The 72089-nt window shown below is 38.3% G+C and overlaps 3 protein-coding genes across 3 annotated transcripts; 1 reads left to right on the top strand and 2 right to left on the bottom strand.

Annotated features, from left to right (window-relative positions):
* The first annotated feature begins 12770 nt into the window (after nt 1–12770).
* On the top strand, nt 12771–41048 carry cabp7a (calcium binding protein 7a). Its single transcript, XM_006803853.2, has 5 exons — nt 12771–13650; nt 32700–32843; nt 32984–33096; nt 34890–35040; nt 37700–41048. Exons 1-5 carry the CDS (start codon nt 13542–13544, stop codon nt 37828–37830), a joined length of 648 nt encoding a protein of 215 aa, XP_006803916.1. The 5' UTR covers nt 12771–13541; the 3' UTR covers nt 37831–41048.
* An 18842-nt stretch (nt 41049–59890) lies between these two features.
* zgc:112294 (transmembrane protein 17A) lies at nt 59891–62648 on the bottom strand. The gene is made up of 4 exons (XM_006803852.3): nt 62370–62648; nt 61611–61717; nt 61110–61223; nt 59891–60864 (listed from the first exon to the last, which is right to left on the bottom strand). The coding sequence occupies exons 1-4, from the start codon at nt 62494–62496 to the stop codon at nt 60544–60546; spliced, it is 669 nt and encodes a 222-aa protein (XP_006803915.2). The 5' UTR covers nt 62497–62648; the 3' UTR covers nt 59891–60543.
* A 255-nt stretch (nt 62649–62903) lies between these two features.
* Nucleotides 62904–64707, bottom strand: selenoe (selenoprotein e). Its single transcript, XM_035913433.2, has 4 exons — nt 64573–64707; nt 64265–64341; nt 63923–64001; nt 62904–63220 (listed from the first exon to the last, which is right to left on the bottom strand). Exons 1-4 carry the CDS (start codon nt 64678–64680, stop codon nt 63077–63079), a joined length of 408 nt encoding a protein of 135 aa, XP_035769326.2. The 5' UTR covers nt 64681–64707; the 3' UTR covers nt 62904–63076.
* Between the last annotated feature and the right edge of the window lie 7382 nt (nt 64708–72089).

The raw sequence follows: 72089 nt of genomic DNA, 5'->3' as shown, positions 1-72089 counted from the left end.
CAGATAAAATTGAATCAAATGAAAAAGTCTCTTTTTAAAACTTGTTTTATTAGTTTTAATCTTGTAACTTTATGCACATTGCATCAACCAAAAATATAATTATATGCAACTTTGAGTGGAAATCTGTTGAACATTTAAACCTATTTTCTGCATTTTCCAGCATACAAAATATAATAGTTTTTTTTTGTGTTTACACTCACTCTTTCAAATAGATGCAAGTAAAACACAACAATAAATAAATAAAATCAAATATTCAGTGTTGTTCATTGTTGCTCTTAAATCTATTTTCACCTGTTTAGTTTGAGTGAGGCTGCTGGAGGGTTGCCCGGTGCTTCAGCGGTCATGTCAGTGGGAGGATCACATTCCCGGGGTGGCGTGCTAGGTGCTTGCTCAGATTTGAAGTTTAATTTTTCACTGTAGAAAGACATTTTCTTCCCACGCAGAGTGTACAGAGGACGCTAATGTTTATGTCAGAGTAATGTCAGTACTTCCAAGCTTTAAAAGCTGCACGGTCGTACTCTTTCCCGCACTCCATCCATTGTTGATCTACACACGTCTGACGTCATTGTCATGAGACACTCTCACAAACGAAATCACTGTTCAGTAATGCAGTATGCTTACGGGAAAGTAACAGTAATCTAATTACTTAAAAAAAATAGTAATCCCTTACTTTACTCGTTACTTGAAAAAAGTAATGGGATTACAGTTACTGCCCATCTGTGGTCATGAAAAGAAAACTACAACAAAGATGATCAAGGACTGTTGAGCGAATAGACTCCTGTATCGGACAAGAACTTGACAACATTGATCTCACAGATGTTTACAAAGTGTTGTTAAAAGATGTGAGCAGATTACACAGTGGTAAACATGCCCTGTACCAACTTAAAGTGATACATTTTCTCTGTGTAAACAAGTTTTGATAAGTTTTCTGTGTTTTACTGTGAAGAAAATAAACAGTAGGCTTATGAGATTTAAAGTGGTTACATTGTGTCTTTACTTACATCTTACACAGCATTCCAGCTGTATTTGAAATTTGCATTTGTAAATGAGAAACCCAGTAAATCCATACTTGTTAGCATAATGCATAGAAACCATAAAAACTTTAAGCTCTTACATAATATGGAATGGAACTGAAAATCACAACTTATCTTACTCTAAGGAGCCAATATTTGTTGATTTGCTGCATAGAAATGAACATAAATCTTATTTAGAGTCTATGGAGAAACTCAACCTCATTTGATGTCTGCACCTTGAGGAAAAATATTGCTGCACACAACAGTCTTCTTGTTCACTCATAGTCAGTAATAAATCATCTCTTTTTTGGGGGATTTCCTGACCTGTTTTTCCTATAATTTCCCTTAGGAGAAATAGTGAGCAATGAATAAATCAATTTAAAACAAATTATACTGTACAGTTCGAGAATAACAAGTGAAAGAAGGGAAAAACAGGAGATAAAGTATTAAGCCATGAATTTGATAACTGAGCAAAAAAACATTAGATATTGTGGAGTCTCATTTATAAGCCAATAAAGTTTTATTTTGAATATCACTGATTAGTTCAGACAAATAAAGATTAGTGAGGTAAGATGAAAATCAAAAAGCAATTTAAGATCTTAAACTGTTATCAGACTGAGATGAGTGAAAGACTGTTTCCTGGGAGCTTAATTGAAGAATTATTAGAAAATGACAAAAGTGAGCTCAAAGAAAAGATCCATTTCATTTTGAAGTAGCCCAAGATTCCACCAGGTTTTCATGCAATACTACATTTTTGGTTTTAACCACCACCACAAATATCCCATGTGTAAGCAAACTTAGGGTAATTTCCAGTTTATGTAGTTTCTAGAGCTAACTTTATTACATAGTCAAAAAGAACCCTGGACTGTATTACTTCTAAGTGAGGGATTTTCAAGCAAGAAGAGTTAGCTGGGGGAGTGTTTGAAAATGTAGTACAGTCAGTATAGTTCAAGCTTATTAAGCATCCTGGACTTAAGGGTTAAATGCACTTATGTATGGAGTAGCAAGTGCAGAAGCACCCTCAAACATATTATGTGGTACTTCACAACAATTTACCATATGTGTATGGTCATTTATTGAACTTCACATTCTGAAGTCATATACACAGTGAGTTTTTTCTGCGGGATATGCACAAAACAACATTGCTGACATTGTGTGAGACCCAGCCAACAGCTAACGAAGACAGACAGCCATTCATGCTCACATTATACCTGTGGTAAATTTAGACTAACCAATTAACCCAACGTTCTTGCAGAGGAAGCCAACGCATGCAGGCACAGGGAGAACCTGGAAGTTCTTTACCTGCAGTAAAGGCATTAAAACTCTTCACAGAGAGGCCTCGGCTGAATATATAATTTTCTTGCTCAGAGACAGCTCTGCTACTACATCTCTATGTCATCTAACAATTTAATTTCTGTTTATTCTTTTGGCTAAATTCATCTTATCCAATTTGTGGGGTGTCTTTATATAATAGGCAGTTACCTCAGACTTTGGTTACAGGCTGTGTTGGGACTGCTCATTGAAGTGGTTAACAAATTAGGAGGAGGAAAATGGACAAGATAACTATAGGAAGAAGGGTATTTGACTGACTCATACTGGAAAGTGACAGACAGCTTTGAATAAAAACATTTTTTTTCTCTGTCTTAAAGTGATGCCTACAAATGGATGTAAAATACTACTATACTTGAAACAAAAAGCTGAATTGGGGACACTGGGTAAATCAGTGTCTATTAAGTACACTGTAAAATTCTATCTGAGATGATTTTTTCACTATAGTACATTTTCAAGCCCTAATGTATGTGGAAGCTATCCATCCATCCGTCCGCTCATCCTTTCCAGGGTCGCAGGGGGCGCGCTGGAGCCTATCCCAGAATTGAATATATCTAGAATTTAAGATATATTCAGTGCAAACAGTTCAGATTTGGGTGTTTTAGTAGTATAAATGTCTTTTTTTAAGGGCAACATTTGAGACCAGAGCAATTTAAGTGTATCTTTTTCTCTGGACGAAGCCAAAAACTCCCCACAAAATAACAGAGCCAATGGATCCCATTATTGTAGAGGCTCAGGGTTTAGGTTCTCTCTTAAATTTGTCACCATTTAGCAATAACTATAGTAAAATGCTGTTCTTGTCAGCTGACATAACATTAGATGTGTGCTAATAATTCCAGATGGAGGCATATGGTATAACAGAGAAAGAGGAAGCTTTAGAGGAAACACTTCCAGTCATAAAGCGCACAGAAAAAAATAATGCACCACCATTCTCTATGAAAGATTCACAACTTGTCAGCAGTGGGAAGACGCTACACTAAAGAGACACTGTAACCTTTTCCTATCTGCTCTTGCAGGCCTGTCTGAGAGGCCCATTTTCTCAGCGGGGTTCAGTCATGGAGGAGATGGTAGTGGCAGAGAGGGTTTTCCCAAATACACTCTTCATCTCAAATGTTACTCACATTATAATAAAGCCAAGCTCGAACCTTTCACGTACTCAAACACTTACACACTTTGAATCATCTTAGGAGACTACCGGGGCCTCCACATCCCTTGAGATGACTGTGAATAATTGATTTTAACCAGGGAGACGTTTGCGTCCTCCCCCCACCCCCCCCATTTCCATATAGAGGAGAGTTTCGAGGAGGTGATTCAATAGTTGACTGATATTTGCAACACTTCACCAAAGTTTGAGAAAGTACACTTTGTAGGCCTAGGATTTTCCCCCCGAGGAATTTGCGAAATAATATCAAGTTTTCGTGCGAAATCTGAGTGAAATTTTATCGCGTTCACTTAGATGTCAACATTTAAAGTAACACGGTACTAAAGCAAGGCTTGCAATATACTAAGTAGATGATATGCACCAGAAATGTTTAAGAAATCAGAATATTGTCATGTTTAAGGACTTTTCATGCCCTCAGGATAACTGGTGCAAAAAGAAATAAATAAGCAAAAACATAACCCCAAAAAAAGACAACAAAGAACATTTTCACTGGTGTCACGGTTATCTAATCAGATTTCACCTCACTCTTACTGAACTTGGAGTTTGCTTAACTTTTTTCAAAAGGCTACATTCCCCTGTGGTTTCTCTTTCCACCGCCTTCAGTGTCGTCTTTCATTTCTGGGTCATGAGAGGGAAAACAGACTGGGGCGTTTTTGATGTGTCGAAACGTTTCCTGTAGAAAAGGTGTGTAAACACTCAGCAGCTCACTCAGGAGGTAAACATGACGAGGCTTTATTACCCTAGTTTCCACAACTTTGATGTTTGGGAGATGGCATTAACATTCTGGAGGGAGGGTGAGCTTCGTGCCGTGTTTATCTGATTTCCCTTAACCTAGGAGCTTAAAGCAGTCCATCACAAATTTTCGTGCTCTTAGTCCTGAGTCCTGATTATGATTATTCTCTTGCTGTTTAGTTGCCTCTGGCTGCTGGTAACAGTCAATCTGACATCAGACATCATTTTTGAGAAACTGGAGGGCAAATATGTGCTGCCCTTTCAAAAGATGATATCTCTCCGATATCATAACACCTGCATTACTCTCAGTTCTGGGGCTTTATAAGAACTAATGGGCATCCAAACCATTTAAAATATGATTGATGTACTCTTAATGGAACATTAAATTTCATAAAACACCTGGGGGATAACCCTTCCATGACTGGCGGCACAGGTTTCCAGATTTTTACGAATAGTGGCCTGGGTAATAAAATGCATGCAGAGTATTAGTTATGCATTTAAAACTGGTCACTCAGGGCTCTTGCGCTTAGCTTGGAGCCAGCTGGTGTCAATACTGTAAGCCCTGAGGTATCATAGTTCAGAAACTAGTGATTAAAAAGACTAATCAAATACTGGAATGTGTCTACAGTCAAAAATGATTCAACAGAAACTGAATGGTGAAATTACTTTTCCACAAAATTACACACAGTAGTGTTTGATTCTTCAAACCCTGAAGCAAGTAAGTTCATTTAAAACATATCTGTGCATGAACACTATTTTGTAGTTAAGGTTCTAGAACAATAATGACAAGTTTAGAAAAAATATTGTTACGGTTTGACTAATATTACACTAAACTAAACCTAAAAACTGAGTGTTTTATACACATTATGAACTAAACTTCAGCTGAAGGCTAATGAGAGAACACAAAATCGAGATGTTAACTTAACAAACTTATAGAAGCATCCAATACGAAATCAGTATTGAGGATGTCTTTTGTATTACTTTGTAACATGTGACATGTGAAATCTCTATTTCACAACATGATTGCCTGAAGTTGGCAGTTTTTGAGCAATAATGAAGGAAAAAGGTATGTTTAGTTATCGTATTTTACAGTAATTTTTAACAGAAAAACCATGTAATCTGATTACAATAATAATAACTTTAGGGTTGCTCATTTTTACAGGTTTGCAAATGTTCTCTGAACTCATCTGGTGACTTTTATTTGCCTTTATTTATAAAGTTATGTTTATAAAACCAATTCATCCATAAATATTTTCTCCTTGCATACACAGGCTTTATGAATAACAAGATAATACAGGACAGGTAAACATAAATGTCAAAGCATAGTACAAGATGTGAAATATTTTGAACAATGCCATTCTGCATGTTCAAAGGACTTTATTTCCTGTCTTTTATGACAGCACCTCAAATGCACGACTTTTAGTTGGATCATCAAGAGCCTGTTACTTCAGGGAAGAACCAGCCTGCATCTGTTTGCCACCAGGGGTTGCTATTTCTTTCTTCCACAAATAAAGAGGTTTTCTTTTCTTCTAAATCCAATCTTTTGTCCCCTCCTACACCTCCTCCCGGCAGAAGCTCCCCAAATAGCAAAGCAGCACTTCAAACAGACGCCAACATCCAAAAAACTGTTGACAGGGTCCAGCTTGGGGCTGTCCAGTTAGGGAAGGAAAGAGAAGAGAGAGTGACGCAATGATAGATACAAGCCAAAACACCTTGGGAATACATGTTTGGGCCTGCAGTGCAGCTTATGTTGATCCTGTAGCTTCATTCAGAGGCGGATTCAGTGCAGGCGCCTACTGAGAGAGCCGTAATTCCCTCGCAGATTGGAACTCCTCTTCCCACAGAAACTTTGGAGATTATGTGTCTCCCCACGACCAACGTGGTTGGCCTGGTGTTGCCATTCTTAAAAGAAGGCTGATGCCACATCTCAGTGTGGTGCAGTGCGGATGAATAGTGTGGAGGAGAAATCCATGATAGTGCCTAGTCACTAATGTCAGACTTTTGTCAGCATTTAAGGCAACCAAAAGAACTTTTTCGTCATTCATACATCTTGAAAATGCCTCACCTAATTACATAAACTGGCTGTAATGCAGAGCTTTATTGACATAAGCCTGTTAAGAGGGTTTCAGAAATGACCAGATTCGTTTGTCCTGTTTCTCCCAAACAGACAGGAAAAGCTTTTCTCTCCATCTATTCCCTTCAGTCTCTAGCCGTCTCTGGCTCCATGCATATAATCCTAGACCAGCTCAATGGCTTGCAATATGGGCCATTATTCACTCCAATACATTTTCTCTGTGCCGGTCAATAGCCAAGGACGTAGTCGGAATTGAAAAGTTTATTTCTTTCACGAGAGCAGACGGATCTGACCACAGGGGCAGCATCACAACAAGCCCTCAACTCATGTACTCCACAGTTTTTATAGAAAAATGGTGCCCACATTTTACACATGCTTCTTGGTTTGTTTATTTGTCCCTTTTCCCTGTCACTCAGGTGATTTAAGACATTTATTTCTTTGATATTTATTAGGAAATAAGGTAAATCCTCAGACGTAATAACTTGTGGCAGGTAGCCTGACATGGAATTGCAGTCTTTCACTTCATTTACTTTTAATCTGCAACAATTCAATCAGGCAGCTTGTGTGTGCACCCAGGTTCTTCCTTGTGCTTTATCCTTGTTATATGCCTTTCTTTTTGCTCATTTGAGGATGAGATGTGTGGAAAAGGAGCGAGAGGATTTCAATTTGGCCCCATTGCAGTCAGGTGAGCTGAGAATAACGAGAATAACGAAATCAGAGAGGTGTACAGTCAAGGTAAGACATACTTGATTTTACTCAGGGTAACATTACACCATTTGTGTAGCAGATAATAAAATGTAAGCCATACCACATTTGTGTGTGGTAGCAAAGCTTTAAATAGATCTTATACCTCTGATTTTGCATGATTAAGGCAAATGACTATAATCTGTATTAGCCTCCTGTATGACTACTGTCTGCTGTAAAGTCTGCTGGATGATTATGTAGTTATAGAAAAACAGAGGGCAGAGCAGCCTGCAAAAACTGAAATCCCATATTAATACTGTATATTTCAACAGCATGACCAACAGCTACCATGGGGCATGGACAAATGTAATTTGCATCTAAAATCAGATTTTTTTGTCTTGTGGTTTAACTATTTTTGTCTTTAATTACTCATTTCTTCTTCTTTAAAAAAAAACAAAAACATTATGTCTCTGACCAGATGGATAAATGTAGCAAAGGCGCCAGATTTTTGCTGACTTTAGGCAGTTGCAATCTTAGTAGCCTATTTCTTACTGTGTTACCAACATGCATACAGAATCAGTTACTACTAATCTGGAAATTAAATCCTGTTTAATGCTACTGACTATATTTTCAGGCCATTTTGATAAAGATCTTTAATCTACTCTATATGGTTAATTTGTGAAAACAATGACTAATTGTATTCCTCTTTTGGTTCATTTTCCTCTTTATCAAAAATGAGAAATTCTCTTGTCAGGCACTCTTGGTCCTACAGCGTTCCTTAAGCAACGGGATGCAGAATTTTCTTGTTCCAAATGATTAACTCAAGTGCTAGTTATAAACTTTACATTGAATAATGAATGACACTGAAAACCTTTCTATAGAAACCAAATGTGCTTAAATGCACATTAAGGTTTAGGCTTGTGTTTTGCAACTCTCAGTCTTGCTTATCAGCAGATGAAGGCAGCAGGGGCAGACTGCTGTAGGGTAAAGCATGGTGAATGAGAGAATTCAGGGGTTTAATAAAGAACATATTGGACAATCATTTGGCTTCAGAAGACTTGGATAATTATGCCAAAGTGTTTAGGTTCATTTGTTTGCCATTTTATACACTTTTGGAACTCAAAGAACATGTTCAGCTGATTCAAACTGGGACTTTGGCTGTTAAGAGTATAATGTGCCAAAAACACCACCACAAAAATCATTACGTGGGGTGACTGATATTTGCTTTCAAGACTAGCTCTCAGCGCAGCACCAGCTCTCCTCTGCTTTTGTTTCTCAAGGTAATTAGAAAGTATTGTGGTCCAAGAAATTTTCAAAGCATGGAACAAGCATGGATCTCTTCGGATTTGATCTTGTTATCATAGACTGAGACATTAATGTTGAGATTGTGATTCAGAGGAAACCATATCCTCTGTTACAGGCCTAGTACCTGAACAAGTTCTAGTCGACAAAAATGATATACAGTCATGAAAAAAAAGATTTTTTTCACAGGACACTATGCCGTACTGAGAACGACATCACAGACTCTACAGGACTCAGCATGTTAAATGTGGAAGTTCATGGCAGTACCATTAGAAAAAGATTGAACATGTATGGAAGCGTTCCCACCAGGAACCTGGAATGTCGTTTGGTCATAACTCACAATACTATGTTTGGCAAAAGCCAAACACCCTATTTTAGTTGCCAACCGTGGTAACAGAGGGGTGATGATTTAGGGGCTTGTTTAAAGTTGAGTATGAGCTCTTCTACTAAAGTATTGCAGAAGCCAAATGTGGGGCCATCTGTCTGAAAGATAGAGCTTTGCCCAAATTGGGTCATGCAACAGGAAAATGATCAAGCACGCTAGGAAATCTAGAATAGAATGTCTGAAAACAAAAAGAATCATGATGTTGCAAAGGCCCAGTCATAGTCTAGTCCCCAACATCACTGAAATGCTCTACCAAGACTTTAAGGGATCTGTGCATAAGCTAATACCTGCAATAATGTCTTAAAGAAGAATGTGAAAGAATTTATCTAATGAGATGTGAGAGACTGATAAAGCCACACAGAAAATGATTACTTCAAGTTATTTCTGCTAAAGGTGGTTCTACAAGCTACTGAATTCACAGGAAAAAACAGGACTATTAAGAGTTTTTTTCCCCTTTATTATGTAGAACACTGACCAACAGAGTTTAGAGTCATTGTCATGCTACAGAATTAAATTTTATGATAATCAAACACCTCTGTCCCCAAGGAAGAGGCTAAGGTGAAGGTAGTTACAAGACTGGGTGAAAAAAAAAGCTGAACAGAAGATTAAAAGAAATAAGCAGGTTTTATTAAAAATGAGTTAACTTAAAGAGACAGCTGTGCCACCACAGATAATAAAGCAAAGGATGCCAACAGACTAAAATATGCTGAAAAGAAAATAGATGTTTGAGCAAACCAAAGAAAAAGACTGCTGGAAAAAGGCACTAGCTGCTCACTAGTAGCTGAAACCACACTACTAAAAGTTACTACTCTTAAGGTTGGCCCACACTGAGACTGAATGGCTCTTCACCAGCTTTTATACTGCAGGGAGGCTAATTACTGAGTGGAGCCAGCTGTGCACTGGCTCCTCAAGAGAAATGGGCGGCAGTTGAGTCTGTGGTAGAAACAGGGCACACCCACACAGCCCACTGAAGACCTGCTCAGCTAGAGCCATAACAATCTCACTTATGGTAATGCATGGGCAGTGTTGGGAAGGTTACTTTTAAAATGTATTCCATTACAGATTACAGAATACATGCCCCAAAATGTATTCTGTAACGTATTCCGTTACGTTACTCAATGAGAGTAACGTATTCTGAATACTTTGGATTACATTTAATCAAAAAAATATTTAATTAATATTAATATATTATCATGCTTTTTACAACTACATGAATGTACTATTGCTGTGATTTATTACTGTTACTGAAGGTCCGCGGCTCCGAACCGTAGTAAAGGGACCTCTGACTAATACGTCGGGTTCTGTGTCAGGCTCGTAGCCGAAAACTAGCTTTACTTTGTTGTCTGGGTCAACTTTGCTAGCAGAGACAGAGAGAGGCGTTGAAAGGCTGCTCCAACAGAACTTATTGTTTTTGGAGGAAAACACGAACACGGTGTACAGTCGAGTCTTAATAGCTTACTTACAACTGGGCTCGTCAGGCACTCTTCTTGGCTGCAGTATTATTATATTTACATGCTTCCAGCTCCCGTTTTTGCTCGATGACAGCTCGTACTTTTCCTTTTTCTCCCTCCCTCGCTCACAGACACATAACGGGTATGGCAGTCCATTCTCCCTGCAGCACGGACTACACTGCCTATGATGCTACATTCTTTAGAGCTATAGCATGTAGCATTCTGCCTATTAGCTTAGCACAACAACAACAGGCGCTCTCTCACCCAGGAAACACGCAGAGAGAGCGCGGCACCCTGCAACCATGGCAACCGTAACGCTGCCGCCTGGAACAACAGAACGTAGCTGTCAAACAAAACCCAAACAGTCCTGACCCGCCACAATATGAAACAGGGAAGTACCGCCGTGTAATCCATTTATTTCAACAAAGTAACTGTATTCTAAATAACACCTTTTTAAACGGTAACTGTAACGGAATACAGTTACTCATATTTTGTATTTTGAATACGTAACGGCGGTACATGTATTCCGTTACTCCCCAACACTGTGCATGGGTGATAAGAAGTAAAGTTCAAAAAACTTTTCCACAGCACCCATTTTAGTTTTGTTAGATTTATGTTTTCTTACATGTATTTATATATTTGCATCCACAGCAGTACTTAAAACCAAAGTGAGAGGGTGCTGGATTTGTAGGATCAGCTGACATCTTGTGCCAGAAAGTGTATAAAGTGTATGAATGACCTTAGCTTATAGGGGGTAATCATTAAACATTTTCAGTGACAAAAGAGCCCCGTGATGCATTGGAGTTAGAAAATTGTGGCTATTGGATCTGAAAGTGGTCTGACCTTCAAAGTTTCCCCCTGTCAAGAGAGCTTTAGGTGGACTGTTTTTGCAGAAATAAAAGGTGCCACATGTCACCCGAGGATACAAAGTTGGCGGTGCCCTTTTGTGTGCAGCCAGTGGTTCGTGGACACTGCTGACTCTGTCAGACCGACCAATGGTCTGTTAAACATTTGAAAATGCCAGCCAGCGCTTTGGATATTTTTATATGCGCACTTGGAGTGACTGAGTTTGGAGGAGTCCCAACTTTTATGAAACATCTTAGACTTTGGAGATTACAATTGATCAGGTCTCTTTTGACCCAAAATAGGTGCTTCTTCAACTGCTACAATATGCATTCACCCCCATTTTAATGTTTTTTTAATTGTCTGTTAAAGGGTGCAGACAGTATTTATAACTTTAACACAAAAAGATAAGATGAGTGAGGTTGAGTCCAAGTATGAACGTAGCAGATACACAAAGAAGTAAACTTAATAAAGTGGAGTTCAGTAACACAATTGTCACTCTTTGTCAGTTGCCACGTGGAAATATTGGTAACTTGGAAGTATTACAATGTCTAAGACCACATCTCTAGGTTAACTACTACACGTGTTTATTTGCTCTTTGCTTGCTGATGGTGTTGACAGCACCTTAAAGGCAGCACTGCCCTGCCAAATGCCAAACACATCTATCTAGAGTGTTGCCTCATTTTATTGGACAGTGGAAGTGCTACATAAGCCTAAACAACTTTGTAAAAAAGTATTTTTTATTTGCTAAAGTATACAAAGCAATCAGTTTGTAGTCAGCTATTAATATTTCAACCATTTTTTTTTTTTTGCATTTTGTCATTTTTTTGTTCTTAGCCACCCCTACAGTGATAATAGGGATTATTATTATAGGGTCTGGTTAAAAAAATGATAACGGAAACTAATGTTAAAACAGTTACTGTGAACTTTGAATGCAAATTTTTCTTTGATAACAATAATAATGATAAAAGTAATAATAAATGCTATATAAATAAACACTATACCGTACACTAACATATTTTGATAAAGTAAGAACATTTTCAAATGCACCGAGAAAAAGGTGCAAGAAAGAAAGAAAAACGCATTTGAAACCTACCTGAGGTATTCTACCGAAAAAGAAAAGTCAGTAATTAATCAAATAGCAATTAGCATTGTGCTACATCTTAACCGCCACAGAACTGCTAAGCTACAGCTGTTTATTTCAGAGGGTCACTCTGCACTGTTACGCAGCTGAGTATCCAACTGGAGAAGATGACACAAAAAAGCTGCAGTGACTTTTAACTCCCTTTTTCTTTTAAAAACTATAAATCACTTCCTACTCTTGTTTTCCCAGGAGTCAATTTACACACTGACCGCAGTCTGAGCAGCTAAATTGGCAGTATTGTTTATGCAGCTTTGCGTCATTACAAAGGTTCTAGTGCATAATGAGTGCTATGCCTTCAGCGTTATGGATTATAATTTAGGCATTTGGGGTTGCAAGCCATTCATCCCCCCGGCTTTCCAGCGGTTGAAGGAAATCAACCATACACCCACCATTCACACGGTAATCAATCACACTTATGGTTTTAGTGTAATGTCGGCGAGCAACCGGAATGCTCAGGGTGAGAGTAATTAAAAGGAAAAAAGAGAAGAAAAGAAAGATCAGAGAAACCGACAGGGCAGGGAGGGTGTATTGCGTTTATTTGCTGTGTTGTGGGATTGCCTGCGTCCACACGCTGAGCGTGTAAGTGTGTGTGTAAGTGCGCATGTATGTATGTGAGAGACAGAGTGACGGGGGCGATACAGAGAAGGGAGAGACTACATATCTGATCCACACAGAGAGCTTCCTTTCACAAAAACACTGAAGACTGAACAACTGGATTGCACTGCGCCCAGTGCTCACGACCAATTAAGAGCCAGCGAGTAATTATTGTCTGTAAGGATCCGGATGCGCCCTACTTTACCTGCCATCATATCGGGCTTTTAAGACACACATTTAGATCTTTTATGCTATTCACTCATCATTAAAAAAAGATTTTTAACACGTCGTTTCTGTGGATGAAGCTGGCTGGAGCCTGAGGACGGAGTGCGTCAAGTTAGCGCATGTATCCAACAAGTGGATGCATGTGTTTCATCACGGCAGACAATCCTCGGGACTAAAAAAACACAAGAAATCGATGGATTCATAACCCGCAATTTTATCACAATTGTTGTTTACAGCAGAGACGGAAAACGTGCTAATTAGCTCAGATGTGGAGGTTGTCTGAGCTGATGGTGATGTTTCTATGTGCGCATTTTCTCGGTGTTCTGCACTGCTCCTTTTACTGACTTTGTGTGTTATTCCTTCTAAACATATAACAACTGCAGAGAGGTAAGAGCCCCCCCACACACATTTTCTTGCTCTTCATTCATTGACCAAAAGACATATTGAGGCGGACACGCTGCGGAATCCACGTTTTCCCTTCGCACCCCCAGCCCCTCATCCATGGATTTGCTTTTCCGTCGGTGACTGAGCGGGGAAGTTAGGATCCTCTCTGTAGACATTTCTGTATGACGAGGGCGCAGGTGGTATCCAGAGGTCGCAGCCATGCCGATGCATCCAGTCACCTCCACGCTGATGTACCGGGGGATCTGCACCATCCCTGACATCCTCTCCTACAGCGCGCCGGTGAACCTGCCTGAAGACGAAGTAGAAGGTGAGAATAATGATACCTGCTCACATAGAACTGAATGTTATCAGGACTTGTGAGTATATGGGAGGTGTTACTTTGTGCAGCGGCGGTGTATGTGGCCGCGGTCAGCTCCTGCGGTGGAGTTCCTTTAAACAGACGCGCGGTCAGGACCTTGGACAGCGCTCGGAGAGCTTTGATTTAATACACAAGTATCGAGACTAGAAGTGATTTGGATTTTAAGGGCAGTTTTTATTTTCACAGTTCCCTTTCTTTATCTTGTTATATAAAACAGAATGTGCTACAATCAACCTCATTTTCGATTTTTTGACAGCTAAAAATATGTTTTCAGTCTATTCACATTATTACATCATTATTTTCCATAAGTTCAAAGCAGGATTTCTTAAGAAAGGAATTTTGTTATAAAACGTTGCTCTGTGAGGTTAGTGATGCATTGGCTCGATCTAGTACCAGAAGCTAGGGCTGGAATTCACTGGCCTGTTAAGCCTGGCCACACTGACACTGAATGGTTTAGAGATATTTTATGTATCTTATCCCCACCTTTCCTGAAGATTGTGAAGCATTTGTCCCACATCTGCAAGATTATTAAATTAAGTAACAGGGTAAATCCCATCATTTTTAAAAAAGTTGAATACATCTGAAACATCAGAAAACACAGTTAACATCCACAGCACTAAATATCAACACCAAGAAGCATGCTGAAAAATGACAGCTACACAGGACAATGTGTATTTCAGGATCATGAGAGTGTTTATGCCAGGAGTGCTTGCAATGTGAACCTGTGACATCTGCACATTATCATACAGCAGCTCCTGAGACATGACTGAAGTCCCCAAATGGATGTGATTAGACGAAGTTCTTGTTTTGCTGCAATGTTTTCAGTGTGTTTATGCTGTAAGCTGACATATTAATGCTAAATCATTCGTCCCCTGCACCTCTGATCCTTTCCCCCCCCATAATGATTAAACACACTTTCTTTGAAAAACAAAGGACAAACACATTTCTGACAAATCCGACTCCTTCGCTGGACAGATTCAGAGAGATGAGTGGGCACACAAACCTTTAAAAGTGATGCGGCTTTTCTTGACAGCTGCATTTCATGTATATGTGTGAAGTACAGACAAGCCTGGTCTTGTGAAAAATTTCTGTCTGTGAGTGCTGGAGCACAGACACCATGAAGCAAACTGCTAATGTTACCTGCAGGTGCACACATTTGGAATAACAGAGTTTTGTCTCACATAAACAGGTTTGCATTTGCAATACTTGCAAAGAACAACTTGTAAGCACATAATACGGTTGGCACCTTCACACTGAGGTTGATGTTAATTATGAAAGCTGAGTGGAAGAGGCCAAATATATATTGGTTTTGACTCCCAGAGGGCATTCAAAGGCAGAACAGCCCCAGTGCATTTTGAACAATATCTGTTTCAGAAAACACCAGAAACATCCAGAAAAGCTAAGACACACACACACACATCTCCCTTGTTCATTTAATGCTTATTGCCTTTTTCTTTTCTTTCTTTTTTTTTTGCTTTGAAATCCAAAAAATAAATAAAAGGAAAGAAAGATCAAAGAGATACATGTCAATGCCAAAAGTGATCCTTGCATGATGTTATGCTCTTAATTTAGCATTGCATCACAGTGCTTTATTGTCAAACGTGTGTACTTCAGGTTTCAGAAGTAGCTCTTGACTGTCGAGACTGACAAATCTCAGTTTTCTTTTCACCCCAGCCAACCACTTTACTGTCAGCTCTGGATGCAATAAACAAACAACACTTCATTTTAGCTGCAATTAGTCAAATCCACTTATCTGCCACATGTGTCAGGAGACAAAGTGAGCCATTTGGGTTTTACAGCTCAACTTATAGTGGCAGTTTGATTGGAGAAGGCTGTGGTAATGCACAGTTAACAGCAGCGACAGAGCCTTTTGCAGCTGCTGTGGTGCTGTGTGAGAGATGCCTTAGAGAAAGCGAAAGAGGCAGACTTTTAAGCCAGCGTCAATGAAGGGATTTGAACATTGTTGTTGTTGTCGTTGTCAAGTGACAGCTTCACAGCTTTTCCCACTAGAAAGCACAAAACCAGAATAATATAGAACATGACAAGGCTGAATGGTTTGTTGAATAATAGCAGAAAAAGAATGTGAAATGTTATGTGCCAGTATTGGTGCTTACTTTTAGTTAACTAAATTTTAAATCTATGGAAACAATATTGCTATTACTCTCATTATTGTTTTCAGTGTCGCAGAGATGGAAGACAGTAACGCAAGCTGGAGTTAATTTATTCTGTGCAACCACTGCAGCCCCTAGAAAGTGTATTAGCCAGTATTAACATAGCTTCATTTCATATTTAAGCTGTAGACAGTATATAAAAGATGGGCATAGCTTCTGAGTCCTCTTTCACCCATAAATTGAACAGTAAAGCTTGAAACAGCCTCTGAGTCTAAGAAGTGAAGCCAGTTTCAGTTTTCTGTGAATATAACTTAATGCTCATTTTGTTCATTACTCATATTAGTCACTATGAGATTGTCTGTTATTAAGAAACAACTTCTGTCCTGTTGTTAGTAGGATTAAAAATAGTTTCTGTTTATATTCTTAATCCAAATCTGCTGAGCACCTTCGTCTTCCACACAGCCAGAAAGCCTATGTAAAAGATCTCACATGGAGGTTTCTATGTGACGTAAAGGCTTGTGCATTTTGCACTCAGTCTTATTCCAAAGTTGGAATTTATTACGACTGTTGGAGCAGCTGACAACTGCACAGACTCGCCCTTCTTTTCTAGATGTTGCTGTCAAAAGTAGCAAGAAAGTGAAGAGGAAGAATAAAAGTCGTAGGACCTCTTGCATTAAAAACAGACATACATATTGTATAAAGATGCCACTGCAGTATTGGTGAGTGGTACGCTCCAGATGCCAAACATGATTTTTTTATGTGTGACATATTTTAACACAAAATCACATTTGGGTGATTTATTTATTTTTTAAATGTGCAGCTTATATAACGAATAACAGATAAAAATGTTTTCCTTCTTTATGTAATGACAAATTTTAAGTGAAAGACGAGGAGACAAGATTTTCATTCTGGATCTTAACTGACAATTTATGATCAAAAATAATGCCCAAACCCTAAATATGGATATCTGGAATAATATGGCTACTAGCACTTAAAGGCAATTTTAACAAACTGAACTTCCAGTGATAAAGTATTTCCTAGATTGGAGACACTGCAAATATTAAAAACATAAAAATATATAGTAACATCACATATTTTGATAAAATTTTGACAGCAGTGACGTTTCAGAAATGACTTGTAAATGAGGAACGCATTACCCGAGCGACACTGTGGCTCTTCTCTAGAGAGGGACGAGAATTAGCTGGAAGTGTGAGGTGTCACAATCATCTGCTTGGCCGTCAGAGACTTTGTCAGAAAATGAAATAGCACATTCGCGAATATGTGTATGTGAGCGCATGTAGAGGCATAGGAGGCTAAAGCCCTATTGGCACACATATTCAAGTACTTGATTTTCAATTACTGGCTTGGACACCCAAGGGAATGGACCAGTGGCACCAAACTTTTTGACCAAGAAGGCTGTCAAAGCTATAATTGAAAAAAAAAGAAAAAGCAGCTCTATTTTTTTCTTGTGTGTGTGCGTGCATGTGTGAGTGTGTGTGTGTGTGTGCATGAGAGAAACTTAGAGGTGGTAACATCTACTTTAATGTACAGTAACGTGACCATAATTTGAATTGGACTCCAGATTGTCCATTTCCCCTCCTACACAAGAGGAAAAAAAAAAACCAGTTGGTCATATTACAGGTGCTCAATATAGTTTAGACCTCCTCCACCACTACACACACACACACACACATTTATATATACACACATTTATATATACACACACAGCTCAGTGTCAATATCACTGCAGGTGGAATTAAGTGGGTAGCCCATTTCCACACAGCCTAACAGCAGCACTATTGGAAGTAGCTTCAAAATAGTCCCAAGGCTGAGCTGTAAGCATTTGTATCAGGTCCCAGAGAAAGGCTCATGTAAACAGATGCCAGGAGATGCTGGTACACACGCAAACGATAAGAGAGAAGCAAAATGTTTGCATTTTCTTAGCAAACTTGCGATAATACAGTTTGTTTATTGTTGCAGTTGAAATCTCCTCCGCCTTTTCCCCTGCACTGTTGAAATACACAAGAACATTGAAGGAAACATCTGCTGACACAACTTTTAGTTCCATCTTTTCTTCATTCCCTCTGTTTTATGACCGTGAGGACATCTTTGGAAGGAAATGTGCTTTTGTATCGTTTTTTTTAAATCAGCCCCAAATTTCCTTTATTGCTGACAGACTCTCGGAAGCTTCGCCCCGAAAAAAGGCTCTGGAAAACTAAATGTATTCATCAGTAGTAAATAAATTCGGGCATTAAGGCAAATTAATCCATTTGACATACTTATGCGAACTGCTCAAAAAGCCAAACAAAAGGATAACTCGCCAGTTTTCTAATAACATCATTTTCTGCCTAAAAGCAAGACCATTATAATGGCTATTTATGGAAGGAGTAAATGAATTCATAACAAAAATAACTAAATATCACATTAGCATTATATTCTACATGTCTAGCTACCAGAAGGAAAATGTTAGTGCATATTAGTTTCAGCTATTTCATATGCTTGCAGGTATTATTCCTCAGCACATGCAGCAAAATAAACATAGGAATGTAAGCAGACAGCATTTGACATAATTTGCATAGAATTTACAGTGAATAGACATTGTATACGAAGATTTTAATAAAACCTGTCTTTATTTCTACTTTCACTGTGTTGGTATTAGTATTAAAAAAAGATTCTCTTAATCACCGTTACGGAAACATGCAAGCATATCCCGACCCCAACCTGTCACAGAGCACCAGCAGGGACAAATCTCTCACGGAGCATTTTAAACTCCCCAATTAACCATCTACACAGCAATTGAAATCAGTGCAGCCTACAAAGTTATCTCTCCATTTGTGCACACTTGTGGCAGAGTGAGGGGGCTTTCCTCGTCTCAAGATCAAACACAAATTTGACTGTCGTCTGCACCCCTCCCGCGGCACAGAGCCGAGATGGTGCAAACGGGAAGTGACTGGAACAATGAGACTGAAATCAGTGAGACTGAAAGCTGGATTTAGAGATACTGCATTTTTAGTTTTATTTTATGAGATATCAAAAAATGATGGTGAGAATTTACCACTTGCTTCATATATTTGTGGTTACAACAATATCACTGGCTCAGGTGGCAGAGCAGGTCAGCCACTAATCAGAAAGTCGGTGGTTCGATCCCAGGCTGCCTCCTGGTTGCATGCCAAATATCCTTGGGCAAGATACTAACCCCATGTTTGCCTACTGGTGGTGGTCAGAGGGCCCGGTGGCGCCTGTGTCCGGCAGCCTCGCCTCTGTCAGTGGGCCCCAGGGTGGCTGTGGCTACAATGTAGCTTGCCATCGCCAGTGTGTGGATGTGTGTGTGAATGGGTGAATGACTGAATGTAGTGTAAAGTGCTTTGGGGTCCTTAAGGACTAGAAAAGCGCTATACAAATGCAGGCCATTTATCATTTACTAAAGGGAGCTTTATGTGTTGCTTTGCGCCAGAGAAAAAGACACTCTGCTGGGGGAGAGAGGATGTGAATGTAAAACCTTCCTCAAACAACCAGCGGAGTTTGATTATTTGGATGATGAAACTACTGAAGTCAGCGTTTTTGTGGTAGTGTACAGGACTGACTGCAGAGCTTGTTTACTTCATCAACATGCATTTAGAATATTGAATATTCAGATTCTGTTTATTCAATGAGTTTTCCTCTCAGTACCAGGCATTTAACATTTACTGGGGCTTCTTTTTCAGGTTTTTTAGTCATTCCCTTGGCAGAGTTTTTGTGACTGCAAATCGTTTTGACTGACAGCTACTCAAAAAAACCCACCGACACCACTGTGTTTCTAATGGCATAAACTGCCTGTGAGGCGTTGTTGATGTTTCTGCTCGACTCCTACTGTAGCTGCAGCAGCAACATTGACTCATTTCTTTGCCCTGAGGTGGAGGGTTGACTTCCATTCCTTTGGAAATACTTACATGAATACAAATGAAGATATTTAAAGACACCGGCATCTGCTCGGAAAGACAGAAATTATGCGTATAACGTATTGCTGGTGCAGAATCAGTAGGCGTTGCGGGGGTGTACTTCTGAGGGGTCAACTGAGACCATTTTAAAGCATATATATTGCTAAGAAGATTTGGACATAACAAATGACCAGTGCTGATAGATGAAGATACGTTGGCTCATTTTCAGGAGTGTGGAGTGTGCAAACGATCCAGAAGTGTTTACCAAAACCAAACACTTATTTTTCTCTTCCATTCACGTCAGCTATCGACTGCTATTTGCATGCTCTCTCCTAGGAAGCCAGAATTAGCTCAATTATTGTTCTCGTTCGGGAAAAAAACACCATGTTTTACCCTTAAATTGGATCCCCCTAAAAAACATGGCTTGCATCCTCTTCCACAGATGAATGCTTTCATACCCTCCTGCAGAGGAGATTGTTTTTATCTAAACACTTTCTCTTAAAAAAACATATTAAAAAAATAATTAACAATAAAGTGAATCAAGCTAATAAATTAAGTGCCTTTCTACTGCGGAAACCATCGCTCTTGTACTCACAAATCAAGTCCTTTTCACATCGATACAAGTCTGCCAAACATCAAGCTCAAGCTCAAAAGGGCTTTTGTTGATTAACAAAGAAGAAGGACGCACAGCAGCACAGACTGCTGTAATTTTTCAATTGCTCCAAAATTTGAAAAAAGCCAATAAAGCCAGCAAATTCATTATGAATTTGACTTTTTATGCACGTGGATTTGTGAGTACCAGTGAAGGACGGTGAGATGATGTTGCGTAAGTTTAGAAGAAAGATCAAAAACCTGCAGAAAAATCTTACGGCAAACTCTTTCCCGCCTACTATAAAAAATAATTTACAAAAGGATATATAAAAAACACAAGCAAGACAAAAACATTAAAATAATTAATTTTAGAAGAGAAACCGGTCGGTGGCATTGCAGATGCGTGTCACTTGGCATTGGCCATTAAAGCGCCGTCCTTGTATGTAATCAGGCTGAGGATAATAAATCTCACTTTGTTTTTCTTCCCATCTCTTCTCAGTTCTGCGTAGATGCAGGGTCATCTTACACAGCCTGTAAGACAAACAGGCAGGCAGACAGGACTGGATTTGAAAATGGATTTCAGAAATGTATCACCTGCCTGGATGGAAAAGCTCTACTTGACATAGATGGTGAAAAAGATGTTAACTGAGCCTCAAATGAGCCTCTTCTAAGAGGGCAAAGTGCCCCAGCACCACAGGTGTCACCACAAGGTCACAGACACACACAAAAAAAATCTTAAAGGGTTTGAAAATTGTCTACCAGAAAAATATATGAAGGTTAATTTGATTAAGAGAATTTGGAGTTGAAAAGCAATTTCATATCAGTCCCATAGACAGTACAATGGACTGGCTTTATCTGGAGGTGACTGGCTCACATCTCCATTCAAAACTCTGATGTATTGTTTTCACACTTCTTTGAATAAATCAACAAAATAAGGGGAGATTTTGAGGTATGCAGATATATATTTTTTCTCTGAACAAAACCCCCTCTATGCAATATTTGTGGTGATATGACAAACAAAGCATTTTCCCCAATTTATTACCTAAGCAGAAGACAAGTCTTCATTTCTTTGCATACATCTTTTCTTCATAATGAGGAAAAGAAAAAGTTAAAGTCTTGACACTGACATTTATTATTTTCCTGACCCTTGTTATAGTTTAGTTATTTGACATTTCGATCCCATCAATATCTAAATTCTCAGTTAATCAGTCAGTGTAATCTGGTATGGCATTCTATCACGCCAAAATGGGTTTTGATGAAAAACATGTGCTGCAGACTAACGGGGAATATCATGAAATGCTTTGATTATGGCTGCCTGGTGGCTTCAAGTTAAGTCATTTATTTCCATCTTGATTGATTGCCACAAAGAAGTGAATCCCGCAGACTTTATTACCTGTGAAATGAACTGTGATGAGTTCTGGGAGGTGAAGTGCTTTTTTCTCTGGGGTGATATTCCTTTCCTTTGATGAACAATACACCAAAGGTCTTTATCACACAATAATAGTGGTAGAAAAACAACATCCATAAGTGAGTGTGCACTGTTAGCCTGGTGGAACTGATGGGGGGAGGGGGGGGGGGGGGGGGCTTGAAGTGCTTCTGACGGGTTTTTGTCTTGTGGCTATCGAGACCATCTCAGCTTGGCATCATCTGTGATACTGAAAACTTTATGCTTTGCAAAGAATAAGAGTGAGAGAAGAAAGATGGAAAGATCTCCATGTTTTTTTTTCCTTTTCAGAAAAGAATAACTGAACATCAGACTAAAATTTCACTGCCTGTCACTGGCTACAGTCATTCAAAAAAAGTTTTTCCCTGTGGTCACTTCAGTGCTGCATTGGCAAAGTTAATGCACTTTAAATTTTCTAACAAAGGGTGGAATTTCATTTCAAACCCAAAGACGAGCTTTTCCCTTTACACACACACACACACACACACACACACACACACACACAGTACACAAACTTACACTTCACCATATACTCCTTTCAAATCCCCAAGAGCCTTATTAGAAGCCTGTTATGGTAATATTTAAATCTTTTGGATGTCCAAGTCAGCCCATATCCAGCTAAAGATGGATTAAGGTTGCTATGAGTGTTTAAAAATAGTCACCCAAGGTTTGCACAGACAGAGCAGAGCAGTGTTTTTCTCACAGTGATAAGGTCTCACATAAAGAGTGGGTGTGCTTCAATTACCGATCCAAAGCAGCCCTAAGCAGATGCAGGTCTGAATGAGGCAAAGAGGATCCCTGGCTCTGAAAAACAAGCCCTGGATTAGGTTCACGGATGCGTTGCTGTTACAAAAGCCCTGGCATTAGTCTGCTCTGCTCAAAAAAAACACCCTGTGTAACTGGCAAAAGTTTTAAGTGAAGCTAAATTTATCCTGAAAATGGTTAAAACCAAAACACTCAAAACTCTCAAGTAAATATTTTCATTGTTTAATCTATTTTCTGATATTTTTTTTCTGTCTTAGCACTTTAATATGTTAATATGCTGTGTATTTGGTTAGTATTAAACTATAATGTGTGTGACAGGATAAAAGCAAAAAACAAAGGGGAGGAAACTAGTCTTTATTTTTGGCCCATTTATCTCATATTAGATCTGTAGCATAGCAACTGTTAATATAAATTAATTACATTAATGTTACTTAATTAACTTTTACCTGTCAAAGAAAAAGTCCCAGTGTTGTCATGTTTTTCCCAACATGTAATGTAAAGTGTTAGCCCAATATGGCTTAAAGGAAAACACTGCAGAGAAAGTGGAACTCGCGAGCCTTGTCGAGCCTTTTCCATTTATATGCATGAATAAGCTCCACTTCTAAGTGGTTCCTCACTTTGTTTAGAGCTGTGTACAGACTGTTTAGCAACTCCGTGCTGCTGCAAGGATGCAGCTCAATTCACCGATAAACAGCAGTATACAGGGAGAGTAGTGCAAAAGGGAGTGCACTGCACCTTTCTCTTGTGGGTGTTTTGCTTTAGAAGCTTGGCTCTTTCAGCCGCTGAGCTTAACTTGAGGTTTCATCCTATGTCAGATCACATCACAGGGGACTATGTGGCATTGAATCTGAAGGCCAACAAGCACCTCTGTACATCAAAGCAAATATCACATGCTTTCAGCAAAAATATTCACACTTCCCTGGTGAAGCTATGGTCCCAGAAACAGAGCTGAAGAGGCAGCTTTAAAAAGAAAAAAAATCTATTAAATGATGTATATTAATGAGGCAGAAGCTGAAAATTACATTAGTCGGAATTTAAAAGGCTGAAAGCAAAAATAAAAACTGTTGGGATGCAGTGTAAAACGTAAATAAACACAATTCAATGGTCACTTCCTATGAGCCGGGTTGTGACAACTGGCACACTTGAATGGTTCAAAAAAGTTGGGACAGCGGCGTATTTATTCATGTATAGCATCCCATCTTGTTTTAACAACAGTCTGCAGGATAGTTGTTGGACTTCTAGGAGAGGAATGTTGTGAATTTAGCTGCTCCGCAGTCCTGGGTCTCCTTTGTAGTGTTTTTCATTTTATGATGTGCCAAATGTTTTCAGCTGGTGGAAGGTCTCGAGCGCTTGCAAGCCGGTTCAGCACCCAGACCCTAATAGTTTACGGGGGTATGTGTTGCTCTAAAACCATTCAACATTTATTGTGCTTTTCAATGTGTGTGAGCATCGTCCATAAGCAATAATACACAACCCATACCATCAGATATGCAGGGACCCGATAACATGTCAGGTGTTCTCTTTCCTATTTAGTGAAGAAAATGTGATGTCCATATTTTCCAAATATGGGTGGTGGTTGTAGCTCAGGTGGCAGAGCAGGTCAGCCACTAATCAGGAGGTCGGTGGTTCGATCCCAGGCTGCCTCCTGGCTGCATGCCAAATATCCTTGGGCAAGATACTAACCCCATGTTTGCCTACTGGTGGTGGTCAGAGGGCCCAGTGGCGCCAGTGTCCGGCAGCCTCGCCTCTGTCAGTGTGCCCCAGGGCAGCTGTGGCTACAACGTAGCTTGCCATCACCAGTGTGTGAATGTGTGTGTGAATGGGTGAATGACTGAATGTAGTGTAAAGCGCTTTGGGGTCCGAGGGACTGAGTAAAGCGCTATACAAATGCAGGCCATTTACCATAATTTTAAATTTAGATTTGTCTGACCAAAGAACAGGTTTCCACTTTGCCTCCACTTTTAAATGAGTTCAGCCCAGAAAAGACTGCAGTATTTCTGGATCATATGAACTGTGTTCACATACGATCATTGGTGCACGTGTCCCTGAGTCCATACAGTAACATCACAAAATCATTCCTGCAGTGCCACCTGAGGCCTTGAAGATCACAGGCATCCGATATTAATTTTAGGCTTTGTCTCTTGTGAACAGAAATTTCTAGATTCTAATAGACTATAATGATACTTTAAACTGTTAATGATGCGATATTAACAGTTTATGTTGAAGAACATTGTTTCACACTTTGTAGAAATATATATATATATATATATATATATATATATATATATATATATATATATATATATATATATGTGTGTGTATATATATATATATATATATGTGTGTGTATATATATATATATATATATATATATATATATATATATATATATGCCTTTTATTGTCCCATCCCAGCATTTTGAGATTTGTTACTGCCATCAAATTCAAAATTTCTTAATGCAGAACAGTTTCTCAGTTCATAAATTTGATATGTTCTCTTCATTTATTTACATTTTATGCAGTTTCCATAGTTTTTCTGAGCTGGGATTGAAAAACATGGCATTTTAAAGGGAACTGCTTGTCACTTGTACGGCCTCTGGTCGATTTTTGAACAAGTCAAATTTGACATTAACAAACAACTTTTTCTCATGTTTAAATCCTTAAAATTTATTATGCATATCCTGCTGAGAACCAGCCTATTCATTTATGTTCTCTGTTTTTGGTCTATATCTTTTGACTTATATAAACGACCTTACAAAATCCCGATGTACTAAATAGAGGACATCCTGGGCTTTCAATTGATATTTCATGTGTTCGGGTGGCCTCCAAAGAGGCAGAAAATCCCAAAAAAGTTAATTGGGAAGGTTCTTTTTTCTCAGTTCTCAGGAGGATATGCTGATTTCAGAAAGTTGCTTCCTTATGAATTTTGTTAACAAGTTAAACAAAGGAAAAAAGTGAAAACATGACTAGGTACAAGTGAGTGAATGTAAGGACAAGCTTCTGGCTCGGTAGCTTTCACGATCTTCTGCATCTTCCCATTAAAAATGCCCTCTGGCACTGGTGCCCAGAGACAATGATGCCATTTTAAAGGCTAGTTTAGGAAGTAGAACTTAAGCATTTTGGAACTATTGAGATTTCCAACTTGCTGGTAAAATTGTTGGATTTAGATTTCAATCAAATTACCTAGTTAGGTTTAGGAAGTTATCATTTAGAAGAAAATATACACCCTCATATGACAAATAATGAGCTGCAAGTAAAAGGCCATTCCCAGTGTGTTGGTGCTCAGTTGGGCATATTCTGCATAAATGAGCAATGCCATTATGAAAGCCTGAATCATGAAATAATATTTTGATAAAATTTCTGATGAAATAAAATAAATATAAAATAAATTAAACTATATTAATACTTAAATATAATTTTGCATATAATTTGTATCATTTTTGCTGCATCAGACAATTTATTCCTTAAAAGTCTATTGCACAAATTTTTTTGCCTTTTTGGGGAAAAAGAAATCACACTAATGACGAAGAAGTCTAAAAACTAAAAACCCCCTCACATGTCAAATATGACATATTTGGTTCTAAAGGATTCAGGCTTGTTGTGCCGCGCCAAAATAGTCAAAAACCAACAAATGCAGCTTTGAAGCTAGCAGACACGATTAAGTGAAAAATCAGTTACACCAGCAGAAAACACTGCTCGTAAAAACTGGGTTTTACCTGAGCATTTAAAACCTGTTATACTCGACTTAAACAAGTATTTGTCTCTTTGATTAGTGTGCAGTGCAATTTAATTAATTGATTTTTCTTTTTTTCAAATTATTGTTATAGAGAGAGTGTCTTCTTTACAGTACAGTTAGTACATAATACATATGAATCCAGTCCATTTTGGGCGAAAGAATAAAATTAAAAGGAAAGAATAAAGCTGTATCTTCTGGGTAAAATTACGATATATTGCTATCTCTTTGAGAATTTATTTATCTGGATAGAATGTGGTCAACAATAGAAAAATTAATTATTTTAGAGACTGATTAGTCAGCCTATGGAGATTACACATGGTCTTCTTTACTTCAGAGATTTGTTACTTCATTCAAGTAGCACTCTGGCCTAGTTTCATGTGGAACCGAGTGGTTTTGATAAAATATTTGAACTAACTCTAAATTTTCCAGCTTTATGCTCATGTATCTCACAGGACACGATAATCCATTCATTATATTTCAAGCCTGTACAACACAACAGTTTCAGTATTCTGTAAATGATGTTCGTCACCACATAAAATCATCCTCCAACAGGTTATTTTTAAATAACAAATATAATGATACACTGTAACTACTAATAGTAACACTGCTACTTTGGCCTTTGATCCATGAAAAGGCTTTCATGAAGGAGATCATTTGCAAAAACAGTTTTGGCACCTCATTTGAGAATGTGCTTGCTTCCTGCGAGGCACCAACATGTTTTAGCAGCAAGTGTCTGCTGGAAAGCCCCTCTTTCTAAAGTAAACAGATGGAGCAGGGTCCTCAGGTGGATACTGAGCTATTATTTTTTCTATAAACAATAACATCATACCCAGTGAAGGAAAAAACACAGCTGGAGGCTCTCGGTGATTCAGAATATATCTTCAGTTAGACATTTTGCAGTGGAAATTGATGTCAAAACAGCTGCTGTGAATGTCACCAGACTTGGCTTTATTTGCATATCCAGACGTAATCTGTTGAAAAACATGATTTTTAAGTACCCTTGTCCCCTTCGTGCAGTTTCTTTTCTATCCTATGCATTTACTTGATTGTAACAGGCTATTTCCTGAATTTACTACTATACAGTACAGCACAATTACATGCTCTTTTCTACCATCACTGACATTTTATGGGGGTTTTTTTCTGCTGAGAAATTTGTTGTACTGTCACACTGTCGATGTTACCTTAGGCTTGTCTATTCATTACCCTGCTTCAAATGATGTACACTCGTTTAGCATTAGAGTTCAGTAATTTAACAGCAGCTATCGGCTGCAAGCTGAAAAGTATTTTAAAAACAACATAATTTTATTTTCCTTATCTAGAAAGCTTTTATTGGAACTAAATCATATAATAGAGACAGGTTATGTATTATTTATTAGCAGCATTCACTTATTTTGTTTCCATTATTCATTCCAAACCTACTCCACATTTTTCTCATTTACACACCTAAATTATCTTTGTCTTTACTCTGACCTGATCTAAAACTTCCCCAGACGTGTGGGGAATTTAAATGTTCCCGAATCTTATTACAAAGACCGCATGAGATTTATCATCGGTTGTGAGGGACCAAGCAGCCAAAGCAAAGAGGAAACAGGCAGAAAAGTATCTTCAAAAAGGGTTTTCTTTATTTTAACCCTCAAAAAGTCCAAAATTAACAAAATTCAAAAACATACTTAGCAGGCCCATAAAAGAGGTCAACTAAATATAACTCTACGAAAAGTAATTTCCAGAAACTTAAATAAAACAAAGTGAGACACAACTTAACTCACAAACTGACCTAATTACAAAGACACATGAGGGTAGCTTTTATAATGATTTGGCCAAACCATTTACACACAATAGGGGGGAAAAAAAAAAAAACACACACAGAGAATAACCTAACTAAACCTAAAACACCCCTGCTCCTGGTAAGCCCATGGTTGGTCCTGCTGAGCAGGCATGTTGTTCCCAGAGTCCTCAGCCACGCCTTTTGCCCAGACAGGAAACAGGCACCACCCAAACCCAGGTAACTCAAAGAAAGAGAAACATAATTAATATAACAAAACATTTTAGAAAAACCACACAATGCTACTATGTGCGTGCCTCATAATATCAGTGTTAGGTTTAACCAAATGATTAATGAATAATATTAATGAAGAAAACTGCAAAGTAAACTAATAAAGTGAAAAAATGGACTGATTTACCCCTGTGTGGCTGATGCCATCACATCGGTCTTTAGTGATACATTTCATCTCAAATAAACGAATTACAAATACTGCCAATCTGACATGTGATTTCCTGAGCACTATGTATTGTCTCTGTTTTAAGATTCATCTCCAGCTCTGCTCTTGTGTGCTAATCAGGCATGTAAGACGAGGATGTGACAAGTTTCAAATTGTAGGTGACTCGGTCGTGGATGTTGTTGCATAAATTAAGGGATTCAGTCCCTCGTGAAAGGTAAACAAGTGGAGAATGAAGGGAAATATGCAGTGGGGCAAAGAGGAGCAATTAACTGCTGAAAGATTTCCCATAGTGATTGAACTCAAGGTTTCAAAGTTTAGAAGAAGCTTTCTGCTGACACGAGGTAGTTGCAACACTTAATGCCCTTTGCTGTCGAGTTTGTTAGTCTGTTATGTTTAAAGTGCTGTAAAAATAATGCTAAAAACAAAAGAAAAAAAAAAACACACACATTACTCTGATTTCTTACTGTTGTAGTGTGGATTTCTAGTTGTCTGTGATGGGGTAAAAAAAACAGAGTACCTCAGCCTCAGCTGCACTTAATTTGAACACTATCTGTCATAATGCGGCTGTGTGCAGGCAGGATGAGGACCCAGTCGCAAACTCACGGAGGCAGGAATGAACTCAAAATTCACAGCTTTATTGCTGGAGAGCAAAACCATGCAAACTAAACTGGGAAACTATAACGTAGTACACAGAGAAACACACGGCCATGAATAAGGGAGAACGCGACGCAGAACTGAGGGAGCCGCGGACATAAATACACAGAGGGTTAACGAGGGAAGTGGGGGAACACAGGTGACACTGATAATTATAACGAGACACGGCAGGAGTAAACACAACACTGACGGGAGACTGTCAAAGTAAAACAGGAAGGGCACAGAGGTGCAGACAGGAGGAGAGAGAAAGCACGGGGAGAGCACAGACATAACGGGCTGGGGAAACATGGAAACACAAGGAGGGGGGACGAGGACTCACTGATACACAGAGGGGCACACAGGGGGTAAAGTCACAAGGGGAAATCAAATAAGGAACATCTTAACAGAACAACCTAGGAAACGAGGCATAAATAAGGAACAAAATACAAAACACACGAAAACTACAAATGCTGGGTCAACATGGCCCAGGATCATGACACCATCAAACTAATAATTATTATCATTGTTGTTGTTGTTAATACTGGTCAGTGGAGGTGAGATTTGATATGTTAACATTTTAAAAACATCAAAAGAAATGATTAAAAACTAAGGGACTCATCAGCCCCTACTTGTATGTCATCTACTGCTCTAAACACTAAAAACCTAACAATCTCACGATGGAGGATCCAACAGACTGGGATGGTTTCATTAACCAGCAAAAGGCAGAGATTTTGTACGCCAAAATCATAAAAATCAGAAGAAACTGTAGCTTTTTGATCATATATTTGTATTTGTACAGTGTTAAAGTGGTGGACGATCATGTTAAAATCGTAATATTATATTAAAATTATTTTATAATTACATTTTTAACCTCCTAAGACCCGAACTCTTCGATGGCAGGCATTTTTAATTTCTCTTTGATATTTGGGCATATTGGCACCCAATGAATGTAAAAACAAAGAATTACCAGATTTTTTTTTAACCTAATTTTTGTTCCTGAAAAAAATTAGATCCACATATGAGGATATCTGTTTAAAATTTCAATAGAACAGAGGCAGTATAATGTCCTCGTAAGTGGATATCAGGCCCTTGTAGAGCAAAATTTAGTATTTTGGTCTAGACAAACCAAAATGTGATGTCCACATATGTGGACGCCAGGTCCTAGGAGGTTAAAATAGCAAATATATTAAAAATATTGCATGATGAGGTCATTTTGTGTACACATCATTTCTATGAGCCAAATACTCAAGCTTTGGATTACATGAATCTGCGTGTGATTCATGTAAGAGGGGACGGGATATCCTTGAGACCCACATAGCAAGGAGGTCTGGCCTGGATCTGGTATCAAGCCGGCACTGCTGGCTGACTTCTGGCATGATAAGACGTATGTCATCCAGATATGGGCCAGGTCTGGCATAGATGGCACTGTCTATGTGATGGCATGTGGTTTCGTTCATGTGGCCTAGGCCCATAGAAAACAGGTCTGGCCCAGATCTGGCATCAAGCTGGCACTTCGGACTGACTGGTGTCATGGCAGAGTGTATGTCAACCAGATGTGCGCCATGTCTGGCAATGATAGCACTGTTTATGTGATGGCATGCAATATCTGACTCGATTGTGGTTTGGGTTATGTGGCCTAGGCTCATAGAAAACAGGTCATGGCAGAGTGTATGTCAACCAGATGTATGCCAGGTCTGGCAATGATGGTGCTATTTATGTTCCTATTTTCCTATTTTAGTTAGAAGATCCACATGCCAAATGCAGGTTTGACAGGTTTGTGAGTGTACACTTTATCCATAACCTAGTGAGGTTTACTCATGTTTACTACTGGGTGGCTGTAGCTCAGGCGGTAGAGCAGATCCCCTACTGATCGCAAGGTTAGTGGTTCAATCCCGGGCTCCTCCAGTCTGCATGTCAGATCTGGGCCACCAAAGGGCCATCATTCTTTGCCGTATGTGGGCCATGTGTAAGCACATTGTGTGGGCCAGATCCGGGCCATACCAATTTTGCTATGTGGGGAGGGGATATCCTTACTCTAGTCATACCAGCCAACATATAGTTCAAACCTTATGTATGTGACAGCCAGCCAGTGAGACGATAACTGGCTCAAGGGGGTAGTAAAGCGAGGTTAGCTAAAACAGGTCATTTCAGACAGTGGATGAATTGAATATACCAAGGGATGGTATAAGATTAAGGATTATTCAGAACTGCGATAATACAAAGCTGCAAATAACACAAACAGAAATATAGAATTGGGATTTATAATAAGTCAACCTTCAATGATAAATGAATAATAAAAGACCTCTGTTCTAGTTTCAGTTTTCACAGTGAAAACATAAACTGAAATGCAGCTCTCCAATGAAAAGATTTAAATTGTCAAAAGAGAAAATAAACCAATGAACACTGATTTTAGGCCAAGAAACTCTGAGCTATAGTGACAACTATTCTTAGTAATACTGAAAAAATAACTAGACAGCTTGGGGACTCGAAGCTCTACGTACAAAAAGAGGAAGGGAAAGTATTTTAAGCAATGCTTATTCCCATGATGTATCTTGATAAGATCTCATTGTTAGACTATCCCTGCCTCATAAAAGCCCATGCTGTTCAAACTACAGCCTGAAATGCAGACTGGCTGTTATCAATTTGTAGTCTCATGATTCAAGGTATTGATTTTATAAGTTTTTTTTTTGTCTCATCGGTAAGCTCCTCCTCCACAGAAACAGCTCCAACCATACTACAATTGAGGTTTGGTTTTAATGTGACTTGAATTTGTAGTTTTTCTTCAACTGATGACAGAGAGTGCATACATTTGGATACAAACTGTAACTGATCATTTGTTAAGATACTTAATAACAAAACAGACTCAAATACAAAAAAGCCACACATCCAACAGATGTTTTCAATTTGGACTGCCAAATGTTTTGACACAAACATCTCAAGTCTCTTTGGACCCCACAATAATTAGATTTCTAACAAAATGATAAGTATGTGTTTGTGCTGTGGAGCTAGTTTAAAATCAGCTCATCGCTTTTACTGTAGCAATTCCTTCACATTACAGTGAGTGATTTTATTTCATCTGATGATGCCATTCCTTACACAGACAAGTTTTACTGTATTTTTGAGTTGCTGGTCCATTGGTAGTTTCCAATCTCATTTCAACCAGACTGTCATTTATTAAAGAATTGACAGAAAGCATTTACCAGAATGTCTCTGTTTTCCCTCTCAGTGTGGCAGAATTAGACACTATTTTTAGATAGTAAAAAAAAAACTTCTGTTATTTAATAAGTTTAAATCATCCCTATCAAAATACAAGGCAGAGACTACTGCCCTTACAGTTTGTTCTGATCTCATTGGGTTGTGTTCAAGGTTTTTTTTTTTTGGTTTTTTTTTGTTGACTCTCTTTTGGCAGTTAACTTGTGTTCTCCTGAGCTGCCAACCCCCATATAACTATGACTCAAGCAGTGATGCAGCATAACAAATGTGTCTTTGGTGTGTGGAAAATGTCCCACTTTCATATCCTCGTTTGCCGTAAGACTTCATCTTGTTTGTGTGTGTGTTTGTGTGTGTGTGTCTTCTTCTGCAGAGATCCGTGAGGCCTTCAAAGTCTTTGACCGCGATGGGAATGGGTTCATCTCAAAGCAGGAGCTGGGCATGGCCATGCGTTCCCTTGGCTACATGCCAAATGAGGTGGAGTTGGAAGTCATCATCCAGAGACTGGACATGGATGGTGAGGCCAGCAAACAGATTGGATTTTACTATTTTAAATCACAGAAGCGCAGATGCTTTGTTCTGCTTTTGCCCACAAAACTAGACTAGGCAGAAAAAAAATCAGCTATAATGAACGCTAACTGTTCCTCTTTTCTGCAGGTGACGGCCAGGTGGATTTTGAGGAGTTTGTTACTCTTCTGGGTCCAAAGCTCACAGCTGCTGGATTACCAGACAAATTCAATGGCACTGACTTTGACTCAGTTTTTTGGAAGGTGCTCATTATAAAACATTATTTCTTGTTATTAAAATGAGACAAAGATGTCATTAATTTGGTGAACTTCAAAGCTATTAAACATTTAGGTTCTTTAAAGGAATAGCTGTTTAAATTGTTACATGCACTGATTTGTTAATGGAATCCTGGATCTTTGTTTGTTTGCATGTGGTGGCAGTCTTATCACTTAGTCAAGTCAATTTTTCATGCAAAATAGATATTAATTTATTTACAGACACCTCATTAGACAATCAGCTGTTCATTTTGACAGTGTGATAGAAATTAGTGGGGACGTAGCTCATGTCAGGGTTGTTTTTGTTGTAGCTGTGTGATAATAGCATTGAAATGCCTGTCAAAAAAAAAAAAAGAGGTTCCAAACTGAGTCTGAAAGAAAGAAAGGGAATTAATGTGAGTTTTTCATATGCTCAGTGCACAAAAGAAGAATCACACCTGCTGAGGGAGTCGAGAAGCCCAAGGGAGTGTTGCATAGCATCGTGTAACATTATATAACAGAATACTAGTATGAAGCATGTGCTGCTGGATTGATCACACAGTGCCTTCAGTCACAACAGCGAGATGAGCTTAGGCTGAGCTTAATTCATATGTGACAAGCTGGGAGTGAGACTGGTGTCTGTGCAGTGATGCACAATATTGACAGGGTCATTTATGTGTCTGAAATGCCAGTGATCGAGACTGACCAGTGATCACTAATTAAGAAATAAAACATTGTTAGTCAAATTAAGAATACATAATACAGAATAGTTTTATTGTTCTGTGAACAAATTTCTCATTAACAATTCTGTTCACATAAAAATGAGAAATAAGAAATTAATAGTAGTTTAGAAAGTAATTACACTCACCAGACATTTAATTAGTTACACCTTGCAAGCACTGGGTTGCCTTAATTCTTTGTGGCATAGATTCAACAAGGTGCTAGAAACATTGCTTCGAGATCCGCTCCTGACTGGATAGTTTCTTTTTTTCTGACCAGTTCCTGTATACCATAAAAAATGGTGGTGTGGAAAAATCCCAGTAGATCAGCATTTTCTGAAATACTCAGACTAATATGGCACCGACAACCATCCCTCATTCAAAGTCATTTAAATCACCTTTCTTCCCTGTTCTAATGCTCACTTTGAAATTGAGTTACTGCCATGTAATTGGCAGATCAGATATTTGTATTAAACAGTTGAAGAAGTGTATCTAAAACAGTGTTCAGGGAAAGTACTTTAGATTACACCAACTAAAGGGGAATGTAAGGGATGTGATAAAGGCTAGTAAATACTTGTTTTGCTGCCTTATTCACCTTTATTAGATTGACTTCAGCGATTATGTTGCATTTGTTTTCCATTTTATGAAGTATTTAAGATAATCTAATATTTATTATTTACTGAAAAAACCACAAAATCCCAAGGTTAAAATGCTAGATCTGAGATCCATGGGGCACATGTTTCGCCTAAAATGAGGAGCTTGCACTCAAATCAGAAATAGGATTTGTTGAGTAACAGATCCACCTGGGGAATCTCTCACTCAAGTTTTCCTTTGATCTAAATGTCATTCATTTAGAAATCTAAAATGCACATTCATATCACTCATATTTTCCATCTTCTGGTAAAGCCTACACTGCAGAAAATATTTTCTTTAAATTACAAGACAGCAGTGCTATTTATGCACTTACACTCTCTTTATATTTTATGCCTGTGTGTGTTTATAGATTTCTGTCTTTGCATTTGTATGTTTTTACTGTGCCTTCCAGCCTGTGTCCACGTTAATGTTAGGTGTGTCTATCCCCAGTGTGACATGCAGAAGCTTACAGTGGAGGAGCTGAAGAGGCTACTGTATGACACCTTCTGTGATCATCTTTCCATGAAAGACATCGAAAACATCATAATGACTGAGGAGAATCACATAGAGAACCCCGAGGACTGCCAGGTGGACATAGACAGTAAGGAACCTCCTATATTTCAGCATACTGCTGTGTGTTTTGTACCCTGAAGTTAAAGCGAAAGTCTAGAATGTAATCAAGATTTTCTAGAGACAAAAAACAAACAAACAAATAAATGAATAAAATATAAATATTGAATAAAAAATAACATTCTGGTTTTTTGTTTTTTTTTTTTTTTTTACTTTTAACTGCATTGTAGAAATTACCATTGCTTATAGGTTATAGGTCCCTCAAGCTATATGAAACATGGTATAGCTCTTCATGGTGTATTTAAAAGATATGACATTTACAAGCCACTATATATAATAATGTGTTATTTATGCTAATGATAATGTCTTTGTAAACAAAGCACAAGGTTTTCTGGGCTGTTCAGGCCCTGATAATCACAGACACTCTCTACACACAAATGGTTGTTAATTGTTGTAAATGATATCTGTTTTTGATTTCACAAATTATCTTCACTTGTAAATTGCATCACATTTGCAAGCTCTGCTGTCCTTTTCTATGATTATGTATTTGTCTAAAGTATGAGATTTCAAATTATAGGGAAAGGTGAAATACCAGTATAAATAGTAAAAGCACTAAAAGCAGCAATAACAAGGACCATAGAAAGATGATGAAAAGACAACAACACATAAAAGCAAGTCTGGAAAAAATGGGGCTTTTAAGAAGGGATTTAAAAGAAGTCACCCTACCTCCCCAGGCAGGTCACTCCAAAGCTAAGGGGCCCTGCTGAAAAAGCACAGCCACCTTTAGATTCAAACTTTGACTTTGAAAAAACCAAGAGGCCTCCACCTGTGGATCCAAAGCTGCAAACTGGCTTATATGGGGTCAGTATTTCTGTCATGTACTTCAGTGAGGAAAATCTTAAGATAAATTCTACAATGATTAAGGAGTCAACAATAAGTAAGCCAGGATTGTGTAATGCGATACCATCTGCTAACCCTATCATGGTCTCTGGGTCTTTGAGTACTTTTTCTTTCTTAAATGTTTAATTCCTTTGGCTTTGTGTAAATAAATGTATGTTCAAGTTCTTTTCTTTTTTTGTTTTCTCTTGACATTTTTTGTATTTTACTATATATTGTTAATTATTCTATCTTTCCAGCAACCTCTGTCTAAATTTTTGCTTAGTATTAAATGTCTACTTTTTAGGTTATCTCTGTTTTTTGTGTATCTTGGTTGTCAGTGTTTATTTTTCTATATATGCCGTTGTTGTTATTCCCTTTTGTGTCCTAAGTCTTGTTGATCTCCTGCTTTGTATAGGTTTTTATTGCTTATTTTCTAGCCTTGTTTATTTAGTGAACTTCATTTAGTTCACTTTGTGTTTCCATTGTGTTTCACTTTCTGTCTGATGTTTGTTTGTCTTTCTGTGTTGGCCTGGCCTGGTCCTCTTGTCTTCTTTAAGTGCCAAGTTAATCTGATTCTCCTATTCTGTTGTTATACACTTCCTGTTTTATTTTATAACTGTTGGTCTCTGTGTCATGTGTTGAACTTAACTTCCCCGCCTGTGTATCCCACCTGTTAGCTCTAAACTTGTGAACCTGTGTGTAATCTTGTCTCGTTCATTGCTGTGATGTCCTCATAGATGTATCCTTCAGCTCTCTTCTCTGCATTGCTGAGTATCTCCTTGCTTGGTTCCCTGTGAGTCTGTCTTTTCGATCACTAGCTTTCTTCCCAAGTTGGCCCTGAAATTTTGGACTTTGTATTTTTGGACTAATCAACTTGTTTTGAATTAAGCTTCCGCCTTCCAGCATCCAATTCAGTTTGCTTGTACTTATATTGTCCCAAATCATAATAATAATACAGTAACAACTACTTACATTGTCGAACAGTATGAATACATTATTAGTTCTTTCCGATTAAGTTCTCATACTTCAAAATTCCCCACAATCGCATTCGAAAACAAAAAACAAACAAACAAACACACCAAAACTCAGCCCTCACATGAATAGAACTGGAGATACCAGTTTCTCCCATCAGCAAGCTCACTCGATTAAAATGTGCTCTAGGTGCTTATCAGCAGTAAGTGAACTGCTGTGCTCTTATAGGCTGCTGTTCTGTAATATGAAAAATATGACATTATTTCTACTCCCCTCTGTCTTTCTTCTCACTCAGTGGGGAAAAAAACAAAACAAAAAAACAAATTATGCCTCTTTATTATTAGATACATGAAATTTGCTGATGATTTTCTCTCAAAAGTAATTTGATGTTTTCTCCTATGTAAATTGTTTTTAAACAATATTTTATTTTATCTATTTTCATTTATTTATTTATTTTTATTGGGGAAGGGGAGATGTAAAAGTACAACAGATATGAACTCTAACTTTACTGGAGATGATTCTGCATCTGCGTTAGACCTAAACAATTACACCTTTGATTCACAATAGTTTTGATGATGTTTTGTCCTTTAATATGCCAGTCAGGTGTCCTTTCATTGGTTTATTGTTCCAAAACTCCAATTAACATTTCAATCTAGATGTAATTATGTAGCATACAAGTGTGAAAGCAAATTTGTTCTTGTAGTTGTATGATTTTGTGGTGAGCTTTTCATTTTGAAATAACAATCAAATGTCTTTCAACCATTAAATAATACCAGATTCAGTGGACCTTCAGCTCATTTTGCTTTTCCTTGTGTCTCTTCCTACTTCCTTTTCCCCAGGCTCCAGTCCGACGCAGCAAGTCAAGCAAACTTGTGTGCGCAAAAGCCTGATATGCGCCTTTGCCATTGCTTTCATCATCAGCGTCATGCTCATCGCGGCTAATCAGGTGCTGCGAAGTGGCATGAAATAAGAGTTGAGGCGTTTTCTGCCTTGACCAGCATTTACTGGCTACCATAAAAGACTGTGAAGATGAAACTCAAAAACAAATACAGACAATCACATGCGTGTAAAATAAAACATGACTGTAGAATACAAAAACTGGAGTCCCCAAGGACACAGACATTTGTCTTGGTGGCGAATACATGCCGACAACTTACAGTTCCAAGGACACCTGGACCTTACGTACCAAGAGACAGTGGCGCTCTTATAATGGACAACCAACTACACATATCACTCTTCGTAACACAACATTTAGTATTCATTAGCTATGTGCATTTGAGCAGTGTTGCATTGAGTATGGTGGCAGCTATAGAGAGTTTAGTGACTGTCCAGTTTTGTATTTGTTCAGTGTACTATGGGGTTTGTTAATATTAAATAGAAAGAATCTGTGAAATATTGTGGGAAGTGTCAATGTGTGCAAGGTCTGGAGTGCACAGTGCTCTGCAGAAATATTATGGGGTGCAACATTGTTCAAAACCACTTGGGGATAACAATAGCTTGGTAAGAAAGTGAGATAATGGTTTATAGGGTTTAATAGGTTTGCAAGGCGGTGGATGTGACTGTGTGGATGCTCCCATTCCTTCACAGGCTGCGGGGCTTTGGTCTTAGCAGGATGGTGCAGGGTGAAGTAGGTTAACTGTTCTCGGGGGGGAAGATGCTGAACTGACAGGCAACTGGCTGAAAATAACTGGTCATGCAGTAAACACTCGACTCTGTCTGCTTTGCAGGCTTGAGACAATGATCATCATCTATGCATGACATGCATGGATTTAAACAGTCGTCTTGACACATTTGTAAAAGTTCTTCTTAATGTATTAATTGTTATGACTGTGTACTAGAGCTGTTTTCGATTCCTTAATGAAAACTGTGAGCAATTGTGTGTGGTGCAGGGTATCAGCATTCACAACAAATATAAAGCATACAACTGCATGAAAAAGAAGGGCTGTGGTAATATACAGTATGCTCCTAGAAAAAAAAAGTCTTTTTTTGGAATTGCTAAGCTATGGACATCCAGGCCTGAAGTCATCACACACTCACGGGGCAGTAACTGAGTTCAAAATACATCACTCAAGTATTTAAAGAATATGCATCTGGTTGGTATTAAGGAAAAAATGTGAAGCAATGTATTTTGTTCTTTTTAAGTGTTTTTATGTCTGGACATGTTGCTAAAGAGCAATAACTGTATGTGAAATAGACATTACACAAAACTCAGTACAGACACGAATCCTTGAAATTGTTCTGCATTAGTTTTCTATAGCACTTCTAGAGCAGATGTATTTGGTGATGTTCAAGGGAAAATGGAACAACTGTCTTATTCATAGAGATGGAAAGCTCAAGCACGAGAAGACTGTATGTCTGAAGCTGCCCATTGACTTAAAGTTTAACAGGGGCCGGATGGCGAAGAATTGCAATAAAATAATAACATGTGAAACAACACACAAAGTGTGTAGTTTAGATTGTTGTGCATGCAATTAGGTACGGTCTGTTGTTATTAATGTGTATTGTACATATAAGCCAACATTACCAAAGCTAAGGAGGAATCTGTGTGGAGAACTGGGCCACATAAGGGCACAATTTCTGAAATCTGATCATTTTGAATTATTGAACAGAAATCAGAAATGCTGCAGTCTCTTATAAACTTGTATTTAACACCAGCCAAAGATAAAAAAAAAAAAAAAAAAGCCCTCCACAGTACCCTGAAAAAAGACTATATAAAGACAGATCTTATGAATATCCCTTGTTAAGTCGTGATGTATTGACCTTTTGATGATACTGTTTTCTGCCCGAGCCTCTACTGTGTTGTCTGAGATGCGAGTGTTTTAAGTGCTGCAGTGCTGTGTCCCTCATTCAGTAGATCTGAGTCAAATGGGAAAAATCATCATTCTGCCACTGCCAGCTTCTTATTAGCAAAAATCATTTTTAGCATACATTTAAGTTATGCTTTTATAAACTCATTGTACCCTGCACTACTATTTAAATGATTCACAAAAAGATCTAATACGGCTCAACAACAATATCTGTATAAATTATTTTGGTAAACAAGACGTTGTCATTGCAATAACTTGGAAATCATGACTAACCTTGTGTTATAGATGGTGTTTTCTAAGCTTTCGGGCACTTGCAGAGGAATTATTTCACCAACAATTAGCCAAATGAGTTGCAGCTACTTTCATGAAATTGTATGTCCAAAAGCCTAACTTCAATCCCAGTTTGATTTTTGTTAATACCCAAAGTTATAGCAGTGCTGATATATATTTTTTAATACTTTGTTTTAAAAATACTCAACTTCTAACTCCTCTCAACCTTATACATCTTCCTTTTTCATGGGTGCCTGTACTACACAGGAAAACAGCTACAATAACCACTGAAATGGTGCCTCACTGTTTGCTTGCATTTGGGATCTGAGGGAGTATTTGGACCCAGTAATGGCTATTACATCAGACTTAACAAGGAGATTGGCTGTTCCTCAAACTTGGATCTAAAAGGAGCCAAAACCACAAACAGGAATCAAAAACACAACTATCTCACAGAGCCAGGCAGGGTAAGGACTATCACATGCACCTCAGCAATTTGTCAAAAGTGTCAGCTCTTAGGGGAACACAGACACAAACGATAAAAGTCCATTTATTTACAAAAACCTTTGTTTCCATTTTGCACTTTAACATGTGCTGCAACGCACAAATACAGCTCACCGCCATGATTGTTCATCCATTTCCAAAAAATAATTTAGACATAAAGAATCACTTTACCATAGATGTATCTATTTTTTTTTACTAGAATGTGATGAATAGATTATTAACTGACTGGCAAAAGATGCTCACATTCACTTCCTATATCACCAGTGAGGGAACATTATCACTGGGGAATAAAGTTATTAATTTGATTTGTTGCCTTATTCTCTGAGACCTTTTGGCATTGTACACAAACATAGAAATCCATCAGACACGGACGTATTATTTATTATCAGAACAAAATGTACAAACCAATATTTATTTTCTTTTAACAGGTGAAAAAAAACTGTACAAACATGTTGGTAGTCTACTGAATGTTCTGCATTGCACTGTACTTTATACTTGTCTTTGGATCTTGCAAAAATGTTTATTGAACATGTGATATCTGTTCATTGACTCCACCTGATGTTCTTCTATGTCTGTGGAATAGTGTTTCACCTGAATAAACCATATAACAACTGTGTCTATATTGTGTCTGAAATCATTTTCAATTTGTCAAATCCTCAATCACAGACCACGGGATAACTCTATGAGATGGTGTGGATCAGTTTCAGTGGTATTGATCGACATCCTGACATTTCAGATTAAAATCCACAGAAAGTGATGGATTTTTTTGTGGTGTATTGAATCCATGGATTGCTTTATTCTATTTGGAAACACCCTTTGGCTTAGAGTGTTTTGGCCCCATCTGTTACATTTATCCCGACAAAATGACCTTTTATATTTCATATTTCCAAGAGCTATAGTCAGGCTGCCCTAATCTAAAGCAGTCTAGAGGGATACTATTTCTAACAGTAACTAACTATAACCTGCTGGCTTGTATGCACATATTAGAATTTTCTGAATTACTTACAGTACTATTACTGTATGACTTAAAACAATTCTATCTAAGACTGTCTTGAATAACTAAAACGGCAGCATGTCATACAATTGAATTATTTTGACACGTCAGTAATTGTCTGTAAAGTAAAGTAGCTAACAATGTAAAGTAGCTAAATTCCAAAGACATCTTGAGATGCAAAACCTATCCAAATACCACATGACTTACTGTATATTATGTTTTTGCAAAAAAGACAAACAAAAAACCCTGTGGATGGTGAACATTTTAAAATGCATTAGTATGTATTTTTTTGTTTCAGCTTTTGATAGCAGTTTAAAAACGACACTATCAACAATAAGACTGATTGCCAAGAAAACTTTCTTTCATTGCTGCCACTAGGGCTGACATTTTCTTATGCTAAATCGCATTGGATTTCCAGCAAAAGGGAAGTATGTTTACAATTCTGTATTATTGTAGGGTCTTTACCTCACAATATAAAGCACCTTCAGGCAGTCTGTGATTTGGCACTATATAAAAATAAATAAACTGAATTGGGCAAACTAGCTTGGAGCAGCTCGCAGTTAGGGTGGACATCTTCAGCATGGCAGATCCAAAATTTTAAAAAAGCCGCTTCACTGGAGGAAGAACTGATTATTTTGTTTTTACACTCATTGTTACCAAATACAAATATAATATACATTAGCTTTTTGAATCAAAGTACATTTAAATTCTCATCTATAAAATGGTATACTATTATACTTATTTATAATAATAAGTACTGGCAAATAAAACTTATCCTGTGGATATCAATTTTTGAACAAAGTATATCCAAGTAAAATGCCTTTCTTTCCTGAGTCTGTGGAACTCAAATAGGTTGTAATGTGTTTTAACTTTCAGAAAGCTCTCACCACCTGCAACAGTCATACGCAGCATGCAAATTATATGCAGAGCAGTGCACACTTCTCGAAAACTGCTCTATTTTTGTGGTTTATAATGATAATGCATGATTGCAAAAAACAGTGTGTAGAAAAAAAAACACAAGAGGCGCTTGGTGCTAACATTTCTGTTAGAAATGAAGCAAGCTAATAAACACTTGGAAAGCCAAGCACTTTCTCTCATATGGACTTAGCTATGAGCTTTATTTTCACTTGTCTCTCTTTTCTTTTTTGAAACTCAGACTTCGCCTTTAATGACCCATTCAACAGTGTCACCGGTTCAGCGCTCAGTATCAGCTGAGAGCACAGGTGTCACCTGGACTAAACGAAATCATGAAAGAAGAAGGTGGGCGGGGTCACAGGCTGACTGGATTTTATTTTTTGTTCCCCAATACAAAACAGGACCCCCCCCCCCCCCCCCCCCCACACACACACACACACACACATTTATAAGTATGGTGCCGCTGACTTCATTTGAAAGTTTTAGTTTCAAGTTTTAAGAGAATTCTTTCAATTTTTTTATTGCTTAGTACAGTAGCAACACTTTTAACATTAGCCACGTTGCTAGTAGCAGCTAGCTGAAACAGTCCGAAATCATGGCCTTAAAAAAAAGGAAAAAACATCTGTGTCTGTTGTTGAAACTGACCAAGCGACCTACGCTAAATTAAATAAGACAACAGGCATAAGGGGTGGGATACTTTGAAGGATTGCTAATATAAGGGAAGAACATGGACACTCCATTCCAACATTTTCTTTGTAAAATAAAGTGTGCTGGAGCCTAGTATATAAAAAGGAATACATGACAATGAAGGACTATTGTTTTTTCTTTATTTATGACTCTGTGTGCTGTGTTAATGATGGTTGTCAGATTACGAAGAAACAAGTGATGCTCAGTGTTGCAATACTTGTGTGTTTGCGACATTGCCTACTGTAATGCTGTTTGTTGGAGACCAGATTAAATCTTTTTTATTTATTTATTTATGTCTTTTTTGAAGCTGCACTTGAATTACTTTGGATCTCTGCCTTATTTGTAAGCTCAGGTTGGTGAAGACATAGGCTCCTTAACAAGCAACCTAGTCTGCAGAGCCATTCTTTGATGTATTTGTCAGTAGACTCAAATAAACTCATTTCTAAATAACAATGTATTGGCTTTGTTTTCTTAAATTGAGATTTTTTTTTCTGTCTTTGGCATGAAAAACTCAAATGTCAGTTGTGTTTATGAAATTACATAAAGGGCACATAATGTGTGAAGACATTGGCCTTATATTCCCCTGGAACAGGAAAGGAGTATCATGATTGATAAACAAAGTAACAGAGCTTACCACTTTAAATAATACTGAGAAATACTCAACATTATTAAATACAGCAATATAAGTAGTGAAATAGAATATCCTTGTATATACATGTTTTTTCCCCTGTATGTAGAAATGTATGTGTAGGTAAGGGGAATAAATATAAAAATCTCTACAGACATGATTAAACAAAAAAAATGAAAGTGCTTTTTCACTTGTTAATCCATCGTGGACTTGCATTTCCACTAATAAGGTTTATACTGTTTTATACTGGTTTATAATGTGTCCACATTTTTTACAACCTGACTGGATAGCAAATAGCAGCGTAAGCCCTTACCCGAGTGAGTAACAGGTTTGTCAATCCCAGAGGGGGAGGAAATCGGAAAGTATTTCATTTCCTTTGTCTCAACATTAATCAGTTTCCGAATGCCTCAAGGTGAACACTGGTAATCAAAAGGAAATAACCGGTGTGACATTCATCTTTTCTGTGTGCTACGTAAAAACCTTGGAGCCACAGAAAAGAAATAGTCCTTAGTACAAACCAGTGGAAGAGCAACAAACCATTATTGTGACCTAATGATCAGTGGAGGTCAGAAAATGAAGCTGCACATGAACCCACAAATCATGGTTGAAAAAGAAGAGGCACTCCTCAGTTTCTACTTGAAGGTGCAGTGCTAAAGTTAGAAGCTTTGTTGTTTAAAACCCCCCCAACTTTTTTCCCTTTAAGAGAAAAGCTAGAGTTCTCGCAGATTTACTATGGGATTGGTGACTCACGGTAATATTATCGCTCAACTGCAGTGCAAAAAGAAGCTCTTATTGCATCAGTCTGAAAGGGGATTTCACTGAAGTTCTGCATATCACTAGTGTCTTTGTTGCTCTGAGGCACAAACTTGTGAAAGCTTAAAAACTTTGCCTTTGTTTCAGTTAAAAGAAAATAAAAACATGTCAGTCTGGTAATGTCTGGTATTGACTGATAATTGAAAACCCAAAAATATAATATATATAATATATTAAATAGGGTTTGTTTGGAGGAACACACATTTAAATAGTGTTTGTTAATAATAGCCATGTAATGTTTCTAGTTATGGCTTCACTTCACATTCGACCTCTTGCCTTGGTGACAGTATCATATCAGTATTGGCAACATATTACAGAGACAGTCTCCTGACATTGTAACATACCTCCTGTATTTTATGAGACTGACATTGTTGCCTGGATCTCCTATGAGTGAAACCGCAGGAACATTCCCTATTTATGAGCCATATTGTTTTTGTGTGTGTGTGTGTTTTGATATTTCACTGAAAACAATGTCAAACAGTGTTGTTCTCTTTTTATTTGAATTTGATACTAAATTCAAGTGGATATTCTTGTTTCAGACAATTCTTCCAAATGCCCTACTCCCTTTAGTACACAAAAGGTCATTATCATTCCCCAATATTGTGCTTAACACATTTAAACTATCCAACTAAATTCATTATCAGGGGACTCTCTGTAGTGTTTGCCAGTCATTGTAAAACTGGACTGCCCATACAGCATACAGATTACTGGCGCAAGCTTTATGAAATTGCAGCGTTGTCAATTATATCAGTGCATATTGCAACATCTGATCACGTTGTTTTTAACAGGGACATTAGCAGTCACATCAGGCCACAATATTTCTCACAGAGTGCAAGTGATTAAAAGCGCTGGTTCTCACAGCGGCAGAAAAATCGAGACATTTCTCATCCATTACTGATGAGCCTGTTTAGCCTTCATAGATGAAACCCTGGATAGGCTCATTAGTCTTTGGTTTTTTTATTTCCATATTTTAGTAAGACCAGAATTAGAAATGATTAAATACTTCATCTGAGTCATAATAATCCAGACCAGCCAACAGTAAACAAAGGTGTAGAAGGCAGAATTGTAATACACATTTGCAGTATGCAGAACACAATTTACTTTAGGCTCGAGCTTATTTATAAGTCCTATAAAAGTATTTTGAACTCATTTTAAAGTTATCCTCCAATTCCCCACTGATCACACATGAATTAGAAAACAGAAAAATAGTGTGTTGTGTGTCTCTTAATTTGTATGTGAACTGCCAGTGCCACCCAGTCACACCCGAAACCTCTCACCGCAGTCCTGCCTCCTTCAAAACTGTCTGAGAAATCCGTAAGTCTAGGAACAAATAGGCTTTCTGACATAAAATCAGATCAAAGATCAAGATCAAATATTTATTGAAAATAAAATCAGTATGCTGTCCTCCCTGGCACCTCTCTGAACAGACAGTAGGTGTAATGGTCTTGGGTTGGTGATCCAGTGTTTAGTTTTTTGTATTATTATTATTATTATTATTATTATTATTATTGATCTTGGATTTGATCATGATTTTTTGACTACTAGTGTTTTTGGTTTCGATTGTGTATTTCTTGCTTTCCAGTTCTTCTTGGTTTGTGATTTCTTGTTCTTAGGTTTTGGTTCCTGTGTCCTTGTGTTTAGCGTAGGTTTAGTTCAGTGTCAAGTCTGTGCCTGTCGTGTTTCCTGTTTTACTTTGAAAGTGCATGTCTCATGTCAGCGTGTCTGGATTGCTTCCCCTTGTCTCGTTAGCTCTGATTTCACCCAGCTGTGTTTCCCTCCTGTCTCCCATTCCCTTATTGCTCCAGTGTGTATTTTAGCCCTGTGTTTTCCTTGCTGTGGTGTGTTGTACCCTCACCAAGCTGTGTGTTCTGTCTGCCTAGTTTATTTTGTACTTTCAAGTTTAGTTAGGGTTTTTCTTGGCGTCTAGCAATAAAGCTGCTTTTGAGTCTAAGTTTCTGTCTTTGTGTTTGAAATCATATAATAAAACACTAAAACTCACACTGAAGCTAATAAAAACTAAATTAAAACTAAACTTAAATATGCAAAGCTATTATGGAAACTAAGTGAAATTAAACTGAATGTAATGAAAATGTTAGAATGATATAAAATAAAAAACTAAATAGAAATATTAAACTAAACCATGTTGATATTCATTTTGTTTTTATTGAAGCCGATATTGCTTTGAAAGACGACTTCAACTTATCTCTATTTTTGGGTTGGATGTTTCTCTTCTTCCTCTTCACACTATCACACAAATTCTCTATGGGGTTCACATCAGACAAGTTAGCTGGGCAATAAAGCACAGAAATAACATGGTGAGCAAACCAGTTGGCAGTAGTTTTGGCGCCACTGGCAGCTGCTAAGTCCTGCTGGAAAAGAAAATTGGCATATCTGTAAAGTTTGTCAGCAGATGGAAGTGTGAAGCACTCCTGGTGGATGACTGCACTGTCACCTACCAGCTACCACCAATACCAGCAAATGATATGGCACATTAAATCATAAATTTAAAATTTCAAAATGAAATGCAGAATTTACTTTCATTTGAAAAGAAGACTTTGGAAGACTGAGCAGTCCAGGTCTTCTTCCCCTTAGCCCAGATAAGATGTCTCCGATGTTGTGTCAGCTTCAGATGCTTGATATTAGGAATGTAGGAACTGCAGGCATGCCTTTTGCTCATGCATAATTTTCTAGCACACTTTTCCCTTGTTATCAACTTTTCATTAATATGGTTTGACACAGCATTCTGTAAAACAGCAAGCCTTTTCAGCAGTGACCTTCTGTGGCTTACCCTCCTTGTGGAGAATATTAATCATCATCTGGACAACAGTCAAGCCAGCATACTCCATGAAGTTTTAATTTTGATGATTCTTAGTCATAACAATCAAAACTAAAGCAAAAAGTGCTTGAAATATTTGTTTTTTAACATGTGTTGTAAATGAATTTTACTTCTTGATATTATACATTTTTTAAATGCACAAAAGTTGAAAACAGGGGAAAACAATATGTCGGAAACCCTTCTTCTGTGGGGTCGAGTGCAAAATGCAGCAGTTGTTTGTTATTAAGAAAAAAGACTTTAGCATGGCACATTATTGGAGCCAGAAAAGATACACAAGGAGATTATCTTCACAAGAAATAAGTCTGGTCTTTTTAGTAAAATAACTACAGCGGAAAATTAATAAAGAAGTTATATAATAGGGTTTCACACAGCCAAACACGAAAGCTGCTCATCTTCAGCCAACTTCCACTTAGATTTCACTGGAACAACATGTATTTTCATCCAAGCCAGCCACTTCCTCCCTCCTCCGGCCTCATCCAGCATGTTCACAGCTCAGGAGATAAAGCAATCAGAAGACTTTCAGGAAATCAAACAATGCTGCATTTCCTGCCAAGGAGAGATGTCAATCAAGTCGACCCCAAGGTCCAGGCCAGTTTACTTGTGTGAGTGAGGATCTAGGGGACCTATTTGATGCCATCAGTGTCAACACTGATAGCAGATGAAGCGTTCACTGCCGATGCTGGATCGCTACATTTGGTCCTATTCAAGATTTCTTTTTACTCTTCATTGTTTGGTTTCATTTTTTTCTTGTGTATTCGTTTTTGACAAGAAACATTTTTAGTGTTTGCAGTTGAATCCTGCCGGCGATCAAGCTATGTTAGCGAGATTTGAACATTTTCTAAGCAATCTTTCTCTCCGTTTTTTGTGATCCATTCTGTATGGCTTGTATTGCTTCTATAACCTAATCATTATAGATAACCTCTAGATATATTAATGAGCAAAAATATATAGGATATAAATGGATATAAATTTTCCCAAGATCACAAAAACAAAAAAGAAGGATTTGAATGTATTCTCTCAAGTCTTAAAAACCAGGCGCATATAACAATAGCTGGAATATCTATAGTATGTTCCTAGTGGAATCCACTAAGTCAGTTTTATTCCCCATTCACACTTATATTCATGTAACACTTCACTTCATGCCTTTAAGCACTTAATATCACACTCACAATCCAAAGGATGAATCAGTTTCTTGCTCAAGGACACTTCAAAATGCACACAAAAAAGATCAAACCACCGACCTTCTGATTAATAGATGACCTGCTCTACCTTCTGAGTGCCCCTGCACAAAGTGTACAATTGTTCTCTTTCCCTGAGTGGAAAGCTAAAAGACAAGTTATATGTAAGCCTTACAAATAAATTGTCCTAATACTAGTACAAGTTTATCCTAATTCTCGTTTTAGGGATTTAGTTTTGTCGCTGATTTACTTAAACTAAGGTAACTGTAGCAATCAGCCAGCTGTGACTGGCAAGTCAGCATTTTTTCTTTCAATTTATTGACCTCCAGTTATTGTTTTCTGCAAATGTTCTCAAGAGTTTCTCTAAGGAGCTTGGAAAGAAAAGCATCCAGACAAAAGAAGTCCAGACGCTTTTCTTTCCAAGCTCCTTAGACTACGATGACCTGGATGACTGAGAACCTTCACAGACTCAAGAATTTCTCCTTCTCTGATTATAGTTCCACATCATTAGGACTGGAAATAAATATGGACTTACATCAGCATAACCACAAAACAGCCTTGGATGAAACACTTTTCTTCCAGCACTGAAGTAAAACACAGTCTCTTTTTAGACAGTTGTTCTATAAGTTTTCATCACGATGCCAGATTCTCTACTGTCTCGCTTCTGTCTTTCTCTGCAGTTGTCTTCAGTGTCGTTATCATTCACGTCATGCTTATGGACCAGAGCCAAGACCTTGATTGGATCAAGAGTCACAGAACTTCAAGTTTTAATTGAATTGAAGCCGCTCTCCCCAGGAGTCTACCAGTGGTCCGTGGAAAGAAATGACTAAGCAGGGCATTAAGAATAAGCATGAGACAGTTAAGGGTGCATTAACTGGAGGCTTAAAAGAGGCTAATAGCAACTGAATATCAGTACTGTGCCAATATAATTTTTCTTCTACGTGTAGCATGACATCAGAATTAGAAAAAAATAATAATATAAAAATAAATCAATATTCTATGCTTGCATGACTATTTCATGAGCGTGTCTTTTAGCTCTGTGTATGCATATGCATATACTATATGTATACATATGGGACTCACTTGAAGAACTGTCAGCACCCTCTGATATGTTTTTCCCTCAGCTGTTTGTCAGCTTGCAGGCAGCTCGATCATCCGGCTAACTATCACAGTTAAAACATGTTTTCCCATAAGCGCCTTTGGAGAATTCTAAGAAGCTCAGTGGCTTCCAGCTTCTGCTGTTGCTGTCTCCTGACAAAAACAGAGAGGCAAAACATGCAGAAAATAGAGTTCAGAAGCAACCACTTTAGGGGAGATTGGGAAACAAATCATGCTTTGTGAATGAATTATTATTATTATTATTATTATTATTCAAAAATTAATTAGCATTTTCTTGTGTTTGGGCGTACAAGCGCACCCACACACACGCACACCAAATGTTTTCATACTGTCGATCAATTAGCTTAACTGCTCTTATCCTCCTGGAATCTCACAGACCAAAGACTTTAGTGCTTTTGTCTGAAAACACCTCAAACAGAAACCAGCCCAGCCTGAATCAAACTGGCAGGCCTGCAACTGTTTCATCCCAGCTTGGAAATGGAACTCTGCTGCTCAGACTTTTAATACAAGTGCCCAAATGAGCCTCATATTTATATTCATATTCATATCATCAAACTCTCTTTTGAGAACAAAGGAAGAGCTGGTCAAATGCTACTATAGCAAGAGATTTATTTGAAGAACCATAACTTCATACAGAATATGTAATATAAATGAAAGATTTGAGAAAATAGAGCTGACAGAGTGATTTAACTTTTGAGAAATCTTGAAAAATTACTTGCATAACTGATATCAAATTGAAGATTAAGCTTGAAGAAGATGTGAGATGGAAAACCAGGTCTTGAAAGCAACTGCAGTATTCTGGGCATTGTACTAGATTGTTGTGATGACAAAGGACCTGAGCCAGGAGGCAAGTTTTTTGATTTATCTATAATCCAGCCCTCACCTATGGTGAGTTCTGACCAATACAAACAGTATGAATCTGTTACCTGTGTGAGGTGGCTGTAGAGATGGAGTGAAGAGCTGGAGTCTGAGTCTCTGATGACTCACTTGGTTGGTTTATGCTTCCAGAGCACCTTACTTTGAACTCCCTGGAAGGATCTCATCTGGCCTTGAGATTCCTCAGGAAAAACAAACAGCAAATTGTTGCTGGAGATAAGAGTGCCTGAAATACTCCCCTCAGTATTTTGCCACATGGGTAGTGCCAGCAGTGGATATTCTGTTGTAAATTACTAATCACAGCAATATTTCAGATACTTCTGGAGGTCACAAAGGAGCTTGGAAAGAAAACAACTGGACTTCTTTAAGTTTCATAATGTTATGTGACCCTCTAATAGCAAGAGAGACCAATAGCAAAATAGAAACCAAAGGGAAAAGCAATTCATGGTGTTCCACTGATTTTTGTATTGTGAGAAAGTCTATCCTTGTCACTTCTGTCTGCTTGCAAACTACTGAAAACTCTACCAACAGTTAATGTGATGAGTAGAGTGTAGATTGTAATGTGGAGGATCTAAATGTGAATGTGAAACCAAAGAACGAACTGAAAATGAGCCTTTAATGGCTGATGCAAATAGAAACAAAAGTGAAGAAAGCAGTCATGCAAAAACCAAAGCATGAGGAATAATTCCAAGGACATGAACAGCCTACATCCAAGGACAACTTGACAAGGGTAAAAGGACACACTGCACTATTATATATGCATATAGAGGACTATTCATTAATGATAAACAGGATGGAGAGGAACACAGGTGAGCAACAGGTGAAAACAATCTGGGGATCATTGGAAAACACTAAAGAAGCAAAACTAACAGAAAAACAACAGAAAATAACCAAGGGAGACAATAATACTAACACTAAATAAGATTTATGAGACAAAGAAATGAAAGGGACCAAGGTATAAACACAGTATGAGACAGAGCGAGGCCAAAAAGAAAAGCTGGGGAGGCTACTTCTACTAAATTATAATAAAAATAGACACAAAGCAAATCTCATCACTATAAGTAAACACAAAACTAAAGACCTTGTAATGCAAGAATAAGACTGACAGGAAACTAAACTAATAGGAAATCTAAGAATTCAAACAAAAAGTTAGAACCTCAAACACCAGAACAACAAAACACCACAAATAAACTAAGGTTGTAAAATATAAGCTAACAATCAAAAAACAAGAATCCAGCACAGACCAAACAAGAGAACCCAGGGATCACGACAGGTACGCTAAAGAGTTTTCACAGCACGCACACTGTGATATAGTTTTCCAATCCATCCAGATTTCACTATCTTGTAAGATTATACTTGCACATTGTTCATCCTAGTTATTTGTTAGGATTTTCTAGACTGTTGTTAAGCAAAACACCATCACACAAATGAAAACCAGCTGCAGATTTGTGTAATGCTACTGTTTTTTTTTTTGTTGTTGTTGTTTTTCCTGTCCCGTTTGGCTCTTTTTCCATCAGAATTGTTGTTTAAAGGCGAAGAAAGATGCCCAACGGATTTACTTTACCAAATGGACCATCCCAGCCTTGCCGTAATGGTCTATTTGATTCACCTTTTGTTGTTTCTTTTATTTTATTTTCACTTGCTAAATACGGGACAGATTTGACTGGGGAAAAGAAAAGGGAGAAAGAAGAGGGAAAGAAAAACAGCGGGGAAGAGGGACGGGGATAAAGGGCAAAAAACAAAAAACAAAATAAGCAGACAAAAAATACATATTAATCACCTGGATCACACACACACACACACACACACACACGACAGAGACATTGCATCATATTGCACCATGTGCCTTCTAATATTAATGATATGATCATCACTGATTTTAGTATTGCTAATTACTAAAATCTTGGCAATACTTTATTGATCCATATATACACGTGCACAAAACTAGAAAGCATTATGTCACATCTGTTTATTTTGCAGTGTAATGTGGAGTTGCAGCATTTAAAATACATGCTATGAGATTTGAGACTTACAGCAGTGTTTGCTCTCCCTTAGCTCCTCCTAAAGCCTGCACCTCACTCCTCCAGGTGCAATTAAAGCACTGAAAAATTCTCTGTGTTGGAGGAGAGGGAATCATTCTCAAGTTCACGAAGGAGAAAGAAAGTCAGGATAACTGCAGACTGCATTTTCCAGCACTGATAACGGTAGTGTATTCACCAATACTTAGAGGAGCATTTCCCACCACACACACACACACACAAACAAAGCACATAAGAAAAATAGCTTACAATTACACCTCTTTCTTTGCAGGCACCTCCCTGGAGCAGGACAATATAGAAGGTCTTGAAAGCCAAATAGTGCAGTACAGTCTCTTCAATAGCCAAGACTATAGTATATCCATGAAGTGTCAAACGGAAGTGCCCTTGAGAGAGATGACTAACCCTCATCAGTTGACTACTCCTTTGATTAGTTAAATGGCTCAGCTGCAATTCACATCTTCCCAAGTGTAACATTCCTGTCCTCTTTTCATTTATTGTTTAAACCAAACTCACGGTAGGTGTTTATTGTCGAAATAACTTTGAATAACTTTGTTTACAAATTAAATGGACTTTGTAGAAGTGGCAGCAAATTACCATAAAGCTCCAATATAGGTACTACCCAAGGGCCTTTATTACACAGGTTGCAGCTTGTGACACAAAACTGAGAAAGTCATATGAAAGTCATAACGCTACTATGTTATGCAGGCTCCAGAAATGAAATGAAGTACTTCCATGCATCATGTGTAACTAGAACCCGGGTCAAAAAAAGAAAGAAGAACATGGAAATCTGGAATTATAACAAATAAAGCCCAAAATGAATATGACAGGATTCCAGTCATCAAGGCTCTGAGTGCTTTTTATTGAATCTTGTCTGCCAAGGGGAAATAAAGGCTGGCTGGCTTTGGCTCATGTAAGGCCAGAGAAAGTCTGTAAAATAACACAAACCAAAACCTCCTCCCTCCAGTGCAGCAGTCTGTCAGCCATACCAGGATCCTGATGGCAGCTGCATGTCACCAGTCACACCATGTGTGAATACAACAAGACAGCTGAGCTAGTGAGGCCCCAGGTTGTGTCAGACGAGTGTAACTCTCAATTCACTCCGCAACTTCCTGCTGTCATGCGCCCCAGTCCATTCTTGTTAGCCAAAAAGTCTTTGAGGACTCCCTCAACAAGCTAACAGTTGCAAAATACAAGTGGCAGCATGCTGCTTTCAATGACATTGAAATCAGGTAATGGTGCATTCCCTTTATACTTCAATATATATTAATGCTTATGAAAAAAATAAAAATATCATCTGCCTTTTGTCTGAGTGAAAGAAAATTGCTGACAACAAAGATAAAGAACAGCTGGAAAAACTGTGCAGAAAGCAGGCAATATATGCAATTTCAAAACACGGTATTTTGTTTACCTGTCTGGCTAGTCTAGCACTAAGAAAGCCAAAGGGACAAGTACCAGGTTGGTTTGAAAGTTTTGTTGCAGATTTTAAGCAGCATTTTTGCATTTTGCAGATGTGCTGCTAGCAACCTCACATCACACTGATTCCACTGGATCATATATCAAGGAAGCTTCTCCGCCTCATATGATTTGGGTGGAAATGTATTTGGACCAAGGTTGGATCAGCTTCTTCAGACCACAAATAATACCAATACTGTCAATATATTGTGCTGTGAAAATAGATTTAGCAATAAGAACATACCTGGAATTTTTGCCCTGATTCCCCATATTATCTTCAGCATCCACAAGAAGTTAGGCTTTTTCAGAAGAAATCAATAGATACATGTGGTTGAATATTTTAGCATGGGGGAATATTCATTGCATGATATTTGCCTTCAAATCTCAGATCAGGTATTTATGTATTTATTTATTCCCACAATGATCATTATTATGCCACCATTCCAAAAAACAAAAAAACAAACAAACCATATCACAGCTAATGCATCTGTCAGATCGTCTGTATTTATGTTTGTGTGTCAGATGGTGAGGTATTCAGTTGTTACTACAACACTAAGGGCAAGGAATATGGCAGGCAGATGGATTGCTTCAATGGTGTAGTTAAATATGATTTGTAATGAAAGATGATTTACAACTTCTGCTGCTGAACATTTCAGCTGTTGGTTGGCAAATGTAAGAGTTACATTTTTCTGAGCAGTGAAGAGTGTTGGACTATCTAAAATTCACTATCGTCTTAGAAGATTTAAAGATCTACTCAGCAGACACCCTGCTGTAATCTTGGTTGTCGATAACCATCCACTCTCATCACATGTAATTCAGATGCAAACATGTATGGATGGATATGAGAAAGAGCCATTTCAAAACAAGCAACTATTGCTTAGCTTCAGAGAGGGGTAGTAACGCGTTACAATAATCTGATTACTTTTTTCAAGTAACGAGTAAAGTGAGGGATTACTATTGCAAAAACGGTAATTATATTACCGTTACCTTCCCGTAGGACGGCTGCGTTATTGCGTTACTAAAACCGTGATGTGCAGATTAACAATGGATAATATATCGAGTGCGGGAGAGAGTATGAGTGTGCAGCGTTTAAAGCGTACTGACCTTACTTTGAGTTTGATTCCATAAAAAGTCACAAAAACATTAGTGTCCGTTGTGCGTGGGAAGAAAACTTATTTTTACAGCGAAAAAAACCCCGTAAACAAGCACCGAGTGCGCAACGACGTAATGGGAAATTCACAGAGAAACTCGCGGATTCTTCCACTGACCGCTGCGGCACACCTGCACCAGGGTAAACCCCCGCCTACCCCACTCCTGCTTTACAGGTGAAAATACAGCAACAGGACCGCTAGTCTTTGACTTTATTTATTTTCTGCTGTGTTTTACTTGCATCTATTTGAAAGACTGAGTGTAAACACAAAAAAATAAATAAAAATTATGTGCTGGAATGTGCAGAAAAAAGGTTTAAATGTTGAACTAATTTATTCAAGTCAGAGAATGGTGCATAATTTTTGCTTGATGCATAAAGTTAAAACTGATAAAACAAGTTAAAAAAAGATACTTTTCCATTTGATTACATTTTGTATGATGGATTATGCAGAAAAAGTAGAATTGGGCTGAAAGATCTATTGCTTTATCACCTCTTCAGGTTGTAAATCGTGTTTTTAAAAAGTAACTAAGTAACTAAGTAACTAAGTAATTGATTACTTTTGAAAATAAGTAATCAGTAAAGTAACAGGATTACTTTTTTGGGGAAGTAATCAGTAATTAGTTACTGATTACTTTTTTCAAGTAACTTGACACTACTTAGCTTGTTTTCAAAATCTTAATCTGGAAGTGAAGATGCTCACATTAGAGCACTGGGTCCTGCTTACAGGAATTCAGAGAAGGGGCAGCCAATCACAGGAGGGCAGGATTTTTTTTTTTACTTCTCTAATGGAATCCAGATATAACAATATAGAGCTGGAAATTAGTGTTTAGTAAGGCTGTTAAAAACAGCGCCCCTCGATTTACACTCAAGGCAATAGATTCTCCCATGTCATCAAACCCTCAGATTTAATACTGCTGCTATACATAAAATATTCCATCTGTACTGTATGCTGAGTATCCGTTTAAACCACAGGGAGAAGTGAATTGCCCTGCCATTCCACTCACCCAGGTAATCAGACCCCAAATTGAAAATATCCAGCTGCCAATTTCAGTCCAGTTTCAATATTCCCTGCCTGCCAGTGTGATGTTGCGTTTCCTGCAGGCTGTAAAGGTGGAGACAATATAAGTGGCTTATGAATGAAATTTGAATTTCATGGCCCAATATCATTTAGAGTCAGTAATTGAGCAATATGTGTCCTCTATAAAATGTATTCTGCTTATTCTGATTTGACTGGTGAAGCAGCTGGGTCATCACAATGGCATCAAATAACAGAACCATACATGTGTCTCCATCAACTATCGTATTGCACCTTCTTTGCAGACACTAAGGTCTAACCAACTGTATCTAGGAAAATGAATAAAAAAAAAAAAGATTGAAAAATATCCCCGAGGATTTACCACTGAGCCCCTGTTAGACGTTGTATATTTTTGAAAGAAATTCCCCTCAATTTTTAATGGAAACAGGTTATAGAGGTATAGCAGTGTGCTCTAGAGGAGGGTCAGCTGCTAATGTGCTATTTATTTAACAAGTCTTTACAAAAGGGGGAAACAAAATACAAGAAGGCTTCAGACAGTTAAACATTTTAATATTTTAAACAAGAACGTGAAAAAAAAGTGAGTAAAATTGAAAAAAACAGTTTAAGTACTTTAAGTGTGTCGCAGTCTTCATAAGCCACACCTGCAAGTCCTTGTCCTCAGCTGTTTCTGAGGAATATTTCTCCTGAAACTTGAAGTGTTTTGAAAGTTCTTTAAAAGTTTGTTGTTCTCAGGCTATGAGACAGCTCCTTTTTTTATATGCTGGATTTGTTGAAAATTTTATTGTGTGGCATTTCTGTCAGTGTAATTACCTGAACCAAATTCAGTGCTGAATAGAGGTCGCAAACTTTTTTTTTTTCTTTAGCTTTTCTCTAATTCAGAAAGCAACATCAGCAGGGCTGAAGAGTCTTGATTGCCTTTTCAATACAAACCCAAGCAGACATTACCTAAACAACAGTATATAGAGCCTTTTTACTAAAGTATTTTCAGCCACAGAAGCATTTATTGTTTCATCACAACAAAAAATGTTCATAGAAAATAATTAGCATAAAAAAAGAAACAAAAAAACCTAACGATTTAGTGGTACTAACAACTTCTCATCATAATTTATATTGAAGCTGGACTATAATAGGCTCATTGTATAACCACCTGGAATGGAGAGGGCAGGAACACTTCCAGGCATCTTGGCAGCACTGGCAAGCTCTCCACCATGAAGGATTACTGAAATAAGGCATAAGGATGTCCCTGTGATGTCTCGGATATTGCCTCCCGCTGGTGCTTAGCACAGCCTCGTCAGTCACATTTGTGATTACCTCTGAGCTGTACCCAATCATAATTAAGGTGATGACATTCTCACTAATGCATGGCTGACGATGAGCTATGCTGCTGAATTTTGGACACGACGGGAAGAAGAAAACTTTTGCAGAAGAGCATAAAAAGCATGAGGCAAGCAATTCGTTTAGTGACACGAAAAAGAAAATGCAACAGGACTATTAAAGGCTATTGTTCGGTGCGTGCTAAAGAAAGGCAATTTGATGAGGGAAAAGGTGCAAGGAGCTGCTTCAGATGTGACCACTGTGTCTCCAGGGGGGTGATTTCTATTTCATTTCTTCCCCACCAGCTGAATAATCTCACTGTGCAGCACCTAATAGGAGTTCATAATTAAAACCAGATATATAGAGAAGTCGGATGAACATGAAGTACTCTCTGGAGAATGGAAAGTCTGAACATGATGCTAAAATAAAGATGAAAACAAGACTGTTGTACTACATCTTTTATTAACCACAGTGAATGTTTTGTGGCAAAAATACATACATTGAAAAAAAGCTCTTATTAATATTTTGAGTCCACCTTTCCCGGTTTTCTCTAATCATTTCGTTCCTCTTTGACTTTACTGAGGAGAATAAAGACAATAAACATGATCTATCACTGTGCATATGAATTGACTTGTTCTATAAATCTATGAAGTAATACAGTAGTTCTTCTTTAAAATCTGACTCAAAACAGCATAGAGCCCACAATCAGCTCCTACTCTCTACAATTGTCTAGTTAATGTGGGAGGAATTCAAAGTAATGACAAATTACTCAAACTCTTTTTTTCCTAGTGCTGAAGGAAACAAATTTCAGCATGATCTGCACTGTAATCATTCAGCCAAACACAACGAATTCATGTACGGTTATTTTTATGACAGTGACTTTTAGTGTTCAAATGTCAAAGCATGAAACATGGTCTGAGGTGTGAATGCTGGAACACATAATCACAGCAGATGCATCACTAGTTCAAACAGTTGGGACCGAACACTGAGAAACTGAGAAAAACTAATGGGTTCCAAGGTGCAGCTGAGCAGGCAGACAGGTGAACCTAATCAAGTGATGAAGTGAGAGACTAATGATACAAACCGGCCTAAGTGGACATGTCCATGCACGTTCCTATCAAAAACCTATGCTCCAACTTTCAGTTACACACACTCATCGCCCCTCAAGTCACTGGTTAGACTTAAAAAAGAAAGATGCCGGAGGGTTGACGTGGTAATAATTTCTTCTTTAGTCTTTAAAAGAATCCCCACTTAAACACTGTGTGTAAATATATCGTGCAGGTAGATGCTTACAAAGATGCAGGGACACATTTTTGCATGTATAAATATGGACATAAATCATGCATGTGTGGTGCATATTTATGCTGTTGCAGATGACAGCAGCTTTAAATTATTTCCTTTTTATGGGTTTGGACTCTGCTGCTAATAATAAAATCATGATTAAACTTCTTTTTCTGTATTTATCAGTGGTTTACTTTATTTTGCTGTTGTGGTGGAAACGCCACACCAAGCTGTTTCATTATCAGTACTAATGGCTGTTTCCTTAAACTCTCTAAAGTTACATAAATACATAAATACAACTTATGGCTTTACAGTTTATGTTCTACTAACTCGTGAATTCTTGGGGGGGGGTTCAAATCCTTTTTTAAAAAAATGCAGTAATATGCAAGCTTATGTTTAGGGTATCGTTTACGCATCTGCTTCTGCATACAGTGCATAATTTCCACCCTCTAAAGGTTTTTCTATTTCCTCCTCTCCATGAACCATGCAGCAACCACTGCAGCTTGTTGTTTCCTGAATGTAAAGTAGAGCGGAATAAGCATGTTGTATCACAGAAACTGTGTCTCTCAAGTAACCGGGTTCTTATCTGTTTAATGCACCACTCGCTAAATAATTTCTCACCTTGAAAGAAATATTAAATCACACAACAATGTTATTTTAAAAACCAGTCAGGCATATACAATGGCAATTAGAACTAAGAGGTTACAATTAAAATGATGTTATTGATTTTCATGTATACTTGTCTTGGAGTTAAAAACGATTAAAAAAAATACCTCATTTCCGAATGTAGACAGGGCTAACCTTTAATTCTCGGCCAGAGGGTTTCCTGATCAGGACATGTGGTGCATAATAATCTATACTCATTGGACTTTGCAACACTGTCAGATGCTCCCCCATCCCTCTTTTGGTCACTGACTGCCACTATGTGGTCATAAATATTTAACACAGTTCTGGTGCAATTCAGTTTACATTCTTTTACTGTACAAGGTTTAAAAAATTAGATTCCTGCAACCCACTTATCAGATTGTAATACGGCATCCTGTAGCCATGACTGAGATAAATTAGAAACTGTTTTTTTGAAGTATTTCAGTCCTCCCAGAAATAGGCTGAAATATACCTGGGGAGAGACTCAACTTTTCTTGTGGGCAAGAATGTAATCTGCCTCGGCAAAATAATTCCGTTCCACCAACACTACAGGCTCCATCATCCATCATCATTAAGAAAGGAAAGGAAAAAACGGAAACACTATAATACTGATGAAAGCAGCCACAAGCACTGTACTGCTGTGTATTTCTGATCTAATTTTATTGTTTGATGGTGTGTTTTACCTTACTCCCCTGTAAATGTGTCACTTCATGACAGTTTGGCTGACGTGGCATCGAGTTTTGACATTGAGGCTTGGGCTAAAATGTTGTTTTTCATCTTTTAAAAACATCAGTAAATGTCAGAATGTGGCATCAGAGTTAGTATGTGATTTTTATTTTATTTTTCAAAGGTCTGTCATTTTATACACCATCAAAAGTCATACAGAAAGATCTGGGACACCCAAATTTCAGCACAACAGTGGCCTAAAAAGTTCTGAGTGCTATGCAGTCATAATAAACGCAGACCCGCAGAGCAGAGTTTTACAAAATAGGTGGTTTCTAAATGCTTTCTTTTACATAATAAATGAATGCTCACACTCGTGCTTTGGCAGCTGTTGAAGATTTTCTGGAAAGTTTCAAATATGTGGTTCCTACAACACTAGATTTGATACCTATGTTATTAGGAAAGGATGGATGTTTGCTTTAATTGTAGATATCCTGGGTGGCTGATACTGGCAGCACACTGCGGTGATAAGAAAGCCCATACACTGGGCTCATGCCTGTGTGGTGGAAGCTCTCCACCTTGCCAAGCTGCCGCAGATGGAAGAGCAGGGTGAGCTTTCGGGTCATGGTTCTAAGTGCCAAGAAGGAGGCCAGGATCTGGGCGAGCAGGAAGAGGAGATAGAGGGAGTGGACAGCTCTCTCCAGAGGCAGGATGATAATTCCTTCATCGGTCAGGAAGAACAGCAGCACTGGCAGCTGGAACATGAAAGACAGGAGCCAGAAGGCTGCCAGCTCTGGCACCTGATGACAGGGAGGAAAAGAGAGAAAATTTGGGTTGGCGCGCACAAACGATGAAAAGATGCAGCAGTCATCCATCAAGTGCTCTGGTTGAATCCACATGAAAGCAAAGACACACATTCACTAAAACTCAGTAGGCACTTGCAGCCACAAGCAGGTATAAAACTCAGCAGTTTCCTCCTCTGTGTTTTTTCAGGGTTCATAAAAGAGCTTCATGTAGTTCAGTGCAGGATATAAATTTGAAATACCTTTTCTTTAAGGTTGCCAGTGTAGCCCAGATAAAGTCGAACCACTTCGATGACTGTGAGTAGGATCATCCCAGTAATGAGCAGAGCCTGATAGTACCCAGGAAGATAGTAGAACTGGCAAAAGTGAAGAGCTGTAATTAATGAGTATGATCAAGGAGTGTGTGTGTGTGTGTGTGTGTGTGTGTGTGTGTGTGTGTGTGTGTACACACAGGCATGTTAGATTTTTATGTAAACCTTTTTTTTTCAAAATATTGATGAAACAAGTTTTATTTTTCAAAAAGACAGTGGATGTTGAGTTCACTGCTTGTGCCTCTTCTGAGTTTATGTGAGGAGGTTTAGAGTTCATTTTGAAGACACCACTAGATGGAGCCAAAGTCAAGTTTTCCAATTGATATACTGGGCTTAATAAATAGATTCGGTTCATCAAAACCTGAACTGTTGACTTCAAGAGGAATACTTCTATTCTCATGTGTGTGTTTCATGGACTAATTTGGCACTAACCTTTACTTCCAGCATGAACACAGCTGAAAACCACCAACAGGGAAAATAAAACATATTGAAATACAGGAGCATTTGAAGGGGGAGGTGAGAAACCAGCTCGTTGACCACTGCAAGACAAATAACAGTGCACAAAACATTAACCTCCTAGGACCTGGCATCCACATATGTGGACATCACATTTTGGGTTATTTAGACCAAAATACTCAATTTCGCTCTACAAGGGCCTGATATCCACTTACGAGGACACTATACTGCTACTGTTCTGTCAAAAATTTTAAATGCACATCCTCATATTTGGCTCTCATTTTTCTTAAAAACAAAAATCAGGTAAAAAAAACAAATCTGGTAATTCTTTGTTTTTACATTCATCAGGTCCCAATCAGCCCAAATATAAAAGAGAAATTAAAAATGCATGCTGTGGAAGAGTTAAGGGAGGTTAAGTTGAAAAACTGAAGTGAAATTTGACTAAACGAAGAAAAACCTTTAATAGCTGACGTTACAACAGATCTAAAAAGAAGCAATCTGAGTTTTAGGCTTGAAAACATTTTTGTTATTGACCTTAAGAAACTTCTTTTTCTTTTTTTTCTCTTTTTTTTTTTTTTTTTTTTTTTAGCAATCCTTTATTATGCACACTGTGATTTACTTGAGAATTAAGTCATAAGTCTTGTCCTTTACATTCTCCAGTACGAGATAGCATTGTGCTGTATAGTAAACATATTACACTAAAGTTCTAAACAGTCTTTGGAAGCACAAACTAACCAGATGCATCCTCTTGCTCCCTGGTGAAGTCACTGTCTGCTGTCCTGTTGTTTGTGAATACAGAACCTCCCATATACACCAGACCCACCGGCAGGTTTTCGGGAACAGGCGAGTAGAACACAGGCATTGTTGACAGAGGTGGTGATCATGACAGAGCCAAGGAGTCAGGAGGTTTACAATTCCAAAAATATGTTTTCAGTATCCGTTGCTCATTTCATGTCTTAAGTTAAACAATCGCACAATACCAGGCTAGAAGAGATACAAGTGGACACATAAAGGCACATGCTGGCAGACGCTACTGCTAATCTGATTATTGTGAAGGAGGCGGGCTGAAGATTAGCCTGAAACAGTTGCATGCTTACTTGAAGTTAGCGTCCATCTATGATGATAATTTGATTTTCTAATTAGGGAATTCAGCAGATACTTAAACTTTATAGAGATAAAGTTGCGCGTACTCTTTGCAGTATGTTTGAAAATTCTACATTCTTTGTACACATATTTAAAGCGACGATTCACTCTGGCAGGTTTTGGTGTATTTTATAGTCTTTTTATTTAAATTCTGCAGATAAACACAATGACATAACACTCTGCTCAATGCACCCGGCCAGCGAGTCATCAGAGTGGTGCCTGGCTTATTTTGGCCTTTGGGCCTCACTCGTCATTATTGTGACCGTGGTGCAGAGACAGAGTTTGGCCACAAGGTGTCATCACAGCTCGTCCCTGGGGGCGCGCAGGGGAAAATGCTGAAACTCCTCTGGCACCTCTTCCCCTTTCTTGGACCTCTTGTAGAAGCCGAGTGAGTCTAACAAGCTGCTGATCTCGTCTGCCTTCATTTTCTTCACAGAAACAGTCTGATCCACACACACATACACATACACAGGAGGGCAGACATGTTTGGTTCACAACGTGGTTAAAGGCAGTAATGCGTCGTATATTAGCTGTATATGTAGATATAACATGATTTACTAAACCCCTGTTTTTACTTGGAAGTGTTTAGCCACTAGAGATTTAGAGGGTCCAACTATTTTTTTGTTTCTCCTTACCTAAAGTCAAATTATAATCTCCCCAGAGAAGCCACATTAGAAAAACTTTAGCCTCTAAACAAAGCTTTAGATGGAAAATTTAAAAGGCTTTACTCAAGAAAGCAGTAATACTGGGCTCTTTTTCGATGTAGGCCAGCATTAAGAAAATTCATTTTTATTGGTTTTAATGTAGAGGCTAATTGGGCAATAACTGCAACGGGGGGTTTTCTACCCTGGAAAAATAAATGGCATGTGAGAAGTGCACACAATTTTCAAAGTCACATCAACTCTCCTGTGTCGGTACAAAAAATATTGCTCCATTCTCAGAATCCCAAGTTCCTAAACTGTATGTATATATTTTCAACTCTCATTCAAGTACATCCTCTTTCTTGGTATCTGACAGATGATCTGTTATCACATGAAGTAATATCGAAACTTTCCCACATGAATCCCGTTTGACATTCTGACTGGTCTCTTGATAAGCTCCATCACAAGGCAGCGGAATAAAAGGTCCCTGTACTCACTTCTCACCTTAACCATCTCATCCTTTTCATTGTAGAATATCAGACGGGGTTTCTTCTCCTCTGATGAATCATATTCCAAGTTGTGGCTACACAGGAAAAAGCAGATCAAGGGAAACAGGTAGGAGGGGTTGTGAAGAACAAGGCATATCCATCTGTTTCGCTATTTTTAGGCTCACTTAACATGATTTTTTTACTTGGAATGCTCACAGAGCTGGCACTGAACTTGGCAGCTTGCTAGGAATACTGTTTTGTTTACAAAAGAGGTCATGAGAAAATCAGTAGTGATTTTTGTGGAAGGCTGACAGCTTAGCAAAAAATCCCGAGGAACATGAAAACAATACAAGGATACTATAAAGCCATTCGCTCCATGAGAAAATGATAGAGCTCGGGCATTTTCTTTATGCTTCATCCGACCACACTGGGAGCCTGCAGGGATGACAAGAGACATTTGTTAAAACAGCATGAGAAAGAGGAGTGTACATATCTCATTCTTTATGTGATCAAAGGTGACAAAAAAGGTGTCACATTACAGCAGAAAATAAACTGCCATGACAGCACAAGACCTATCCATCACCATGCACACTATTTCCTCACTTGTTTTTGAATATTATGTGTAGATTTAATTTTTCACTTCACAGGATTTTGCTCTATACTTACCAGCAGTTTAGCTCTGGCTATAACGAGCTTTTCTTCACCTACTGTATCATTGTTAGCTTCGGATAGCCTGAGAGCGAGGGTAAGAGTAAGCACCAAGAAGGTCCACATTTTTACTAGATGGCAAAATCTTTAGCTCCTTTTTCTGAGTTAAAGCACTGATAAGTGACCCTTTAATACTCTTGGACAGTTTTTTCAGGGTGGACAAGACCATGGCCACCTCTGTAGGGGAGCAATGCACACCTGGGCTGAGCTGTTAATCTCACTTTTGTGATTTTCTGTCATAGATTGTGTGTTAGTATAAGAATTAGGCTGGTAGCTTACCAAGTAGGTTCCCACCACATACTTATTCAGCAACAGAGTTAGCTGTTAGGGTGTTTTTCTATATGTCAAAGGGGCCCCCAGGTTTATATTTTATAGTTTCTTCCAGATCAAATATCATTGGGGGAACACAGAACATCTGCACTCTTATCAGTTTTTCCCATGCAGTAAACTTGCAGGTGGTTAATGGTCACAGAGAACCACATGTTACTACAGACTCACTCCCCCAATACAGCTAAACTGGTTCATGACTAAAAACGTCATGAAACCATCTGCCATCGCAGGAATAAGAACATGACAATGTTAGCCTATGATCACATTCACATCTATGGGCATTTTCTAATAACTGATAACCCCAACTTGCACTTCTTTGACTTGTAAGAGAAAACAAACCCCACCGAAACACACAGAAAGGCCTCCACATGTCACATTTTTTCCAAGTAATGTAGCTTTATAATTACATTTACATAGAAGACGAATATAACCGCTAATACAGTAAAATATTAGAAAGATCACTGAGTGTACAGAACATTTCAATGTCAAATATTGAGTATATTTGCTACAGATACAGTACAACTTTTTGCGCTATTTGGGGGCAGCAGCAAAAATTCTGATATCCATCCATTCAATCTGATGTGTAAAAGGTTTCACAATGCAACTGTCTATGCATAGGTTTAAATGACACAGAGAAAAATTCTAATTTACAGCATGTAAAAGAAGTATTGAAAACATCACCAATTTTCTGAGTAAATATATTTCTAAAGCTGCTATTGGCATGAAGTTCTCATCGAATGTCATTAACAACCCATCAAATCCACACATGCAAAGAAATCAAATCATAGATGTCTAGAAATTATGTCTAATAATGAGAAAAGGCGCAGGGAAAACATATTGAATACATTTACTGAAATGTATTTCATACTTTGTGCAAAAGCCTTTGTTGGTGATGACAGCTTCCTGTAAGAAGAAGCTACATTGTTTGCCTACTGTATATGAAGCTGCATTGCTCAGGTGTGACACTGGCCCATTCTTTCACACAAAAACAGTCTGCATTGGATTTGGTGATGTGTTCAATACTCATTTTACCTGCTGTATATGCAGTTTTAGCCACTTTGGGATTGTATGGAGTCTTAATACATCCTTTTATCTGTGACAGGCAGAGTAGCTGCCTTACCCTACTTCCAGTCATTGTACTAAGCTAAACTATCACCGTTCAGTTCTGGAGCTTTACTGCACAGACATGACGGTGTTAGGGATCTTCACATGTAACTCTCACCAAAAAAGCTATTAAGTATATTTTCTAAAACATCGGACTAATCCATTAAGTCTCAGCGATATCCTTTTATTCCGCATTGTTTAGGATTCTGAACAGAATGTTTCTCTTGACACACATTTGTTAAGTCATATTTTGTAAATCCTGCAGTTATGTAGCTGAACAAAACACTAGCTCTATTCTGATCCATGAAAGCAGTATATGGCTTGTTCCCACTGTTTTTTCATTCTGACTTTCCCTTTTCTAACTTTCTTTCTATGCGATGTTTAATTCCATTGTGCTCTCTCTATGAAATCAGGCCTTGTGACAGCATAGCACATTTGCACTGTGTCAACACCCTGGGGGGAAGAAAACATCTCGGCCCTCCAAGTTTACTCTACTGCTTTGTATTGTGCAAAACTCAGATTCATTAGGTCACCATAAGAGGGCGGTAACACCCACATGTACACTTCCTGGCAGTTTGGCGGGTAACGTGTACTTCCAAATCCTAGCCACAGACAATTATGTTTCCAACAAAAATAAACCATTCCTGCCTGGAATGCTGAAGCGAAAACCATCTTGCTGTCTCTGTCTTTTCCAGACACAGAGCGTTGCAGCTCAGAGTCTTGCGCTCTGCATGTACTGTTTGGGATTATGTATCAAACGGCAATAAAACAGTCCTCTTTTTTTAACAGGGTTTCCTCCCCTTGGCAGCTGTTGTAAATCTACAGGCTTGTACACTTGCAGCAGTTTTACGTCTGCACCTTTGTATCGTACTGTTCCAGGTCTCTCTTTCACAATGAAAGTTGGACCCAAAAGAAGTGAATGAGAAATAAGAATTTTTTTGAGAAAAAGGATGGCTCACATGAAAAAGAGAGAGAGAGAGAAAAGCACACAATGAGCGGTGGGGGTGGGGAGAGCTTGCCGAGGCTGACTCCTCAGTCTATACGTGTGGATGCATACCATATGTGTTCACAATCAGCATGTTTCAGCTTACATCACATGGTGCATGCCAAAAGGGGGCTGTTGTTATTATTACTCTGCTGACAAAGGGGAAATACAGTCATTAATAACTGGAAGGTTATGGAGCTTAGACGGGAGATGATGAAAACATTTACAAAGTTCGCACTGAGCAACTTTTTCCAGTAGGAGTTTTAAAAAATTGCAACACTAGCAGCTGTTAAAAGATCAAAAGCTACAACACCTCACTGCAATTCTCCCTCCTTCAGAGAGCTTGTTATAAAGATACACACTTCCTTTTTCTCCAAAGCACCGGATGCTGCCTACCAGCCGGCAACCAACAATTACTCTGTGTGTCTGTTCTCTTATGATGTGGACAATTATTTGTGGGTGTTTGTGAGAAATGTTTGACTCTTGTGTCTCCTCTGTGCTCCAATGTTAATATCTATAAGTATGTTCAAGAATAAGCAAAGTAGATGGTTAAAAATGCATCTTGATTAAGTTCTAAACGTTTAGCTCTCTGTCTTTTCTTGCTCTCTCTCTCTCTCTGTGTGTGTGTGCTTATCTGTCTGGTGCCTTGGGGCAGCTGCTGCAAAGTCTGATGTCTGCTTGCCTGCTGTGCTCGAGTCAGCTTATAAAAGAGAGGCAGCATTGAAGGAAGTGAAGGAGGATGTGGAGGACTTTTAAAAAGATTATAATGCTAATGAGTGTGCTCCACTTCAAACATACAATAACCTTGCTGTACAGTAGCATCAAATAGTTTGGCAGAACTTGCTCACCACGATGCTTCTGTCATTACCGCTGGGCAGCTTAACACCACTTAAAGGTTCAATTTAAAAAATATAAGAGGGAATTAGGAAATAAAAACAGGAGAACCTAGGGAAATGTCTATGCGTGACAGTAACTGTAAGCAAATTTACGGCTTAAGGGAGTCACCGAGTTTGATTTAGCTTGTGGTTTAGCTTGAACCTACGACCTAAAATAAGTGGCTCCAATTTTCTTCACGCAAGGAGGCCACAAAAGGCTGTGCGAAGCTGCCGGCCTTGGCAGAGAATCTATCTTGTACAGGCATGAAATACAAGGACGGTTCTTGGAGCTGCGTGATGGTGAAAGTGAAATAGGATGGCTTTTCAGTAAGAGCTTTTTTTGAGTATTTAATACCTGATTAATTGTTTACAAGTTGACAATGACTGTTTTGAACAATGTACACTCTCTGTGTAGATAAATGCTTTTATTCAAGTAAATTGAATTAAACTTTCAAGGATGTTTACTGAGCAGTTCAACTTTAATATACTTTTAATAAAACATTTTGAATAAAAATGCTCTGCAAATGAACATTTTAAATAAAACAGTGCAGTATTTAGAAATGTAAATACATGCAGCTGTAACCCTCAAAATTCTGCTTCACTGCAGAGGTAATATAAAACAATATTAAAAATATATAAAATACAAAGGCCATAAAGAGAAGTGATTACTTACTGCATAATATTACTTTTCAAGCACACAAAACTTTAATGTGAGATTCATTAGTGTTTTCTGTTTTTATAAAGTCCATCCATCCATCCATCTTTATCTGCTTTATCCGGGGCCGGGTCGCGGGGGCAGCAGCCTAAGCAGAGAAGCCCAGACCTCCCTTTCCCCAGCCACCTCCTCCAGCTTATCCGGGGGAACACCAAGGCGTTCCCAGGCCAGCCGAGAGATATAATCTCTCCAGCGTGTCCTGGGTCTGCCCCGGGGCCTCCTCCCGGTGGGACATGCCCGGAACACCAACCCCAGGAGGCATCGTTGTCAGATGCCCAAACCACCTCAGCTGGCTCCTTTCGATGTGGAGGAGCAGCGGCTCTACTCTGAGCCCCTCCCGGATAGCCGAACCTCTCACCCCATCTCTAAGGGAGAGGCCAGCCACCCTTCGGAGGAAGCTCATTTCCGCCGTTCGTTCTTTCGGTCACTACCCACAGCTCGTGGCCATAGGTGAGGGTAGGGACGTAGATCGACTGGTAAATTGAGAGCTTCGCTTTTACACTCAGCTCCCTCTTCACCACGACGGCTCCCTTCTCCCATCACTCGCGAACAAGACCCCGAGGTACTTGAACTCCTCCACTCCTTTTTTATAAAGTCTCATTTTTTATTTTTACATAAACTACGCCTCAGCAAAGCCAGGGTAACTGTTTTGTTTGTTTTCAAGTAAAGGACAGATACGATTGTGCCTTTAATCTTCACATCTAACTCAGAAAAGGTTAAAGCATAATAAGCATGTTTAGCAGAAAGCTGAACTACTTCCCTAAGTAGCCACCATGACTTCACCCATTTCTGGAGCAGATTGGCATTGTGGGCATTGCCCTATTTTGCATTCCACTGATTTATTTATTTTTCCATTAGATAGACTTGGCTGTATTTGGACATAAAGAAGAAACTGTGAGCAACACTTGAAACGTGACTGGGGGAAGTTTACTGCATGGGAAGTCTCTCCTCTGAAGAAGACAGCTAGTACACTCACTGGAAGGAGTGACCTTAGCTAATGACATCTTATTGACATGTGGGGAAAATTACTTACAATTTCATGAAGCAGTTGACTGGGACTATTGAATGGGAGTCTATTTGAAATGGTGGCATCGCACTTTAAGGCATTTCCATAATTGCTTCACTTAGCTGACTTGGTTACATCATTAATGAGCGCTCTGTCACCAAATCGCTATCCCATTATTTATACCGAAAACAGTGTTTATAATTTTTTTTAACTTATAAACGATACACTTATACAGCTAAATTAGCATCTGCCTCATTTGTTTTTTTTAAATTAGAAACAGTTTTGCTTTTTTCTTCACTCCCCTTGATTTGTGGTGGTGTTAAATACAGGACATATTAGTATCCTGGATGTTGGTGATTCTATGAAGATTCAATCATTCCTTTCATGAAAAAGTTCTGTGATGCATTAGGGGGAAAGGGTTCATCACAACACCATCTGGTTCATTAGATGGGATGTTGAAAGCTTAAAAAACATCCACACCTGCAGAAACTCAAACTCCACTGGCAGAAAATGGAAATAAAAAAGCTGAAAAACTGCCAACACTGTTTGATTATCTGTCAAGATAATAACACCATCATTTTCTCTCTCTGTGTTTTTGGGTGCAGTCATTTAAAGATTTGTTTAAAAAAATCCCATGTGATGGATGATGAATTCCTTGTGTATTTCGTGTAGCCTGTTGGTCACTGGTTAAGTGCTGAGGTCCCACAGTTTGGGGTCAGGTACCGTGACAACATCTTCACTCATCATGGGCATGAATGTTATAGCCATGGCTTGTAATAAGCTTTTTGAATTGTTTGTTTTCTAGAGTGGAATGATTGTACAACACAGATCTTTTAAAAACAAGAATTGAGTGCACACTTTTGAAATTATTTAGGATTTTCTCAAATCCGCAGAAAGTTTAAAAGTATACATACGGGCTCAAATATGCACACTTAGCGCTGAACTTTCTGGTTGTCTGTTAACAGCCCTCAGCTTTGTCTTGTTGGTGATTGTGATTGGCTACAATTATTAGCTTTTTTTTTGACAGCACTCACTGGATTGACCAATAGGCAGGACAATGTGGGAAAGTCCAAGAAAATATGAACATGAAAGCAGAATTATACATTAAGAAAACTAGGAAGGTCTCTTAGGACCATTTCTAAGAAAGTGCAGATTCAAAGTTCATCAGTTCAAACAACTGTTTGCAAATACAAGTTATGTAGAAGTGAAACCGTTAGTGAAGAGCTGCATATGGTTTCATATTCTTCAGACATTTCCCCAAAATGTCTGGCAGTCCACATTAATTTGTTTCTGAAAGCTCTTTCTTTTATTTGACAAATGTCCAAAATACAACTAATTTAGTCGAAGTTTAATAAATCGAGTCTGTATTTGAGAAATGCAATTTTGCATCTCTATTGCTTGGTTTCAGTACAGAGTCTTTTGAAGTCATTAAAAGAAAAGTAGAGCTGAGTTGAGTATCTTCTTGGAATTTCCTGTGAAAACTATTTTCATTGGTTTGTTGGACCTGAGAACCACTGCTGAGGCAAATGGAGCTTGATTAATTACTGAAATGCTACAATCATTATTTGTGACCTCTCTATTTCTTGAGTTTAATGGACAGTCCTGTTTTTGGATGTACATTGGACACAATCTTTGAGACATGTCTGCTTTTACAACGGCAGAGACATTTTGCTAAATATTAGTGGGGATATCTGCATATATTTGAGCTTGTATATATGTATATGTTTTTATTTACTATACAAACATCATTAAATACCTCATATTTCCATGATATTCATGCCCATGATGACTTCATGTAAACCTCTGAATACAACTTTATTCACACTGGTGTCTTTGAGAATACTCATTCTAATTTGTCACACAGTGTTGTGTGTCTGACCTTGAATTCCCTCGAGGGGGAGAAATCAAAAACGAAAATCCTTGTGGAGGTCAAACAAATAGCACACTCCCGAAGCAACAAAAACATCATACTGTTGTCCTCTGTAGTAACAGACAACTGTGTTTACGACTCAGCAACAATAACACATTTTCAGGAATAAAGTACTGAGAGCTTTTGGAATTGTAAGTAGGTCAAGTAGGTATATTTTCACAGACGGTCCCTCTTGTATTTGCATAATTCAACTGGAAACCGGATAAGGTGATAGATGGTAGCGGAATCATGACTGATGTGGGAAATGGTTTGTCATGGAGGTGGGAAATGGGGTGAGGGCGGTGAAAGGATTTGCCCCGATCAATGTCCAGTTACTAGCCACATCAGAGGAGCTGGTGGGCAAGCAAACAGCAAGCACTGCTCCCCTCCCTCTAATCTGTGCCTCAGTAATCAGAAACACATGGCTCCCTATAATGACTCCACTGTTGTCCCATGAAGTAGAAGAAGGCTGTAAGGGTCACATATGTGTGTCACCTATGTGTATACACACAAGCACAAAGTCAGACTGATGGAAAATATACAGCTAACAC

This window comes from Neolamprologus brichardi, chromosome 12 (genome assembly GCF_056152115.1).
Source record: "Neolamprologus brichardi isolate AB-2024 chromosome 12, ASM5615211v1, whole genome shotgun sequence".
Classification (NCBI taxonomy): domain Eukaryota; kingdom Metazoa; phylum Chordata; class Actinopteri; order Cichliformes; family Cichlidae; genus Neolamprologus; species Neolamprologus brichardi.
This window is presented reverse-complemented; position numbering and strand designations above follow the sequence as displayed.

Coding starts and splice junctions, on each gene's coding strand:
- cabp7a (XM_006803853.2), top strand. CDS start 13,542: ATGCCGATGCATCCAGTCACCTCCACGCTGATGTACCGGGGGATCTGC. Junction 32,844..32,983: donor CCAGAGACTGGACATGGATG/GTGAGGCCAGCA, acceptor TCTTTTCTGCAG/GTGACGGCCAGGTGGATTTT. Junction 33,097..34,889: donor TTGACTCAGTTTTTTGGAAG/GTGCTCATTATA, acceptor GTCTATCCCCAG/TGTGACATGCAGAAGCTTAC.
- zgc:112294 (XM_006803852.3), bottom strand. CDS start 62,496: ATGCCTGTGTTCTACTCGCCTGTTCCCGAAAACCTGCCGGTGGGTCTG. Junction 61,224..61,610: donor TGTTCATGCTGGAAGTAAAG/GTTAGTGCCAAA, acceptor CACTTTTGCCAG/TTCTACTATCTTCCTGGGTA. Junction 60,865..61,109: donor CTGGCAACCTTAAAGAAAAG/GTATTTCAAATT, acceptor CCCTGTCATCAG/GTGCCAGAGCTGGCAGCCTT.